Raw genomic sequence first — 72,089 nt, forward strand, 5'->3', positions numbered from 1 at the left:
AAACCCCACATTTGCACCTTAATCACCAAAATTGCTTAATGCATGAAATCTATTACCAACATGGAATCATGAAACTAGACTCAAAAAATATTGTTCTTACACTAGTAGGGTCATGTTTACTAGATTTGAGGACTCCAAAACAAAAATAATGCATAGTTCCTTCAATACTCCCCTGGATTACTAGTAGCCCAAGAAAGTGGATTAAGGCCTACAACTTGAAAACCATGGATCAGACTAATAAAACTAACCATCAAAAAATTGTTATTCCTAATGTACTTCAAGATCTCCAAGTGATAATACCTTATCATCAATGATACTACCCAAACACTTGAAATCGCCAATTAGGCCTAAAGGCTAATTAGGGTGATTTTTTAAAGGAAGTACCAATTAAAAACATGGTAAAAAATTTAGACCACCTAGGTTAGATGGAAAAAATCTCAAATAGCTTAAATCTAGAGTTATAGGTCTTAGGAACAAATTTTGGAGTCACAAAATGCTGCTACAGTAGGCATGTGCATACAAGATATATGCATTTAGGGCATCAACTTTCTCCCTTGTCCCTGCATATGAAAACTTGAAACCAAAATAATTTCAAAGTGCATTAGAAGTACAAGGATTCCACCAAAGGCCATAAATTTCCTATGGTGGAATGTAGAGTTATAACCCGATTTCCTTCAAAACCCTACAAACCCTCAAAATTTGGGTTGTTCGCACAAAAATAGGTATAACTTGAGTTTTACAAAGTCTCAGAACCTCAAACTAGTTGCATTAGAAAGGTGATTCAAGCATGCATCCAACCATACTAGGCACAGATCCCTAGGCATCTATACACATCTATACCATTCAAAAAACTCACTAAAAATGCAAAAAATAGGGTTGTCTTTATTGATTTTAATGCCAAAACATTACATTGTACCTTCCACCTACCCAAAAGGGCTATATGAAGGTCTTCTCCAACTGATCCAACTAAATTTGAAAGGTTTTGACCGTTGGAGGAATGATTACAAACAATTTTGCTTAGTAAAGCAAAAAGTTGCAAAGTTGCATAGTGACTTTTGTATTTTTATTGCATTTTTTACATTTTAGACCCTAAAAGGCATATTAACTACCCAAATGAGTTTTAATTGACCTACTTAGGCTATAATAAACAACCCTTGGATGAAAAGTCCATGGTTGTCAAAGAAAGACACCATTTTGTATGCTTAAGGCACTTTATGCAATTTATAAGCAAAAGTTACTCATTAGGTGAATTCAGGATTTTTAATGTTTTTGGTCAAGAAATCCTAGGATTAGTTTTTTTTAGTTTGTTTTAGGTATGTTGGAACCTTTTCAAGTCCTAGAAGTGGAATCAAGTGAAAAATGTAAAAATTGCACTTTTTGTGCAAAGTTGCATTGTTGAAAGTTGTAAAAGTTGCTCAAATTTGCAACTTAGAGGAAAAAGGGTTATAACTATTAAAATATTGGTTGTAACCATTAAAATAGACATAGGAGATATGTATACCTCATTTTTGAGGTCTAGAGGGCATTAATGTATGGATTGAAAGAAGTTGCAAAGAAAGAAATTTAGTTTTGGAGTCACTTTTACTTTTGTTTGCATGTTGTATGAAATGTATGAACTTTTAGACTAGATGTGATGGATTTTTGAGATAGAGCTTTGAATCAGATTTCTTTTTCTTCTAGTCTCATTGTTGTATGTGTTTTTTAACTCAAGTTATTGCATTTTTAGTGAAACTAGGTTTTTAGGATAGCATTTTGGTGCATACAACAAAAATGGGCCTCTAACTACAATTTCCTTGGTTGAAATTTCATGACCACTTGGTAAATGGTAGTTAGTAGGGTCCTTTTTAAGATTCCAGGGTTTCAATACTAGAGGATGTGTTTTGTAATTTTTCTTAGGTCAAGTACCATGAAGGATTTAACCTCTTGTAGCGTGTTGATTTGTGAATGGCAGGAGTTTTGGAATTGGAGAAGGGCTAAGAATTTGGAAATAAGTTATTTTAGTGTTGTTGAACCTTCTTAAGCATTGAGTTCATTTCCACGACCCTGTTTCCTACTGGTTGCTTTGTAAACTAGTCATCTACTTGACTAGGACATGTTTGGGAACTGACAACCTCCATTTAAACTGAAGTCTCCATTTAAAGGCGGCAATGAAAATTTTGTTGTTTTGTTAAGATCATTAATATATTTTGATGAGAACTTTGAGGGATCATTCCCAACTTGAGTATCTTGGATTCCTAAGTCTTGTAAATGCAAGGCCATTAATGAATAGGCATTTTTAAGTGAAACATCTGTGGTGCTAGAATGAAGTGTGTGACTAGATTATTTGCCTACTAATGAGCCAATTTGAGGCTTCACTTCACATTGCTCCATGGACAATTCTATAGCACTTGTTACTTCTCTATTTGAAAATTTTGTGTCTGTGTACATGTGCACTCTTTCCCAATAGTTGTAGGTTTTGTCTCTTCATCCTAAGTAATTGGCATACCCTGGATGGCATTAAGATAACCATTTTCTTCTTAAATGTCCTTTTCTCTCAAATTAATATCTCTATTAAGCAAGTTTTCTATATCTTCCTTTGTATATTTAATAGATGTAGCTACAATTCCTCTGTATATATTCCTCTATATATTAAGCTTTCCTCCATATGAATGAGAAGGCATGGAGATTGAGGTCAACTATTGGTCAATGTATTAAAAAGGTAGTTCTTGGTCATGCCATTGATGGGAATGATTTCAATCTTATTTTTAGAATCAGTACCTCATTTCAATCTTGCACAAAGTGGCCTAGGCATAAATATCTTGGTCATATCTCTCTCACTATTCATCGTGGGATCAAACTATCTATTTTGTTAGCTCTAGTGGCTAGGTAAACTCTAGCCCCAAGCTTCTCCTATCTTGTTGAGCACTTGAACATTCTAAGGCACACTAAATTGAAACGTCCCTAAGAGTCACTAAATGCCATAGGGTAGTGATATTTGACGAGGCATATCTCAGAGCTCATATAAGGTATGGATGTGATTCTAGGTGCTATAAGACCATGTTGTAGGGACCTACAAAAACCTCTCTCTCTCTTTTTGGAGATCTTACTCTATTTTGATTTTGTGACACCATCTCAGGTGATGCTAAAACCTGTAGTGTTGGCCAATACAAAGTTTCCAACTACCAAATCTCCCTCATCATTCATCATGGGATCAAACTGTCTATTCCATTAGCTCTAGGTGGTCAGGTAAACCCTAGCCCCAAGCTCATCCCATGTTGTTGAGTGCTCAAACGTTCTCAGGCACACCGAACCAAAATGTCCCTAAGAGTCACAAAATTCCTTAGGGCAATGATATTTGATGGGGAATATCTCAGAGCTCCTGCAAGATATGGATGCAATTCTAGGTGCTATAGGACCATGTTGTAGAGACCTACAATAACCTCTCTTTCTTTTTGGAGATCTTACTCCATTTTGATTTTGTGACGCCATCTCAGGTGATGTTGAAACTCATAGTGTTGGCTAGTACAAATTTGCCAACTGCCAAATCTCCCTCACCATTCATCATGGGATAAAAATGCCTATTTTTTAGCTCTAAGTGGCTAGGTCAATCCTAGCCCCAAGCTCATCTTGTCTCGTCTCGTTGAGCACTCAAACATTCTTGGGCACGCTAAACTAAAATGACCCTAAGAGTCACTAAATGCCATAGGGCAGTGATCTTTGATGGGGCATATCTCGGAGCTCGTGTGAGGTATGGATGCAATTCTCGGTGCTATAGGAACATGTTGTAGAGACCTACAATAAAATCTCTCACTTCTTGGAGATCTTACTCTGTAGTGTTGGCCTATACAAAGTTGCCAATTGCCAAATCTCTCTCACCATTCATTGTGAGATCAAACTATCTATTATGTTAGCTCTGAGTGGTTGGGTAAACCTAGCCCCAAGCTTATCCCATCCCATTGAGTGCTCAAACATTCTTGAGCATGCCAAACCAAAATGTCTCTAAGAGTCACTAAATGCCATAGGGTAGAAATCTTTGACGGGGCATATCTTGGAGCTCGTGTGAGGTATGGATGTGATATTGGGTACTATAGGATCATGTTGTAGAGACCTATAACAGCCTCTCTCACTTTTTGGAGATCTTGCTACAATTTGATTTTGCAATGCCATCTCGGGTAATGTTGAAACTCATAGTGTTGGCTAGTACAAAGTTGCCAACTACCAAATCTCTCTCACCATTCATCATGGGATCAAACTATCTATTATGTTAGCTTTGGGTGGCTATGTAAACAATAGCCCCAAGCTTGTCCCATCCTGTTGAGTGCTCGAACATTCTCAGGCATGCCAAACCGAAACATCCCTAAGAGTCACTAAATGCAATAGGAAAGTGATCTTTGACGAGGCATATCTCAGAGCTCGTGTGAAGTATAGATACAATTCTACGTGCTATAGGACCATGTTGTGGAGACCTATAATAACCTCTCTCTCTTTCTAGAGATCTTAGTCCATTTTGATTTTGCAATGCCATCTCGGGTGATGCCGAATTTCATAATGTTGGCCAATACAAATTTGCCAACTGCCAAATCTCCCTCACCATTCATCGTGGGATCAAACTATCTATTTTGTCAGCTTTGAGTGGCTAGTTAAACCCTAGCCCCAAGCTCATCCCATCCCATTGAGAGTTCAAACATTCTTGGGCATGCCGAATCGAAACATCCCTGATAGTCACTAAATGACATAGAGTAGTGAAATTTGACGGGGCATATCTTGGAGCTCGTGCAAGGTATAGATGCAATTTCTAGGTTCTAGGACCATGTTACAAAGACCTACAATAACCTCTCTCACTTTTTGGAGATCTTACTCCATTTTAATTTTGCAACGCCATCTCAGGTGATGTTGAAACTCGTAGTGTTGGCAAGTACAAAGTTGCCAACTGCCAAATCTCCCTCACCCTTCATCGTGGGATTAAATGGTCTATTCTATTAGCTCTATGTGGCCAGCTAAACCCTGGCCCCAAGCTTGTCCCATTTTGTTGAGTGCTCAAACATTCTCAGGCATGCTGAACCGAAATGTCCTTAAGAGTCACTAAATGTCATAAAGCAATGATCTTTGATGGGGAATATCTCAGAGCTCATGCAAGGTATGGATGCATTTCTAGGTGTTATAAGACCATGTTTCAAAGACCTACAATAACCTCTCTCACTTTTTGGAGATTGTACTCTCTTTTGATTTTGCAACGCCATCTTGGGTGATGCTGAAACTTATAGTGTTGGCTAGTACAAAGTTGTCAACTGCCAAATCTCCCTCACCATTCATTGTGGGACCAAATTGTCTATTTTGTTAGCTCCAAGTGGTTAGGTAAACCCTAGCCCCAAGCTCTTCCCATCTCGTTGAGCACTCAAACATTCTCAGGCACGCCAAACTGAATTGTCCTTAAGAGTCACTAAATGCCATAGGGCAACGATCTTTGACGGGACATATCTCGGAGCTTGGACAAGGTATGGATACAATTATGAGTGCTACAGGACCATGTTGTAGAGACTTACAATAACCTCTCTCACTTTTTGGAGATCCTAATCCATTTTGATTTGGCGATGCCATCTCAGGTGATACTGAAACTCGTAGTGTTGGCCAATACAAAGTTGCCAACTACCAAATCTCCCTCACCATTTGTTGTGGGATCAAATTGTCTATTCTGTACCAAGCTCCTCCTATCTTGTTGAGTGCTCGAACATTCTCGGGCACGTCGAATCAAATCATCCCTAAGAGTCACTAAATGCCATAGGGTAGTGATCTTTGATGGGGCATATCTCAAAGCTTGTGTGAGGTATGGATGCAATTATAGGTGCTATAGGACCATGTTGTGGAGACCTACAATAACCTCTCTCACTTTTTAGTGATCTTACTCTAGTTTGATTTTGTGATGTTATCTTAGGTGATGTTGAAACTTGTAGTGTTGACTAGTACAAAGTTGCCAACTACCAAATCTCTCTCTCCTTTCATCGTGGGATCAAACTGTCTATTTTGTTAGCTCTAGGTGGCTAGGTAAACACTAGCCCCAAGCTCCTCCCATCACGTTGAGTGCTCAAACATTCTTAGCATGTCAAACTGAATTGCCCCTAAGAGTCACTAAATGCCATAGGGCAATGATCTTTGACAATGGTAACTGTATATGTCATCTCATCCAATGATGAAGAATCATGATAGAAGGTAAAGGGGTGATCATACACATCATTTTGAACATGTTATTTTTTTAATGGTAATAAGGTAATCCTTGTTTGTAAGGTCAAGGAACTTGAGGTCACCTATAAACCCAAATTGCCTTAGTCCTAACAATTTTCCTCTTTTTTTTGTTGTTTTTGTTAATAAGTTGACTCAATAAGCGTTTTGAGAGTCATTACACCTTATATAGCTACATGTTATCACTAAATGGAGCTAGTGGAAGATGTTAATGATCTTCTTGATTATCTTAATAGTCATTTAATGGGTTTGAAACATAACCACTTCTCTTTGTGAAGAGTTGTTTGAAAATCAGCAAATTACATGTTGTTGCTAAAAAAATACAATCATAGGATGTTGGAAGATTGTTTTCACTCATAGGATGTTGAAGAATCTCTTGGAAGGATAGAATAGATGACAGACTGAAGTTTTTGAGATAGTTATTAGGTGTTCCTTGAAGTGGCTAAGATGTTAGTTTGAAGCAAGAAGTTGATTATGATCCATTTCTCAAATTTACTTATTTTTCCCTTATTGCTTCCCAAGTCTTGAATAGGGAAAGTGATCAAGTAGTTTTGTGATGTTGGGTAGAAGTTTTTTCAATATTGTAACCAAGTTTGAAAGAGTCTTTGAAGACACTTACAAAGGTGGGAAAGGTAGTTTTCCTTAAAAGTGTTCTTGCTGGGAATCCACTAGCTTTTGACATGAGCACTCTGCATCATTTTGGATGCAATTTACATTAAAATGAAATACATGAAATGTGATTAAAATGTAAACAATAAAAACAAGATATATATTATGATAACCAATAATGTCACACATGAACAAACATATAATATACAAGGTTGCATGGGGATGATAGTACTTGGGGTACAAGTACAGGTACAGACCGTACAACTATTTTTTATAATAGGGGACAGGGGTACTTGGGTATGTCAAACTTTATTTTTAATTATACTTTTATATTTATAGAAAACTTGAATTTATGAGTCATGACAATAATTTTTCAAATCAAGAATAGAGATAAAGTTTGCAAATGTAATGCATTGTTTTTAGTTTCAGATTTGTTATATGTTTGTAATAATAATTTATAATAAATGTTTAGATGCATAGCATAGAAGGAGGACTTTAAACATGAACAAGAAGATCATAAATCATATGACAATGACATATTGCAAATGATAAATTTCTAGCTTTAACAGTGATAAAGTTTATTGTTGATTAATATTGTATCAAAGTTTCAAACTAATTAGGTATTGAATTAAGCTTGATAAACAAATGACAATGAAGGAAAACTTTAAACATGAACAAGATCATAAATCATATGATGATGACATATTGGAAATGATAAACTTATGCTTGAACAGTGGTAAAGTTATTGTTAATCAATATTCTATCAAAGTTTTGAATTGATTAGGTATTGAATTAAGCTTGATAAAAAATGAGCTCATACACAAACAAAAAACTGAAAAAAAAAAAAAAAATCAGAAATCTCAATCAAGGTCCTTAGCTATGATGCTCTCCACCAAGTATTTGATACTTGAGATACATGTACTCGATACTTGGGTACGTGGGTACGAGTACTATGGGTGTGGGTACAAGTATCCATGCAACTTGATAATATATTATGATAAACAATAATGTCATACATGAACAAACATATAATATATTATGATAACCAATAATGTCATACATGAACGAAAATATAATATATTATGATAACCAATAATGTCATGCATGAACAAAAAATATAATATATTATGATAACCAATAATGTCACACATTAGTTCAAATACATAATATATTATGATAACAAATAATGTCATACATGAACAAACATATCATATATTAACCAATACTGTCATAAGTCTACTAATAATGTCATGCATCAAATATATGTCATACATCAAATATAAAATGTCATATATACATCAAATGTATATCGAATATGTCCATTGACATAAAATCCAACATATATGTCCACTAATGTCTATACATGTGTGTCTATCAACTATATCTTCTCCTCCCTATGAGGGGAAGGAAACAAATTCCTAGAGGTCATCAGTCATCGTGTGGAGGGAGATGATGGGGATGATGAGGTCTTCCTCACATGCTCACTCGTCCTCTTGTTTAGGCTCTTCTCTAACTCGAGCTGATACAAACAAAATAGATATGAATCAATAATTATTATACATTGAAATCAAATATATGAACACACAAAATTAATTATTTTCTTACTGCCATCAAATAGTCACTTTGTACGTCCACCTTAAAGGCTCATGGATGATCGGGTGTAACAAGGCCCTACAACAATTCAATCAATATAGTCACTTATAAATAACATTAGAAATTTTGATACTAACTATTATAAACAAAAACTAAAACCAAGAAAATTCTTGTATACCTCAGTCAATGGCTCTAAATTAGCATCGCTATAGCAACACCACGATCGATGGACTAGCAAAGACAAGGAGTCTCAGATGTCAAGAGCTACATGTCATATAATACAAGTTACATGTAACATAAAATATGAAACAAATATAATCAAATGAATTAAATTAACATGAAACAAATGTACCGTTACGAAGCTCATATCACACCTATGCTCAGAGTCTCCAGTGAATGTCGATTGTCTTGTAGAGAACTGATGCACATGCATACAAATTTTTGTCAATCCTTCATATGACTACTTAAAAAATATATGTATCAATTTAAATTATTAAATCATTATATACCTCTGGACTTGTTGACGAGACAAAAAATGGGGCTGGGGGATCTCTATTAGGGCTAGCAACACTCTTACCCCCAATTTTGAACAATGTCAATATATGCTAATTAATTAGTCATTCACTATACATACAAAATGTGATCAAATTAGTTTATTATATTTGTAATTTTCCTGTATGTCAATGCCAAATGTTTGACTCAAGAACTGATTAGTGACTAGCCCATCGTCCATACTATCTCCAGCATGGCTGCCAAATGTGCATAAAGATCCACATGAAGTGCAAATGTGCATAAAGATCCACATGATGTACACATGTGACTGCAACATACAGAAGGCTCCTCCTTAACCAATCGACTCATGCAATGAATGAGGGTCTACGTCAAAGCATTAATAGTCCCTAGAGTGTTGGTCTCTACATGTTCCTTCACAACTAAAGGAATAATCGCATGCTCACCCTATGGCTTGACAACAGGTGCCCTAACTACATTAGGGTCACAATGTGCCCCCAGCTTCTCAAATGATGACCTACCACCTCTACACTGAGATTCTAATATATCAAAATAATAAGGGATTTCCCCAAGGACAAATTCACAATACAATTTCTTTAAGAAATACATTGGAACCTCATGATTATTGTAGGGAGTGGCATCAAAGACCATCCACCATTTATCCTAAAATTTATTTCTAATACCATCATGTATGCACCAATGGATGGGGAACCTTTTAGTTGTCTTTCTAACAGTATTTTGTTCACCAGGTTTTTTAGACAATGCACAAATGCTACCTTTTTCTATTTTAATTTTTTTTACATCTTGATATGATAATTTGTTTGCATAATATCTTCTTTTTTCATCCCTCTTAACATGCCAAATATCCCACTAACAGAAGCTACATGGATCATAATGGACTCGAGGGAGGATGCCAATTGTGCTCTCATTGGATTGGTTTGTCCACAAGCTTTCAACCTACCACTAAGTGCTTCTAATTCATTTTTCCCTCTTTCTATTTCATTTATTATGTTGTCTTGTGTGCCAGGAGGAGGTCTTCCAATTGGTGCAGGTTGCATAATTTCTTGCTCTTGTTGTGGAGGGTTTTGATTCTCATCTTATGGAGGGTTTGGTTTTGATCTTGTTGATCCATTTGGGGATTTGGTGGTTCATTATTCACATTTCCTTATAAAAACCAATTGCAATCTAAATAAATAAATAAATTTAAAGAAAATTTTAAAAAAACCTACAAAACAATGCAAAAACAAGAGTAGAAAACATAGGACTTGATCTCAATCTCAAACTTCGACAATGAGGAGGCATTTTGAGGAGGCAGGTGGCAAAAGTCTTAAATTTCTTCAACTCATGTATGCATTGTGAGAAGGAAAATACAAGCACAATAAAATGGGTTGCGGGTTTGTAGCCCATTTATAAAAAATTTTAATTTTTAAAAGTGTGTATGTGCTATAGCGCATACGCACTTTTAAATTATTTTTTTTAAAAATGGGGTGTCATGTTTTTGGTACCACAACTTGGTGCACACACCCATTCAATAACACATTTGACACAAGGATTTTATGGAAAAATCCAATTTGGGAAAAACCATCAGTAACATGCTACTAATTCTCACTCTTCTGAAGTGATGCCCTGTGAAAGGCCAACCTTGTTAAGATTACAATACACATTGTTGACCTAGTTAGAGGATTTCAATCACCCTATTAGGAGTGAGCCTTGTTAGAGGACTTTAGACCATTCCATTAGAATGTCACCCAGTTAAAGGATTTACAAATGACTGTTAGGTCAACTTTAATCCAAAGGATTTACCCCAGATTAATACAATGATTAGAAAGTAACAGTAAGGCTTGATCTGATAACAAATTACAACTCACTTGCAAATTAAAGATCTATGTTTCATTCCTGCATTCTGCTTGGCATTCACACACTTCAACTCTAATAGCTTGTTCACCTTTCAAGCATTCATACTCTCAAGCCTTCTTGCTTTGTATGCTAATTGCAGTCTCTTCTATTCAGCCACCAAATGAAGCAATACCCTAGACTCCTTCTCTACCTTAGGTTCTCGCACATGACAACCTTTGCTTCTAACCAAATATCTCTAGAAATAGAGAATTAAGATCTTTTGTTACTTAACCACAATCATTCATTTTAGGGTTAGGTAGGATACAATGAATCTACCCACTTTTCCATTTGGTTCCTCTAGAAACTTCTTCCACAATCCTTCTTGAATTCACCTCAAAATGGTTTACCTTGAATTTTGAGCCACCAACTCATCATAGTTATCTTTCACACACTTCACACAATTCAATAAAACAAAATATTCAGCTCAGATTCGTTAAATCTTTGATTTAACATATTTACTGGCACTCAACATCAATATGTTGTCACTCAGCTTCTGTACTGTTCTTCCACTTGGTCAACACTAGTTCATTCGACGAACACTAAAGTTTTTTGACGCTGGACATCAACTAAACTTTACTCAGCATTACTGACAATCACTTGGCTTGCATTGTTTTTCATCTTTGCTCAGTACCTCTTATTTTTCACTCAACTTCCACTGATTTTTGCTCAGCTTGCACTGACTACTCGACAAGGCTCAACAGACACTTTTCACACTTGATCTTCTTCCAGTCTTAACTTGAGTAACCTTGCATTTCAGACTTTAAGTAGATAAAAAATACACTATAGTATCAATGTCCTACTTGGTCTTAGGGCTTCTTTTACATACCGAATAACTCAAACTTTCTCTAGGTGCTATTGTTATCTCCTCTTCTCAAATCCTCTTCATCAATAAACTAAATGATAGCTTTCAGACCAAAAATGCAATTGTCTCACCAACACATAGCAGGTTTGACATCATTGTCAAAATAATAGTTGTTGCATTACAGGTTCTTCACTTCAAAACAATCTTATATCAACAATTTCATTGATTAGTAAGAATAAATTTCTTATTAGCCTAAATAATTTAGTTGTTGTTCTTATTATTATTATTAATTATATCTTTATCAAATTTATAAGAATACCACCTAATCCAATTTAATTGATCTCAAAGATGCTTAACTATAAAAATCCTCTTAAAATTATTTGGACACTAGCCATTTATAATAAATCCATTCAAAATAACATAATTATCAAATTATTCTAATAAATTAAAATAAATTTCAATATATTTATATTTATAAAAGGTTCAATTTTATAAATATATTACATTAATTATTTCAATTAATATTCCTTAAATCTTATTTGTACATTCATTAATTGCTTTAAAAAATTTATTGTTATTTATTATTATTTAAATAATGCAAATAAGTTTTATTCCAACGAGACAGAGATATTCCCCTCGACAATTCTTTTTGAGCAAAAGAGTGATAAACTACCGAAAGCGTAAATGCAAGAATTACTTTGACTAAAGCAGACCCACATTTGGGTGGAAAAGGGAATCAAGTTGAGTATGCAAAGCAACTTGAATATTTATTAAATGAAAAGATTCTGAAGTGGGTTGGGGAAAAGAGAGAAAAGAAGTGAAATGTTCAGCTGTGCTACGTTACGTTAAGGGGCCACAAAACGCTAAAGAAAAAGCAAAAGACAGGGAGATAGGAGTCGGCAATTGTTGGCATTACAGCAATACGCAAGATGATACAATTTTTTAGTGTTGCCAAGTTAGAATTTATTTCGAAATACAATGGTTTCCCCCATCAGATAGAATTGGGGATCTGATTTACCTGCAAATGGAGTCGGGCAAGAGCAGCAGCTGGCCATGGAGGAAAAAGTCCACTCCAACGAACACCCACGTTGCAACAGTTTCCCAAAAGAAGGTAAGTTTCTTCATCCAAAATAATGCGCTTGTTGCTTCTCATGCTGACATATTTTCATTGCTGTAACAGGGGACGGAGACAGGAACACCCAGCGGCATTCCAAATTATGGGAGACGCTCCCAAAGTAGTTTATCTGAGACGCTGCTTACCGATAACAACAGTCTCCTTCAACAACAGCATGCCCAGATTGCTGAAGCAGCTGTTTCAGGTTCATTTCTTCATTTCCCTGTACATGAATGTGTGTGCGTAATTAATGGAGTAGGCATCCTGATGATGGCAGAGTTTGATATGTGTGTACTTGTAGGGAGGCAGAAGGCAGAAGAGAGGTGGATGGCAATGGAGGCGAAGATGGGTGAGGCAGAGCAGCAACTGATCGCGGCGGAGGCAGAGAAGAGCGTTGCTCTCGCATCCCTTCAACAGCGGGACGCCTCTCTCGCACTCCTCACGCAGGGGAAAGAGAGAGCTGAAGCTCAACTTCACTCTCTCTACGCCAACATGACCGCTCTCCTCAAAGAGAACTCCCGATTGAAATACGAGCTTCACCTCCTCAACAAGGAGCACCACATTCGGACTGGTGCAACTCCAGCATTTCATCCCAACTCCTCCCCTGCTTCAGGTAAACTCCAATTGGGCGGGGACGTTGATGGAGTGCATTCAAAGGTGTTTGACACACTTGAATCTGAGCTTCAGGTGTTGAGAGAAGTGGAAGCCAATGCAGGGGATGGGGATGGGGACGGGGATGCAGATGCGGATGACCTGTCTTGTGCTCAATCATTGGCATCCGCCATGATTGCGGAGCTGGACCACTTCAGGAGGGACAAGGCCCTGATGCTCTTTGAAGATCAGTTGACTGAGATCGAGAGTGCTGCTTCTTCCTCTCACCCCAACACAAGAACATCTCTCAAACAAGAAATCGAGATTCAGGCAGCAGACAGGAAGACTTGGAGGCCAATGTATGCCACGAGTGACACTGCTTCTAAGTACTGTACGAGTATTGGGGAGATAGTGAAGCTGGTGAAAGCTCTGGCTCATCCATTGCTCTACTCCACCACGATTAGCAGCAACAAAAGTTTTGCTGACAACAAGTTCAATGTTCCCAGTGGTTCCGAATTGAGTGAGTCCGATTTGCAGTTAAACATAGAGAAGCTTGAGGGGATGAAGGAGAAGGCTGGTGCAAGTGTGTCGTCGTGGGCAGCGGTGGAGTTTTTAGAGGTATTGGTCGGAGTTCTCAATCGTCTAGTCAAAATCACATTGTACAGAAATGCTCAGAGAGATGGATGCTCCGATGACTGTGACGATGATCAAGACGACGATCTCACTGGATTTGCTTCGGTTAGCCAAAAGATTAACTCTGCCTCCTTCAATAACTTCCTCTCTCCTCTGCCCAATATTCCTTCAAAAGTGTGAGATGCGATTTCGACTTGGTTCACTTTTTACTTCTTCCCCGTCTCTTTCTTGATTTCATCACATCTATCTCTATCTGTGCAGGGATTTCAATCGGGAGACAATGCGGCATGACAGATTACCCACAAAGGTCTTTTCTTTCTCATATCTCCTCTTTCCCAACAGATGCTTAATTGTATTCTTGCCCATTAAACTAACCGTGTATAAGTTTGTCATGTGTAGATAGAAGGGGGTGAGAATGAGCAAGTGAAGAGTTGGGAGAAGCAGGGAGTGGTGGGAGGGCATGGACATCCATCTCTGAATTCAAAGCAGGGAGTGGTGGGAGGGCATGGACATCCATCTCTGAATTCAAAGCATCTCGTTAGTACTCCAACTAATTCCAATTCTTCTTCTTCCTCTTCCAAGCTCTTTCACTTCAACTCCAACTACATAAAGACTGCGATTCGCTCTACAGTATCCAAAACCAGGACTCAATCAAGTGTAACGGCCCCGTCATATCCCCATATCAAGTCAAAGCCTCCCAATAAACTCCTCAACCGACTTCTTTCCTTTTCATGATCTGCATAACCTAGAAGCATTTTATATAATAATTACATTGGTTGATTGATGATCGGGGAAGAATTTGTAATTGCCAATGGTAAGAACTATGCATAGATATTGTGTACTCCGTATGATTGTATAATTCTGAGTGTAAACATCATTACTCTCTTGGCATGAATGGGAAGATTTTTTTGATTTTTTTCTGATTTTGAATAAAAATTTAAGTGATTGAAAAATAATAGTATAATATTGTTTTTTTACTAATTAATAATTTAATTGTAATGTTGGATAGATTATATTTAATAATTAGTAGTATTGTATATATGTATAATTTATTTAAATAATTTGTCTATATAAATGTGTTAAGATGAGAAATATGAAATATAAAATTATTTATAGAAGAATGAATTTAGATATGATTTATAGCTAGTCTTTGTAGATGAAAATTTAAAAATAATATTGAAAGTTTTTCAAATCAGCTCACTATAACTTTCAAATTGTATGGTTTGATTTGACAAATGTATGGTAATTTACAAATTGATTATATAGATAATTTGCATGGAGAAACTTGATCTTATATTTCAAAGAGTGAAGTAGCATGTCAACCTAAACCTAATATTGATAGATACTAGCACCACCATTAATAAAATTATACAATAGCACAATATATCGCCCTTAGATTGCAAAGGGTTCAAGTGGTGATGAACGCAAAGAATTCTACATTCTATTAACATTAAAAAAAAATACAAGATTGAACACTAAACTAAGGGTCTTGCAATAGTATACATGGGTATTAAATACACTCAATATATAGATACAAGATGTTTGTTTGTATGTATGTATGTGTAGTGTATGTGTGTGTTTGTATGGACATGCGTGTGTATGTGTATCATAAAGGAAGATATATTTATTTATGAGAAGACAATAATTCAGCACCTATGAAGGGTCATGGTGTAAAAATATCTATATTTGTTTTCTACCCTTCTTTATCCATTACATTAAGGCATAAATTATACCATGACATAAATATGTCTCATATCCTTGATAAATTCTTTCTTGTCTTGATTGTTAAAATCATAATGTATGATGGCAAGGAGAGGACCAAACCTTGGACATTTTTTGTAGTGAGTTTTATAAAAGAGCAGTGATTATAGCTTGGAAGGGAATAATTATAATATTTGGTGGCAGTGCATGCTAGCTCTTAGCCCACGAGAGGGTTAGGTATCTAAGGGATGACATATTTAGAAGAGATATGAAAGTGATTCCAAAGATAAGAAAATGTCAAGTGTACTCTATAGTTGATCAACTGATGATGGATAAAATGATTAATATAATTATAAATTGAAAATGTCCATTGAAAAATTAGAATTATAGAGAGAACATTTGTTTTTTTTTTAAATGCTTTATAAAATAAACATGGAGGAGGAAATAAGTTTGAAAAAGATTCAATAGAGATAAGATAGCTACATTAAATGATATAAAATGTTAGGAAGTTTTGTGTTTAGGGCATGCTGAGAGGGATTCTATTAAGAGTATTGATATTTCACTAGTAGATTGCGGATGGACAAAGTTGCTACTTAATTAAATAATAGTACACAGTGAGCTCATAATCACAAGTATTAGAAGTACATGTAATAAAAATGGCAAGATCAAAAAAATAGGAGAAGAGTATGAGTGCTCATTTAGAGAATAAAATTTGTGGTGCTTTTCTAAAAGAAAATGGAAACCATATTTTGAAATAGATTTATAAAACATTAAAGTGTGTGAACTAATGAATGGGTTGATAGTTCAATGAGCCTTGTGCCAAAACTAGAAGCTCTAAACTTTATGGAAGAATACTTAGGGTTTATGGTTATTAGGAAGGGTGTCTATACCTCAATCCTAATTTTCCATATAAGGAATACATTGTTTGGATTATGAATTTTTGGGCTATAAATTTTTATTTATGTTGGTAAATATATTTGTCAATGTGATTGTTTCTCTAAACTGAACCATCTTTTCTCAAAGAGCATTATCAATTATTCCAACAATTGGAGATATATTTATGGAATGAAATCTTCCTCCATGTTTGGGAGGGGTAGCTCCCTCATGTGGTGGGATATTTTTGGAATTTTTGTGTACTTTTTACTTGAAATTGCCAAAAAGGAGAAAAGACAAAATTAAAAAATAGGAATAGCTAAAAAGCCCAATGGTAAAATTATGCAAACTAATTGAAATTCCCTAGTTGATAATGAAGTCAAATTGTGTTTTAGCAAAAAAAAAAAAAAAGTCCAATATGCAATGAAGAATAAATAAGGATTAAAAAATCAAACAATGAGGAGATAGGTTACTTTGCACTACTACATTTGAGGTCCTTTTTCCATAGAAAATCATCACAGTAGCGATAAAAAAAACCATCACACTATTGATAGTAGAAAGCATCAAATCCACTATGTTGCATTGGCAACAAGAACTCAAAGTGTCGCAATACTATCACAATTTCGATAGAGAATGTCATCACAAATCCCTTGCTTGGTAGGCATATGACATGACACAAAATCTGTCACAATGTAATAGTGTGATGACTAGGTGTCACAATTTTGCGATGGTCACAACAAGCATTGGACGACAGTAATCAGTGACACATGTATTGGATATATGCTATATGTGATAACTATGTGTCACACCTTTGTGACACTTGGTTGTTGCAAATAATACTGAGTGATGTTTATATGCAACAACATATCGATAGAGATGCCATATATGCCATGGATATGTGTTGCAAGTTTGTGACAGGTCAGTGTAGGATAGTTAGATGTTTTGATGGTGTTATATCCCAATTTTTGTCATAATTAAAACAATAAATGTGTGGTCTTTGATAGGGTTGTCACCTTCTAAAAGATCACCTTCAGGATGCCAAGCTTTCTTGTGACACAGATAACTCTTTTTTGTTAGTCTTCGATCCTCCTCGTAATGGGTATAATTTGACACTCACAAGAGTCATAATCTCTTTTTTGTAATTTAAAAATGGAAACAACAAATATGAACACGTGTTCATATTTGTTGCTGTAATTTTTAACTTTCAAAATAGAGAGTGGATGACTCTTGTGATTGTTGTATTCTTCCCATTACAGGAGGATTGAAGAGTAATGATAAAGACCTATCAATGTCGTAGACAAGCTTGATGTCTTGATCATGACCTTAAGAAGGTGATGACCCTATCAAAGACCAATTTGCATCGCCAAAATAATGTCATAGAAATGTACCAACACTCAATAAAATGAGAGAGATAGCTAGAAATGAGATATAAATCTTGCAAATGATAAAGGAAATTAATCAGATCTATACGATGTATTGAGCTATACTTGATGATCCATCAGACTATGTGGGTGCTCATGAAAGTGGTTTGGTTTCCTACACATGTAATTCAATCATGTTATGTTAGTTAAAAAATTAGGTGAGTGAATCTCATGATCAGTAATCTACTTCAAGATATAACTAAAATAATGGTGAAATTAAGATTATTGGGTCTATAATAGTTTTACAATGCTTAGAATAAGTCTACATTTCCTCTGAGTAATATTTGATATGTTAAAAGACTTAAGATATGAATAAATAATAAGTTACAAATTCAAAAATTTGAATTGCAACAATTACCTAGATTTGGGAAGGAAACTCTAATTTATTTTATTATGCATTTGTTTTCAACTTCTAACTTTTTGGATTTAGTTTGGGAAGTTGAAACACATTTTTAAATTCCTTTGTATGGATGGATAAGGAGGAATAGTAAAAATATACAGGACTGTACTACTAGAAGTGGAGATTTTGCAATAAAACTAAAAAGGTTTTCTCATGAGTTTGGTTTGTTACTATTTTTTATTCATTGAATCTCACATTTGTATGGTTGATAATTATTAATTCTATCATATTCTAAGTCTCTACTCATTTTTTTGAAATGTTTATACATTAAAATATGATTTATATTGATTGGTGCAAGGAAATCAAGGTTTTAATTAGCCTATTTCGATAGAATTTTGGATTTTGGAGTTCATTGCTTGAATGGATTTATGATTATAAATAAATGGGCTACTAATAAATTTACATTAATGTACTAACACGTTTCATGCAAGGAAACTAAGATTTGCAGGGGTACCCTATGCATTTTGTGGAGTAAAGTGAAGGAAAATTGAGGCTAGCCTTTAGCAGCAAGAGTTTTGGCTAAATGAGTTTATATTTTTATGATTTTAGAATTTTTAGGTCATCAAGGACATTCTTTAAGATCAAAAAATTAATCCTAGAAGTGATTGTGGTAAATTGAATAAAGAAAATCTCATTTTAGGGCCTATTTGAGGAGGGTTTTGGGGTTTTCATAGAAAATAAAGTCATAGACTGAAATTGACTATATAATAATTTAATGGGACCAAAATAAAATACTTTCCAAGTTTTGGTAGATTTGGGTTAAGTATTTCTTGTACTTCCTTTGTAAAAGTGGTGGTTTATAAGAGTTAAAAGGGGCCATATTGGTACAACAAGAACACGGTCCAAAAAAAAAACCTATCCAAGTTTATAATATGTTGTAGAAAATAAAAATTGGTGTCTAAAAATGTAATTTATTTTTCAATTTGTTTGGAAAAGTTGTGAGAAAATGGGAAAAAACAGTTGCAGGCTTTCCCAATTTGAGCAAAACTAGGCCTACAAGGAGCAATTTGGAGTTTAAGGATAAAACCCCTACCTAGAATCCTAAAACCTATTGGAACACATCATGTTAGGAAAAAAAAAAGTGATTTAAGTCATTTGGGGCATTGAGTAAGTGATAATTTGATTTTTGACTTCTTGGAGTCATTTAGGTGTCATTAGGCCTATTGGACAAACCTTGTATTTCCCCTATGAATTCATAGAAATTTTGTTACCCACCACACACCTCTACATAATTCTAAAAATATTATATGAGATATACCTTATTTATATGGTTTTTATCAACCATGGATTAATTTGATAGTTTTTTATGTTTTTGAAAGAAATAAAAATTGACTTGTCCTAGTTTTTTTGAAAAACTGTAGAGTTGTGTTTATAGGACTTTAAATTACATTCAATTATACCTAAAAGGCATCTAACTAGTTATAATAGATTGTTAGCTTTCTTTTGTTTCAATTATCTTGTGATTTCATTCATTTCAAAAAAAAGTATGATGGTATTTGTATATACAAGTCTTAGAACTCATGGAAAAGAGGGATCGACAAAAACATAAGAACTTCTTCCCTTTATGTTAAGATCCTCCTCCAAGATTCCTCTTCCCATATTAAAGTCAATGGTACCCTCTCCTTGTCCATAATTTTTTATCATTCTATCAAGCAAGGGTGCCTTGCAACCCCTTCTCTTTTTGTCATTGCCTTTGATGCTCTCTTGTACCTCCTAAGGGATAATTCCCTCTCCCATAATGTGAAAGGGGTTAGGATTCCTGATGATAATGACCTACTGAATATTCAATTTTTTGATGATACGACTCTACTCCTTGAGCTCACAAATCAAAACTTGGAGATTCTCAGTCAAAAAATTAAGATATTTGGTGAGATCTTTGGGACTCAGATCTCTCAGTCTAAGTCAATTTTCCTAGAGTGGAAATAACACCCTCCTAACTAGCTTAGTCAATGTGGCTACCAATGGGGTGGCCCCAACAAAACTATTAGGTATCTTGATATACTATTCTCCATTTCTCCCTCCCTTAGGACCCATTTGGTTGCTAAAATAAGAATAGGAAATTAGGAATATATTTTGTATTCTCCATTTGGTGCAAAAAATTGGAATTGGGAATAAGAATGCATATTTCTATTTCACCCCTAAAATGAGCACATGTCCATTCCAAAAAATACCTGTTTTGGAATAATTATTCCTATTCTTCTTTAGCTTTTAACTTTTAAATCAAAATTTAAAGTCTACTTAAGACTGCCAAATATGGAAGGATTTTTTTAGGAAGGATCTTATAAATGTTAGTTACAGAGATGAAGTCAATTGAGATCCTAGATATGCAAAGACATCTAGGCATTTTTGGTAGCAAGCACATGTAGTCCACCTATGACCTAATTGGCCTTCAATCTGCACCAACAAATACATTGAGCTTAACAATTTGAGATCCAACTCAACCTTGGTGACAATTTTCATTGGTTACAATATGAAAAATTGACCACTAATGAAATAGAGTTCAATAAAAAAATTAACTTAAAATATATACTGCACAAAATACCAATTAAGTACAAATCTAAAAAAATTAATCTTGGAATACAATGGAAGTGAGTACTAGTTTCTAGAATTTAATATATGATCTTTCAAGTAAGCAATAAAAAACCTTAGACTCTGCTAATTCTATTCTAGGTATGACTTGACTATAAACTAAAACCATAGTGCAAGAAAATAATTGGAGCACGTTAATATTTCAAAGGGTTTGAGGCAGAAAATAGGGCATTGGAATCATTTGGAAAGAACATGTTTCATGCTTCACGTGATTCAAACGGCTATGGATCAAAAACTGCCTCAATTGCTGCAAGATCACTTGTGCAAAATGCAAGCATGTTTGGTTATATTGGAAAAGGTAGTGCTAAGGAGGATCTCCTATCAGCTAGCAATTCAATTACGATTTCATTTTGGTGAACCAAATAGATAGAGAATAAAAAATCACAATTCATATTCTCAAATTCCATCCCCATTCCCATTTTCAATTATAATTTCCAATTCCTATGCCAACAACCAAACAGGCCCTTAAGAATATGTGGTTATGGGTTAGGAAGAAAATTGATAAGAAACTTAACAAGTGGAACAATAGGTTCCTTTCCTTGGCTGGTAGGGTCCAAATTTGTTGGAAAATTCTCTCCTTTTATAATATCTACTATTCCTCTACTTGGATGTTTAGTAACTATAAAATTCTTGAAATTTAGAAGGTTGTTAGATGATTCTTGTGGTCTGGTGGAAAAGGGAATAGTAAAATGCATGTTGTTAATTGGAAGTGGTGTCATATTGAGAAAATTTTTGGGGGCCTTGGGCTAAAAGATCTTAGGACCCAAGGTATTACTCTCACAGGCAAATGGATCTTCCATGCTTTTGAGGGCAAGAAACCTTGGAAGGTCTTGGTTAGAAATAATATTGAGAGGATTGTGCCAAAAGGTGCTAAGTCATGGAATGGATTGCCCTTTAGTGACATTGTTGTTGGTGGTTTCCTTATCTCCATCCAAGGTACTTGTATATTTAAATCTATTTGAAAAGCTTGGGAGTATGTTAGGAAATATATGATCAACACTATTGTCAATAATAACGACCTTGTTTGTGGTGAAAGATCTATTTGGTGGAATCTCTTCAATGCTGCCAAACCTTTGCCTTGCTCAAGGTTGCTCGGCCAAAGCTTGGGTCAACAAAGGGATAACCTATTTAATTAACATTCTAGAATATGCCATTCATATCATCTAGGAAGAACTTAGTACCAAGTATATCCTCCCCCTATTAAAAAAAAAAAACCTATAATACGATTAAGAAGGCTAGTGTTGATCTAGGTCTTCTTAAGGATTGCGATGCTAACTCTCATAGATTTTTCTCATTTAAATGGGTCGATGGTTCTCTTTTGTCTAAGATCAAGGCCCATTAATATCGACATTATTTTGGCTTATGATGACTCCATTATCAATCATGTTAATTTGTATGTTATACTGACTTATCTATCAAGCATTGCCATAATGTTTTTAATAGGCTCTAGAGAAGACTAGTTGCTCCCAAAATTAAATGTTTTAAATGACTCATGATGCTTGGAAGGCTTCCTCTAAGAAAGGATCTATATAATGTTGATTTGTGCTTTATATGTAAATTGCTTGAAATTGGCAGACATATTCTTTTTGAGTGCTCTATTGCTAAGGAGATATGGTTAATGTTTGGTTTCTCTATCCCTAGTCTTGTGAACATTATGGAAATCATTTCCAGTTATATTCAAGGGCTTAAGAAGGATGCTAATATCTTTTGGTTTATTCTTTTTGCTAACATTCTTTGGTATATATGGAGGTTTAGGAATGAGACAGGTTTGAAGGCCCAGCCAGGGCCCTTAGTGAGTCTTTTTGACAACTCACCTTTTTAAACATCATTGTGAAAGTTTCCATTAATATGAACTTGGTTGGGAACAAGCTCTTGAGGTTTCTTAGAGATGGGCATGACACTAAGTTCATCTATGAGATGAAAGATAGCTATAAGTGGATTCAAAACACGAAGAATCTGTCTTCCTTCAAAGAGGCCCTCCAGATGTTGACCATTGAGATCAAAGATAACATGGAGCCTTCCTTTCACTAGGTGGAGATGCTTGCTTGGTTTTAGAATTGTAAGAACATTGTATGGATGGAAGACCCCTATGGGTGGACGACATGGGTTGGAGCCCATGATGATATCCTACACTGATGTATTCTATTTTGGCTCTTTTTTGGTTGTATGACTATTTTTAGACGTTTCTATGGACATTATGTATTGTGCAATTGTACATGATCAGTTACTCTCGCTTTCTTTTTGATGCTGCCCTAAGTCAGTGATAGCTTCTTTATTCTAAGGCCTAGCCTCCTTGTGCTCTTTATTTATTCTTGATTTCTAATATATAAAATATTCATGTATTTATAATTTATTATTTAAAAAAAAAAACAATTATTATGCAAAGTGAAAGAAATTAAATTTATAATCAATAAATTGTAATTATAATTAAAGTATTTGATATTAATTGATAGTTATGTTATTAATTATTAACTAGAAAATATTGAACATTTGAAACAAAATTGATTCTTTGATTTTGGTTAGCTACATAATAGGTTGATTCAAATTTAATGAACATACCTAATACCACTTGTTATATGAAAATGTTCACCCATTTATGGATTTATGGGGGAATGTGAAAAGATAAAAATAATAATTTAAAAAATAAAAGAAACAAGTAAAAAATACCATAAAGTCATCAAGGCTCATTGTTTGAATGTTTTTAATAATTAGTAGCTTTTTTATTGTTAGTTTTTATTTTATGTAATTTAACAAGTGCCATGTAGTGATTGTATTTGACTCTGCAAGTGATTGCAATAGTATTAGCTATGACAAATACACCAACAAGAGGTATATTATAGTATGAGTCCCACCTAATGTCAACATTGTTTTAACAAAATTTATGATCTATGGTCTTTGATAGATCCTTTTAATTGATTTGGCTTTAAGAATCATAAAATGTACCAGTAATTCTTTTTTTGAAAAAGTAAAATGAATCATCTAGACCATTACGATTAACTTCAAAAATAAACTTAAAAATCAATTTAATATTAGTATATGTAGTTTTATGATTTTTTGTTGTAATTAATAAATTGAATGATGGGTTCAAAAATAGATATTTATTTATCTACAAATAAGAAGAATTTGTAAAATTTATAATAGATGAATTTATAATCATATTGGTGGTTATTAAAATTTCAAAATTGTTATTTAAACCAACTTGGCGAGTGAACTTAAAGAATAGACTTGGTGAGCGTACTTGAATAGTCGACTTAGTGAGCCAACTTGGGGAGCTGGCTTGGGGAGCTGACATGGTGAGTGGGCTTAAAGAGGCAACTTGGTGGGGCATTTTGGCAAGCCAACTTAGCAATATTTGATTTACAATTTAATGATACAAATTTTTAATATAAGTTTCATTTGTATCCCACATTGACCCATATTTCACGAGTAGTGATTCAACATGAGGTGAAGTGTCGGGACTTTTGGGGAGGTCACCCATCCCAGTACTACTCTAGCTTAAGCACACTTAATTACGAAATTCCCTCCATGGTTAAACCCACTCTGCTTGCAACCCCATTTGCAAGCAATATCACTATCAGAAATTAATGAGTAAAATTCTTTATCCTTATTTCTTTATGTGATCGAAGAAAATTTATTGAATTTAAGAATGACAAAATAATAAAACTCCTAGCTAAAATATAAAGAATGAATAAAAAATAAAGATACTCTAAAATATATTAACAAACATATATGTACATCTTTTTGAACCAAAAAAATAAAAATAAAAGTGAAGCAAAAATGTAAATTTGTTTATATAGACTACCTGACTAATAAAACTTTTAAGTAACCTATAAATTCTTTATACGAAATGGCTAAGTAGCCGATTGAATGACTGATTGTTATAATTTATTAATTACTTAAAAATTACAAAACAGTTCTATTTTAATTTTAATAATAATAATATATAAATGTCAAATCACAGCGATTTGTTCGGTTGGATAGACGCTTCCCTCTTTATAAACTATTTTATATTCCCTCACCTCTTTATTAAGATTTAAGATTTTAATTTTATATATTAGTACAATTATTTTATTTGGTCAATGGGTCCTTGGTCTACTCGCAAAGTTGAATGGCTCACTAAATCTTACTGGGTGCAAGGTTCAAAGACATTATAAGGATGAGGCCGAGATCGTGCCCCGAGCGAGGATGCTCCTTAGTCTTTGGCTCTTAGCTGAAGAGGTTTCAGGCACGCGTGGACGCTCGGGGATGCTCCTTAGTCTTTGGCTCTTAGCTGAAGAGGTTTCAGGCACACGTGAACCTGTATCAGATACCTAAAACTTGTTTGTAATGACCTCTATAAATTTTTAATTTTTTAAAAAAAAATTGTATATCATATACTATTATACCAAAAATACTATTATTCTCAAACATATTTTTAGCGGTCAAATCAAAAGCGTAGGATAAAGTAAAAAACATAAAACACACAAGTGAAGCCATGGCTGGCAGTACATTTTGTTAAAAAGCCCGCGTTACTTTTCTGGAGTAATTGGCGTGGGCAGTGGCTTGGCGCCTGGAAACGCGTAACTAACGAGAGGCCATTAATTAATGGAAGTAGTAGGCCTTGCATGCTCGTCTTATCCGGAGGGAAAAGGTTTTGAAGCGGAGGGGAGTCTGCTCCAGTAGTCTGTTGAGCGGAGTGGTGTGGTGTGAATATGAGAATAAATTCGTCCTCCATCACTACCTCCTTCTCCTTCTCTGGGGTTGCGCATCCCTCCTCCAACAGAGCAATGCTACACACTAGAAGAAGCTTAAGCTTATGCAATTTCCTACACAAAACCCTCAAGTCAGGGTCAGGGTCAGGGTCAGGGTCAGGGTCAGGGCAGAGAGGGTTTCCTTTGAGCATGTCTGTTGACGTTGGAAAAGAAGAGAATTCACCCGTTGCTAACCCTAATCCTAATCCTAACCCTCGATCGGGGCTTGAAGAAGAATTTGCAGTTCTGGAGACGGGGAGATACGAATGCAGTTCATGTGGATATGTGTATGACAGGGCATTGGGGGACCCGGTGTATCCGATAGCAGCAGGGTTGGACTTCTCCAAGCTGCCCGAGGACTGGAGGTGCCCGACGTGTGGGGCGGCCCAGTCATACTTCACCAGCAAGAGCATCGAGGTCGCAGGCTTCGCTCAGAACCAGCAGTTTGGCCTCGGAGGAAACTCATTGACTGGCGGCCAGAAAAGTGCTTTGATCTTTGGCTCCCTCCTCTTTCTCTTCATCCTCTTTCTTTCTGGTTACTTTCTTCAATAAGGTACTCCCTTCTATTTTGCTGGAATCCATCAATGCCTCTTTCCTGTTTTGGAGATTCTATTCCCATTTATTATCTGCTGTGGCTCAACTTAAATTGTTAAGCACGTTTGGGATTTGTGCCAATGCTACAAATAATTCATGCTATGCTCTATTAAGAAATTCGATCGCGGTATATGTTTATTAGAAAGCGAACCTGTCCAATCCAAAACTCTGTCTTACTGCTGGGCAAGCATTTTAGATACTATTCATACATTCAACAGCTGTAACTCATCCGATGAATCCATTTTAATAGAAAGGTGAACGCCAGTCTGAAATAGGTTTGGTATGCCCTGTTAGTGGCATGCAAAATATCTTGCCCTTCCTTATGCAGCAGAAATGACTGACTATATGGATTATGGTCCTATTTTAGGCAAAAGTGGATATTAATGTGATGTGTTATTGAAGTGACTTCAAGGCTGCCAGTGATCCCAACTGATTGAAGCAATGATCTGCCCTCTTTTTTCTCTCTAGGTGCATGGGGGTGACTCAGGGTGCATGGTTTTTTTAACACGTGCTACTTCACCTTTTGAATCCAAGCAATCCTTTCACATTTACTTCACCTTTTGAATCCAAGCAATCCTTTCACATTTGTTGTCTTTCATGAAACTAAAATCAGATTTATACAGAAGATTTGCTGCAATTTCAAAGTCAAGCTCATATGAAGATAAGCCTTCTTTTCCCAAAAAGAAAATGGTTGTTATTTAGGATGGAAACTCTGCAAAAAGTATGATTCACGTGGATGAAATGGAAAGGGTTCTTATCTGCAGCTTTAGGGGAACTTTTCTAATACTCTAAACTACTCTAACACCTAGATATGTAGATCTTATAATGATGCCGAAGGGATATCTTTCTCACCAGATAAAAACGGATATGGTTTTTCAACAAGGCTCCTGTTCTATTATAATAAAGCCAGGTTTGTTCGCAAATCAGTTACACGAAAACTATAAGGGTCCGTTTGGTTTGTGGAATTTAAAAAATTGGGATTTCTACAAACTTTGTTTAGCCAAATCAAGGTTTTGCAGATCTTCATTTCGATTTTTGGGATTTTACTTGAACTGTTTGTTTGACTCGGAAGATGTGTATGAAGACACATTTTTATGCGTAAGCTTGGAGTTGAAGGCAAATTTCAAAAAGTAGTCCAATCTATTGTTTTTACACTCCTTAAAAAACATAACCAGGTTTTGGTTTTCAATTCCTACTTGCTAGTAGGAAGTTGGAAAACCTTGTTTTGAGGCAAAATTGGAAGTCTGGTATGATAATTCCATTTTGCCAATTTTGAAACAAACACAAAGATTTTCAAATCCAGATTTTGAAAAAGCCAATTCTTGTCATCTTCGAGGAACCAAACAGACCCTAAAAGATTATCCGAGCATGGTTACACAAATCCAACTTCATTCAAGTTATCTTTGTTTTTGAGTGAGTATTGGCAAGAATCTATCCTCAGGGAAATTGGAGGACCAGTAAGAGAGTGTACCTTCGAATTTACCGACTATTGCGCGATTGTATTAGCTATATTTGGGAGGGACTAAATGTTTTAGCTATATACGGATTTTTTGTCAATGTTGATTTCTAATAGCTATTCCGCTACTTTATTATCTCATATATGGGAGGGACTTAATATTTCTAATAGCTATTCCACTACTTTATTATCTCATATATGGGAGGGACTTAATGGAATTCCTGTAAACTAAGAGAGAATATTCTCTTTTAATGTAGGATTTGTTATCAACATAACCATTTGGCTAGGTTTTCTTTGGACACCAACTATAAAAACAAAGAAGCCGCCCTAAGAGTGAAGATGCAACAACTTGTCAAGAGCCCAAACAACAATCATATAGCCTTATCAAAGAGCTAAAAGTGTCCAATCACAAAGGCGACACTATACATCTATAACGAGTCCTAGGTGGCTTACAAATTCAAAGGGAAACTATGGCACACAAAGAGGGAACCGCAGAAAATAAAATTTAAAAAAAAAACTCTTTCTATGTTGTTTGACAAACAATGAACTAGAAGACATTGAAATGAACAACGAAATGAGTCATCAAAACCAATTCAGTCCTATGTTTCAACTAATTATTGCAATCTCCTTGCACCAAACATGGATAAGAAACTTCTCACATCAACATATTAGAACTAAGGTGTCTCTAAGTCAAAACATACTGATTTATTATGACTATGATAGTTACTAGTTCAGTAGAAGAGTTAAAAAGAGTATTTTTTTGGCAATTGATATGCCCCCCTACCGGTGCCCTATAGAAATCTGGGAAGAGCAACTCTATAAAGGTAGGGGCGGACCTAACTCCAACTATAGTGGCGGTAGGGGCGCCCCTATAGATATATGGGAAGAGCTTAGTGGTAGAATAGCCCTACCTATCCTAGTGGACAATTCATGAGGGCTTATGGTGGAATGAAGTTTGACAAGTGGTGGGAGGTAGGGTGTTGTATCTGGAAAGGTGACTGTTGTGGATGCGTTATGCTTTGTTATATTTAAAGTTTCTATATATAATGTGTCTTTAGTTTAACAAGTTGGCACCACATACCTTTTTGATATCAGCTCATAGTTGTGGAAACCATGAACTCTTTCCACTTGTGTTGAGCTCTATAAATATGTAGCTTCTTAGTGTATTCTATGATTATAGGTTTGATACCTTCTAAAAAAAGTTTATATACTAAATATTCTCCAGAATACTCTCCTATTGTATTTACTCTTGATGAGCATTAGCTGTAGGCATTGTATTGTAATTGTTGTTATTGTTGATAGTACAATTGACTTTGACTTTTGGAGTGCTTTTTTTTTACGTAAGAGTTTTCCCACATATATTTGGTGTTTTGAATTTATAGGCTTAAATTTGATTTTACATGTATTTATCTAGTTTGCAATAGTTCAATAGTTTATAAGAAATTTCTACATCATCTCTCCTATTAGATTTAACATTTGGAAATGTTATTATGCACTTTACTTCCTTTCACAAAAAAATATACTTCAAGATCAATAACGATAATTTCTAAAGGAAAACAAAATGCTAAAATCAGTCCATACACTATTAATAAGTTTAAGCGAAACCCTAATTTCCCCCAGAAAACTCCTTAGGTGAATAATATGAGGCTAAAAAATGACAAAGAATATAAGATTGACATAGATTCAAAAGAAACAATCAAATAGGTTGAACATAAGTGGAAGGTTCTACCAAAAAGTTGTGAGACACTAGTTTGAGGTCATTAGTCAAGTACAATGCTGAGTTTATATTTTGTTGCCTTTTTAAAGTTATTTTAAAAAAAAAGTTGAAATCTAGTTTGTAACATATCTTCATACTAGTTGATAATATCAGAAATTAATAATTTAAAATATTTTTTTAATACAACTTTCATGTTTGTAAACATTAAATGTAAATTGTCAACTAAATCATTTTTTCTATTTATTTATATTGTTTGAATTACATCTTTGATAAAACACCTTATTTCATATGCGACCTTGTACTTTAATTGCTATCATTACTACTCACAAATATGACTATATTTCCTATGCTAGAACCATGGTCCCCTAGTCTCCAAGAAGTTATAGCTCCGTGAGAACCTTCATTCTAACATCACACTTAGTTACACCTAATCTTGTAATATCTACAATATTGGGATGCAATTATAGAATAAAAACCAACACTATCATAAGTTACTTAAGAATGTGTACTTTTACTACAATGATTTTATTTTCATTTGAAAACAATTTAAAATGACAATATATTTGGGTATGTGTAGGATCATGGTATACCAAACTAGACTCCTAAATGGCAATGGAAATTTTAAAAAAGTAGGGTTAGACAAGTTAACATGAAAATTTGAACAAGTTATCATATTATATAAAAAAATATCTAGCACAACAATTTCTAGAAAATTGAATGTAGTTTCTAAGCTACTAGCCCTTTTTTGGGAATAAATATTGTATATGGTGAAAATTTTAGGTTTTAATGCAATAGCACAATTTTTTCTGACCATCTTAAAACAACCAAATAATAATGTTTTTCACAAGATTCTAAATATAAGTAGTAAACTAATGTCTAAATGTGGTGATTTTTTTGTAATATTTTTTCGAGCAAATAATTAATTATTGAAGTTTTTGCTACAACTTTTCCAGAATTAAAAAAACTTACGTGTATGACCACCTTAACTTAGTTTAATTTTTATAAAATTGAAACTTTTTTTTAGTAGGTGAAACATAGAATAAGACACATTTTTTTTGATTTCAAAAATGACATACAATTTGAAAGTTATAGTTGTTTTTCAACCAAAATATTAATCAAGACTATATTAATCAAGACTATAGAGGTAATTCAATTAGAAAAAAATACTAATTACTAAATGAACTCGAAATATGACAAATATATCGATGGTCAACTAAGAATCTCCTTAAGAAACCCTCTCCGTTTCATCAAATTCAGGTGAAAAAAAGTCATCAGCTATATGGTCAAAATTTGGAGATCAGAGGATCTAGGGAAAACATATTTTTAGGGTTGACCAAGTAGCATTGGCATCCCAAACCCAAAACCAAAAGAAAATCCCAAAGAAAATCTCTAAGTGTGTTAGAGGTGATGTACATTTGATAGTTATCGGGTATCCGATAGATACATAGAAAAGTAACCCACTCTAATTCACACCCTCTAATTCTTCATAATCATGGCTCGCCAACAAAATAGCCCATTTTTTGCATTTACATGTATCTTGAGGTGCGCCAAAATATTGATCCAAAAAAGTAATAATACAAATATAAGTTGAAATCTCTATTTTGCCCAAATAAGTATCCATAATTGCAAACACATCAATTATAAACTAAATCTAGACATATTTTGGGCTGATACAAGATTGCCCTTAATCGTCTGATCCTCTTGCATCAAACACATAGGGTAATTTGAGAAGTGACCTTGTCACATCTTAACTGGTTGAGGGAAACCCAAAGGGTCAACCTCCTTCTTAGATAACTAGGTTGAGTCCTCTACATGCCGTCATTACCACTTTAGTAAGCACTCCTCATACTGCCTATGTCTAGCACTCCTTCCCACACAACTTTCTAAGATTCCTTCAATCTCCTTGTTTTCATAAGTAGGAGTTGGACATTGCTCCAATATCAATTCGAACTCTGCACCTTCTCGATACTATGTTAAATATACAATATTGAAAAGAAGAAAAATATGGATTCCATCTAGCAACTCCACCTCATATGCTTTCCTCAAATCATGTTTCTTCAAAAATCTCATAGGGACCAAAATTCATCATCATTCTTCATCTTTAGCTTATTATAGGTGCCCAATGGAAACCATTCTTTCCTCAACTACACCATAACCTTATCCCCAACTTGGAACTCCTTATGCCTCCTCTTTTGATCAGTATTAGCCTTAGATTGCATGCTCATTTCGTTGATATGCTCATGCACTTCCTCATATAATTTCTTGACATATTCAACATAGTCCTTTGCCTTAGCTCTAGTAGTCCTGCCTCCTTAATCCATCTTTCTCAATTCCAATCAGTTCTTAGATTGCCCCCATACACAATTTGGAATGACAACTTACCAGTACTCCTATTCATAGAATTATTGTAAGAAAATTTTGCCTGTGGTAGAATCAAATCCCATTCCTTTAAGATTTATCACCTACTAAGCATCATAGCTGGTTACTCGAACTTTTGTTGACCACTTCAGTTTGTGGGTGATATAGAACTAAACTTCAACTCCATCTTCAACTTCTTCTCCAAAAATACCCAATAAACTTTGTATCACAATTTGAAACTATACTCTTTGGAAGACCATGTAACCCTCACTACTTCTTTGAAGAACAAATCTGCAATGTGAACCACATCATGGGTCTTGTGACAAGGAATGAAATGAGCCATTATCAAAAACCTATCAACCACTACAAATATTGAATCATTGCGCTTTTGTGTTCTAGACAAACCAAGAACAAAAATCATACTTCTATCTTCCCAGAGCCTTAATGGAACATGTCCTATATTCTAACTAACTCCTTTAGTTTTCTGACATGTTTGACAACTTTGCACAAACTTCCTCACGTTTTATGATAACCAAGGCCAAAATAATGTTCACTGATAATGACAATGGCCTTATCTTGGCTGAAGCATTCCGCCATTCCTCCACTATGTTTCTCTTTAATCAAATTCTCCCTTATAGAACTCCTCAAATGCATAGCTAGCTCCCATTGAATAACATGCCATCTTGGATCATATAGTCTAGCCACCTTGTCCTATCTAGAGTAATAGGTGCCTTGCAAGCCTTCCATGCTTTTGCAAAATTAGAGTCCTCAAGGTATAGAGTCTTGAGTTCATTAAACCCAACCACCTCAACTTGCATTTATGATGGCAATATTCGCCTCCTACTTACGGCATCTGTAACCCTACTTAATTGTCTACTTTTGTGCTTAAATTTTGTGCTTAAATACAAATGTATAGCTCTGCAAGGACTCTACCCATTTCAAGTGCCTTTGATTCAATTTACCTTTTCCATTTAGGGGTTGTAATGCTTGATGATTAGTGTACAAAAATAAATTCTTATGGCAATAAATAATGCCTCCATTTCTTTAATGCCTCAACTATTGCATAAAACTTTTGATCATAAATACTTATCCATATTATTTAATTTCTTATTGAAATGTGCAATAGACTTACCTTCTTGGCTCATTACAACTCCAATGACACTACCACTTACATCACAATCCACCTAGAACACCTTGTTGAAATCGAGGAGTGCTACACTTGTTGCTTTGTCACCTTCTTCTTCAACAATTCAAAACTCCTTACAAGTCCTCCAAATTGTTTGAACGCTTTTCTATCACCCATCATTGCCTCAGTTAGGGGTACTTTAATATTAATAAAATTTCTAATGAACTTTATGGATTGACCTCATTGTAGTGGTAGGCCTTGGGGTAGGCCATTCTAGGATGACCTTCCCCTTCTCTAGGTTCATTTTGAGACCATTAGGTGAGACAACAAACCCCAAATAAACTAATTCCCTTTTGACAAAGCTACACTTTTTCAAGTTAATCAAAAGTTTCTCTTCTTTAGCTTCTAGAGACTCTATGAATATGCATCAAATGTTCATCTAGTATCTTACTTAAATCAAAACATCTTTTCAATACACAATAACAAAATTTCCCATTATTTTCTTTAGTACTTCATTCATGAGCCACATGAAGGTGCATAGTGCATTGGTTAGCTCAAAGGGCATGACTAACCGCTCATACAAACCTTCCTTGGTCTTTAGTGCTGTCTTCCATTCATCACCCTCTTTGACCCAAATGTGGTGATAGACACTCTTAGGGTCTATCTTTGTGAAGTATTGAGCTCCACTTAAGTAGTCCATAAGATCATCCATACTTGGTAGGGGAAATTTGTATTTGATGGTTATCTTGTTTATAGCCCTAGAGTCTGTACACATCCTCTACCCTCCATCCTTCTTTGGTGTTGGTAATGTAGGTACTGCACATGGAGTCATGCTCTCTCGAATAAGAGCTTTCCTCAACAATTCCTAAACTTGTTTATTCAACTCCCTAGTCTCAGTAGGACTCATCCTATGAGTAGTCTTGTTAGGCAAATTGGCACTAGGGACGAAGTTTATTTGTTGACTAATTTGCCTTACTAGTTGCAACCCCTCAGGGACATTATTAGGTACAATGTCCTGAAACTCATTTAATAGACCTAAAACTTATATTAAAATTTCTTTATCCACCCTGGGAATTAAAACGTAACAAAAGTGTTGATGTTTCATCTCATCCATAATTTTTCGTCCATAAACAAGATATAACCTAGCACTACTACATACCTTTGCTTCTTCCTTCATTAGGAGTTTTGGCTTGTGACAAACTCCATCATTTGTTAGAGAATAGGTGTTTAAATAACCATCATGTACAACATGACTGTCATACTGCCATGACCTTTCCAACAACATATGATATGCATCCATTAGTATGATGTTACATAGTACCTCATCATTGTAGCTTCCAATCTTTAACTTCACCAAACACTCTTCATTAACCATGATCTTGTGGTCATCCTCCAACCAGGGAATCCAATACAAATGTGGGTGTTTCTCTTTCATAAGATTTAACTTCGTGACCATGCTCTTTGACACTAGATTGTTAGTGCTCCCACTGTAGATAATTATATCACAACACTTATCCTTACACCTTGTACCTAGTGTGAAACATGCTCTTCCTCTAATCTAACTCCTCTAGTTATTAGGGCTCTCTTAAGAACGAGGGTTTCTCCCTGATCTGCATCACCCAAATACTCAGATTTGGCTTCTTCATCTGCATTTGCCACTCTCGCTTGGCCTTCAACTCTCCAATTTGTCCTTACTTGGCATCCATGACATTTAGAGACTTGATGTCTTTCTTCACCACAACGAAATCAAATTCCTCTAAAATCACCTCTCCCTGGTCCTTGTCCAAGCCTTCTCATTGGTCTCCATGATTTTGATCATGAAAGTGATTGAAACCCTCATTGCTCCGACTTCTTCTAGTACCCACATCTTTATTTTTCCTTTGGTCCTCATTTCGACTTCCAAAAGACCTACCATTGCCCCTTCTTCCTTGCCCTCACCCTATTTTCTTTCCATCAAAACTATTGCTTAACCTCTAACATGTCAAGGCAAACTAGTATTCTTCAATACTGATCATTCTAACTAGATTTAGCTCCTCCTGCAGACTTGGCCTTATCCCATTTAGGTAATGGACAACCTTCTCTTTATTAGCTTCTGCATACCCTGTCCTTATGAGGAATCGATAAAAACCCTCTATGTATTCTTGGATAGATTTTCCTGCCTACTTTAACCCTCGCATCTTGAAGAAATCAAGCTCACAGTCAACATAAATGAACCACTTCTTTAGTTTGTCGCCACCCAAATCCATCTTGTGATTTTCTCCTTTCCTCTTCAATTTCTTTCCAATTGAACCTCCTGCAACCAAATTTTGGCACAACCCTTCAATTTGGCCTTCATAAACTTGACCCTCTCAAGATTTTCTACATCTTTATACTCAAAATACTCCTCTATATCATTCTATAGCAAAATGTGGAAACTTCAATTTTGGGCCTTTTTTGACTTCAAAAATAACCCTCAGAATCCTATCAGCCTCTAAATCCTTGTCTTCTTCTCTAAGCTCTTTAACTTGTCCCACTTGTACAAATTCTTCCTCACTTTTGTCTTTTGCCCCAAAATTAGTGCCTCTTCACAGTTGTTCTTGCAAGGCTTCTACATGCCTTTGGAGGGCTCTAAAATGCTCAGGTGTCACACCTATAAATCTTCTGCCATGTTCCATTCGAGGAGACATTTTCACACTTATCTGACAACTCACAACCTCAATCCTAGTGTAAATTGTTGTATAGTGGCGATGTGCCTACATAATAGAAAAGGGAAATTGCCATTATCTAAAATATGAACCTACTACATGCATACAGTCTAAAGAAACCAAACTACATGTCTAGTGGGCTATAATACTACTAGTTTCTGGAGTAAAATCCATCTCACGGTACCTTCTCCCAAACTCCAAAAACTCCCTTTCACCTCAAGGATGAGCCTTAAATAGCTTGTCTTAGGTTTAGGCTTAAGAATAGAATTCACGTTTTGACATCTAGCGATCAATGCCAAAACAAAGGTTCTAGAATTCAAATTAGAATTTGGTGAAAAAACAAAAGTTTGTAGAAATAGTAGTCCAACTTTTGAGAAGCATAAACTTTGATTGGGGACTTCGATTGATAGACTGTTTACATTTATAGAAAGCTCTTTGAGTGCTCTATAGTCGTAGCAAGCCATTTAGTGCATCAAATATGACCCCAAAGGACTTTTGGGAGGTCTTTTAGAAACTTAAAATTGCAATAACTTTCAAATGATAAAACATTTTGACTTGATTATTAGATTATCTAATCTACTTGCATGCATGGAACATAAAACAATAAGGTAACAACACCATAACACTTTGACACAATATTTGGTAACCCAAAACCCTCCAAGTATAAGGTAAAATTGGTGTGGCGATGACACCCACAATGCTTCATTATTGAAGTAATAAAGTTGGCCTGTTAGGGCTTACATTTGATCACTTCTAGTGATCTACTTGGTTAAGAGCAAGTCGAACTATTAGGTCCACCTTGTGAAAGGATTTATACAATATAATTAACTCTGTTAAAAGTTTCTACAAAGGACTGTTAGGTCCACCTTGTTAGAGGATTTCACTGATGCACCTGTTAGGATGAATCAGTGGATTGATCTTTGCTGTGCAACTTGATTTGGTGAATAAGATCCTTTGATATAAACTGATCACCTGACTGTGATAGATGAGTCTTTGTCTTTCTTCTATACTGCTTGTAGCCTTCTAATTACTTTGCTCTTTCATATTCGCTTCCATGCAATGTTCTTCAATTCATTGTCATCATTTGGACAAACAAAATAATTTATATTTATATCCGTCTAAAATAATTGCATTAACAAGTCGGCTACATTAATAGTTTCAAACAATAATTTACCAAGTCGGCTCAATGCTAGTACTTAGGTCCAATTATCCACTCGAGTGATATGCTAACACTTGGGCAACATAGTGGAACTCAACAACTATGGCTTATTTGGTTAAAACTGCACACTTGGTTCACATTGATCACTCAGCAAGCGAAGATGACTTGGTTAACACTGGTAGCTTGGTAGACATTGCTTGAAATCAATTACTCAATTGACACTACAACTCGGTAGATATTGTCAACTCGGTTAACACGATAACTTGGTAGATACTATCAACTTGGTTGACATTGCTCACTGGTTGCTCAGTTAACATTGTTGACATGGTTTACTTAGTTCTACTTAGTAACAATATAATCATACAAAATTACTAAGTGTTTTGGCACTAATTGACAATATGTCTTTCCATAAGGTCTACAATACCCCCCTTTGGCATTAGTGACAAAAACACTTACACGAAATTTTGATCTTCAAAACTATAGTTAAAATTCCCCCTTTCATGTGCTTGGATCTGCAGCTTGGTTACAATTACTATTGTTTTTGATTTTTCAAAATTGTTTTGGTAACATTGCTATATACATTTTTCTCCTTCTTTTGTACATGTATTTCTTCATATATATCTTGTACATTTCCTCCTTGTACACTATATATTCCCCCTTGTTTTTGACACAAATGTCAAGAAATGTATATCTACAAAGTAACACCAAAATGTGAGAGAAAATCACAATGTACCTTTAAAACTAAAGACATAGTCTTCTCCCAATTTTCTTGCAATACCTCAAATTGTGCAACTCTATTTGAATCTTTGTTGATAATTCCATCATATGCTCTGCCACAGAAAAATTATTGTCATGAATCAATGTCTTTGCATGAGCAATTTGCTTCTGCATTTACATCCATGTGTGGAATGATTAGACTCTGAATTTCTGACAAGGATGTCCTTATCCTTGCTTCTTCTCTCAGTAGCTCTACTTGTAAAACAATTAAATATATGATTTTCACAAAATGTACTGAGCTTGAACTTGGTTCAAGTGCCAATTGGTTTGCACTTGCCTTCAAATCAATATGAATCTTTGTCAACTTATCCTTAATATCCTTCGTAAAATTGGTAGTATCACTGAATTTTATAAATAGAGATACAACATGGTTTACAATGTTCTCAAATGAAACAATAACAGTGAAATTCCACTTGATTAATTGCAATTTTCTTTGCAACATTTTCTAACACTTTATGCTCAAATTTTCTTTCTGCCTTCTGCAGTAGCTTCTCTTGACCATCTAAGTCTTTATTAAATTTGTGCACAATGTCAATATTTTAGTCCATTATGGAGTTTTTCTCATTTACCTCAATAGACACTACATCCAGAAATATAGACATACTATCTTCAAGTACTCTGTTTCTATCCCTTTCTGCTCTCAGCATCTATTGCTTGGCTCTTTTTTCAAAAGTTCGCCCAATATGTCCATTTTCTCGGCAGGCATATTAGATTGGTCCCAATTTGGAACCACAATCTCTTCATCTAGGTTAATGTCATCAACAATCTTTCCCTTACCTTTTACCTTGGTAGTTGATGAAGTTATGATTTCTTTCCATTTTCCTTCATTGCTCTTTTCTTCAATGCTCAGTTGAAGCTTGATTGCCTTATCTCCTTGCTTGGTTAGGCTTGCCCCTAGAGAAGTTAGAGCTTGTTGCTTGGTTACTAGTGGGGTAGAAGAAATATTTGCTTTCTCCTCAACTCTTTTTACTGCAGCTCGGGTGTTACCTTATTTAGTTCAGAGCTTGATGGAGTGAGTGCTTGGCTCAGAGAGGTTGGAAGAGATGCCATTACCTCTGCTATAATTTGCTTAGGGTCAAACTCTTTAATAGTCGGAACCTCTGGTAGGTTTCCCTCTTCTTATAGGTCAAAAATATTTTTCCACAAATTGGACGTGGATTGCACTACATCTTCAATTTTATTTCCCAAAATTTGAAAAGCTTTGAATCTAGGAGTTAGTTTGTTCTCATATTTTGACATTGCCTCCTTTAATTCCTTTTTAGAGAGATTTGACATTGGTTTCCTTAGAGTCTGTTCTCTAATGTCCTCTGTCTTGACTACATTTGTGCAATGGTGAGAAACAACTTTCAGTAAGGTTCTAGGAGCATGCCCTTTGAGTTCAGTAGGGTCATACTTCCATCTAGCCATTTTCTCTACTAATGCCTCTTCAATCTGTTTTTGCTCCTCTTTATTTCTGGAGTCATATTTGAAGAATTTGAATCATGCCATTCCACTCCCTTCCCTTATTGATTTCATTTGTTACTCAAAAGTAGGTGGGGGCTTCTTTAGTGAGATGATTTGAGTGTTATTTCATCATCATCCTCATCCTCAAGCCTCAATTGCTTTCTTGGCTTCCTAGGCCTTGTGGCAGTTATCATAGGGGTAGAAGACCTTGTTGATTTCCTTGATAGAGTCTTTGCCTTCTTCTTCCTCTTCTTCTTCTTGACCATCTTCCTCTTCTATATCATCACCTTTACCCTTGGTAAGCATGAGAGGGAAATCTTTTGCAAATTTCTTCTAACCTTTTCTTTCCTCTCTTCAAGATTTGAGGAATTTGAATCTGAAGTGAGATTCTTATTTTTGCTTCTTCATAAGTTCCAAAATAGGCAGCCTTACAATCTATAGGCTTATCGATAAGAGCCTCAATGATGTCTCTGGTTTCATCAATGTTCACCTCATATGCTAGAGGTTTCATGCATGCAATCCTAGATCTGACTGCCTAAATATGCACTTTATCACAGTCAACCAAGAAACATATATCTTGCTTATAATCATCAACCAATTGCTTAGGGATCCTAAACCATTTTGCATCTTTTCCTTGAAGTTCTCAAAATATGCATCCATGATGCCATCAAAATTTTCACATGTTTCATCAATGAAACCATTGATTTGATATGGAATAGGTGTGTCATTCCATATAACATTTTCTTTTGATGGAAATAATTTTTGCACATAAAAGAATAAATAGACCAAGAGTGAACCAAACTTATATGGATTTGTCTTTGATGCTCGGATGCTTTCCATATTCTTGCTCAATTGGATGAGCTACAACTCGATGAGATCAAATGACATATTGTTCTTGACCACTTTGAATGCCAAGTTCATTGCCTCACATGGTACATTGTCTGGTTGGCTTGAACTTTAAATTTTGTGTGCAATGAAATGAATATCAAACTTGATCTCCATCTCTGTGATGTTGTTTAACTTCATTCCTCTTCCATCCCACTTAGCTAGGATTTTCTTTGCCAACTCACCTTGGGCTAGGGTTTTGGTAGTCTTAGGTCTGTCAAGCATGGGATACCCTATAACTTCATGTACCATTTTCTTCGTTATCTTCACCGGTTACCATTTTCTTCTTTATCTTTGCTCTATAAATGGAAATTTATGGTGAATAATAAACTTTTGATTTCACATTTTATGATTTTTTTGCCTTTAAGTCACCATAAATGCATCTACAAAAGTAGCTATCATACTGTAATAGCCTCCCTTGATTTGAACTTTGACTTGCAGAAATTTAACTTAAGGAATATTGTCAAACACTTTGTATGCAAACTCATAAAGTTGATTTCCTCAATAAATTGCTTTCCAATGAGTAGATTTACGAACAACTATGAAGTGACATTAAAATGCATAATACACATCATAACATTTTCACAAACACTTGGCACACATTCAATAGTATATGAAAAATCTGGAAACTCTTTCAATCTGCTAATAAAGGGTGATTTTTAAATGTAGATGTGCACTTACAGCTGCCTTAAAGGCCACAACAACTATTCAGACTTGTATTCAACAATTATTATGCAAAATATCAAAATTTGACAGAAGAAACCTGGAATTAGTTGCCGTAGTATTTTGCAGATGTAGTCGGGCAGCCCTCCAAACTTCTAATCAGCCGGAAAAACAAGTAAACTTGATACCAACACTGTTCACGCTGTACTGTAGCAAAATACTGTTCATGCCGACTGTAGCAAAATACTGTTCATGCGGCACTATAGCAATAACTAACTTTAGCTCTGCACCTCAAACCCTTGTAAATTTCTTTATGCAAACGCCCCAAATGAAACCCAGTGTGTTTCCTGAAGTGAAAACACCCTTGATCCTCCTGACTGTGTCTTCCAACAGCGAAGAGAATGCTAGCAAAGAGGGATTCCGTCCTCCAAGCCCGATAATCAGATATCCAGCAACATAACATTAATCTTCATCCAAACATACAAAACAAAAAGCTCTTCCATTTCTTTTATAGTGTTCTCACAAGAGCTCAATCCTTCGTTTTCTCAATGTGGGATAAAACATAACTCCCTTTATGTACCTTATGTCTCCAATGTGTTATAAAAATAAAGGGAACTCTTTTAATTTAAATATTTCCCACAAACTATAGTTTATGCATTAGTAAAGTTAAATATTTAAATTTAACTTTATAAAATGGCTTTATCAATGCATAACAAATCTTATCAATGATAAATAAGTCTTCCTGTCGATTTTAAACAATTACCATCGACATACCACTGTGACTGAATGTCCGGCCATGTCCAAGATGACTTACTATAAATAGTAAGTATGCCCAAAGTTGCCTCAAAACCCCTCAGAAAGACCTGCAACTGAAACTGTCTAGGCCAAATGGCCTCTAAGCCCCTTTAATGTCCTAGTTAGCCTACGGGACTGTGGGGAAATAGGCTAACGACAACATCATGCTATGAATGCTAGAAAGGGGACATTACAGTCCACCCTTCCCAAAATTGCTTGTCCTCAAGCAATTTCAGCTCTGGATGCTGCAATATCTGCTCATTTTCCCAAGTAGCATCCTCGACAGGTAGGTTCCTCCACTTCACTAGATACTCTCTGATAGTCCTCCTGCGAAGCACCCTCTCCTTGGAGTCAAGTATGGCCTCGGGAACCAAGATAAGCTTCCCCTCATCATCAAGAGGTGGCAATACTACTTAAGGCACCACATTGTGACCCAATGCCTTCTTAAGGCGTGACACATGGAACACATTATGCACTTTACTGTCTGCAGGCAACTCCAACTCATAAGCTACTTCGTCCACTCTCCTGATTACTTTGAACGGTCCATAGTAGCGTGGTTTCAATTTCTCTGCTCCACTCTTCTTGAGAGAGGACTGTCTATACGGCTGTAACATGAGGTACACCATATCTCCCACCTCAAAAGACCTCTCAACCCTGTGCTGATCAACATATTGCTTCTGCTGATTTTGTGCCTTTTGCAAATTTTCCTTCAAGGATCGCATAATGTCCTGACACTCCTGCAAAGTATCCTTGGCCTTAGGCACCCTGCTGTCCCCAAATAACAAATCCAAAAAATTAGGAGCATCATACCCGTACAGTGCCATAAAAGGGGACATTTGAATAGACATATGGAAAGAGGTATTATAGCAGTACTCTCCTAGATGCAGCCACTTCACCCAAGCCTTTTGCTCTCCTGCAATGTAGTTTCGAAGGTACCCCTCAACCCATTTGTTCACTATCTCTGTCTGCCCATCAGTTTGGGGGTGGTAGCTGGTACTCGGAGTGAGCTCTGTTCCACATAACCTGAACAACTCCTGCCAAAAGTGGCTCATAAATTTGTTGTCTCTGTCACTGACTATGCTCCGTGGTATCCCATGTAGTCTGAATACCTCTCGAAAAAATAGTTCTGCTGTTTGTGCTGCTGAATATGTAGACGAAATTGCAAAGAAATGTGCAAATTTCGTCAATCTGTCTACCACAACCAAGATACAATCCTGACCCTGTGCCTTGGGGAGGCTTGTGATAAAATCCATGGAAATGCTATCCCACTTCTTCTCTGGTATGGGTAGGGGCTGTAGTAAACCACCTGGAAAAGAATGTTCCTGTTTGTTCTGCTGACACATAGGGCATTCCCTAACAAACTGAAGCACCTCTGATTTGAGTCCTTTCCAAGTGAAGCGCTCTCTCACCTGCCGATATGTCTTAAAGAATCCGGGATGTCCTGCCATTGGTGACTCATGAAATGCCCTCAAAATCTTCTGCTTCATAGTAGACCCGGGTACTAAATAAATCCTTTCCTTGTAGATGATCAGATCATTTACGACAGTATATCGACTATCTTGAATAGCTCCCTCAATAATGTTAGATGCCCAACTATCCTTAGCATATTCTGTCAAGATCATCTCTCTCCAATCATCCATGACTATCCCAACAGCAAGCAAATGAGGCCTTCTAGATAAAGCATCTGCAACAATATTTTTCTTCCCTTTGACATAGGCTATGTCGAAATCATAGGCCTGTAATTTACTCACCCATTTCTGTTGCCTGTCATTAAGGTCCTTCTGTCCAAGGAAATGTTTCAAGCTATTATGATATGTTTTTACTGTGAATCGGCTTCCCACTAAGTACTGCCTGAACTTAGCTAGCGCATGCATGATCGCTAGCATCTCTTTGTCGTAGATGCTGTAGGTTCTCTCCACACCTCGTAATTTTCTACTCTGATATGTGATGGGATGTTTGTCTTGCATGAGAACAGCTCCTATGCCCTCTCCCGAGGCATCACACTGCAGCTCAAAAGGCCTGGTGAAATCTGGAATGGCTTAAACAAGACATGTACTCATCAGCTCCTTAAACCTGTCAAAACAATCTTGAGCCCTCTTTGACCACTTGAAACTATCTTTCCGTGTCAAATCTGTAAGTGGTGCTGCTATCTGTGAAAATCCCTTCACAAATCTGCGGTAGAACCCACAAAGCCCGAGAAATCCCTTGAGTTGTGAAGTGTTCCTCGGTGGTGGCCAATCCAAAATGGCCCTGATCTTGTCTGGGTCAACTCGAACACTTCCTGCACTAATAATATGCCCTAGATAGAGCAACTCTGTCATCCCAAACTCACATTTACTCATCTTGGCATATAATGACTCCCTCTCTAGAATACTGAGCACTGTATCAATATGCTTCAAATGTTCCTCCCAAGTACGGCTGTATATCAGTATATCATCAAAAAATATCAACACAAACTTCCTCAATTGATTTCTGAACACTCTATTCATACAGGACTGGAAAGTGGCAGGGGCATTTGTCAACCAAAAGGGCATGACTAAGTACTCAAAATGTCCATAGTGGCATCTAAAAGCTGTCTTCTCCACATCCACCTCTCTAACCCGTATCTGATGGTAGCCAGATCTCAAATCAATCTTGGAGAAGTAGCATGCACCATGCAATTCATCAATAAGCTCATCGATGCGCGGGATAGGGTATCGGTTCTTGATTGTCTTCTTGTTTAGCTCCCTATAATCAATGCACATCCTCATTGTACCATCCTTCTTCTTCACCAATACTACTGACGAAGCGGAAGGACTTTTGCTTGGTCGTATGTGCCCCATGTCAATCAACTCCTTAATTGCCTTTTCTATTTCATCCTTATATCTCTTCGGATGGCGGTAAGGTGTGATGATAACTGGCTTAGCCCCTTCCTCTAATTCAATAACATGCTCGATTCCCCTATCCGGGGGTCTCCCTGGAGGTATCTCACCAAACACCTTAGTATGTTTGGTTATTATTTTTTGTACATCAGGTGGATACTCTAGTTTATGCTGCTCTGTCATCTCAGGCATTACTCTAAACTCTGCTGCCCACTGCACCTGATCATGTCTAAAGAAACTCTGCATCCGCTTGAGTGACACCACTCGAAGTCTCCCATCTGACAAACCTCTGAGCACTATCTTCTTACCATTTGCCTCAAACCTCATTTCCATTTTCTCAAGGTTAAATGTATACTCTACTAGAGACTTCATCCAGTTCATCCCAAGCACCATATCCTGATCACCAATGTTGACCACAAAGAAATCTCCTGTCATGTCATAATCTCCCAAACGAAGCTGCAAGTTGGAGATTTTCTTGGTACATTCAATTTTGAAGCCATCGGCAACCATCACCTTAAATCCCCTATGCTCCTCTGTATGTAGCCCTCTGCATGTCACAAACTTCTCATCAATGAAGTTATGTGTCGCCCCTGTATCAATGAGTGCCACAACTCTCTGTCCATCCAAGGTTCCCCTAACTCTGAAAGTGACGGCCTCCTGTATACTTGACAACTGAGCTATCGTGCTATCACCGCGTGCTTCCTCCTGTGAAGAACTATCATCATCTCCATCTGATTTGAATGACTGCTCTGAATCTCCATCTACTGACTCTTCGGCTGAAAAGTACTCCATCTGCTTAGCTTTTGCTTTCAATGGACACTTATGTGACAAATCCCAAGGCTCCTTGCAATGAAAACAAAGCTTCTTCTTCCTAAGATCATTAAGTGTCTCATTGTCCAACCTCTTACTTTCCTCCTTAGTTGGCTGAACCTCTTTCTGAAAAGGTTTCCTGTCCTTATCTTTCCTTGAAGGGAAACTCTTTGCTTGGAATTTATTTTTTGAAGATGAAGAGGAATCCATGTCACGAGCTTTCTTAATGGCTTCCTGCAAAGTGGGGGGGTTGAGAGCTTTAATCCACCCTCTCAACGGATCAGCTAACCCATCCATAAATAGAACTAGTATCCCCCGTTCAGATACATCTGTTACTAACACTGCAAGTTTTTGAAACTCTGAAATGTATGTTTCCAATGATCCCCACTGTTTAAGCTGAGCTAACTCCTTGAAATGGAGTTCTGGATCCTTCCTATCAAAACGTTCAATCAGCCTCTCTGTAAACTCCACATATGAGGTAATGTGTGCATGTCCCATAGTGACCATACCATGATGCCACCACTTGTGTGCTAACCCATCCAGATGAATTGCTGCATACTTAATAGCTTCTTCCTCGGGCATAGGGTTCAATTGAAAGTATGTGTCAAGCTTTTGAACCCAAGCTCTTGCTGTAGACTTTTCTGAGCCATCATAATATGGTAACTCAAGTCTCCCTACTTTCTTCCGTAGCTCATAGCTCTGGTTCCTGTCATGTCCACGTGGCATATGTTTCATCCACACATCCATATACTCCCTAAAGGTAATTGTAGCAGTAAAATCTGGCCCTTCGGCTTCCCAATCTCTGCTCAACTGGTCCTGTATATCAGTAATCTGGGGCTCTGGTATGAGCTGCTCTGGAGCTCTAGGAGGAAATGTAGGAATCATGGGCCTTGAACTCACTGTCCTAGCTCGCTGGGGTGCATGACCGAAATTGTTCCCAACTTGTTCATCTCCATTATGTGTCCCATCTTGATCATTTCCATTCTGATTGTTACCATTCTAATTATTTCCTCCACCCATGTTAGCATTCAACCCTATTTGACGAGCCATCATCTAGATCATAAGATCCAATCTCTGATTCTGTTCCTATGTCCTTTGTTTTGCTACTCGCTGACCTTGTACCAAGGTCTCTAATAACTGTAAGAATCTTTCCTCTCCAGGCTCTGGACCGGCATTCCCGCCTCCACCTAATCTTGTATTCCTATCATCTCGGTCACCCATATTGCTGTCTTGATCAAAGAATACCTCCGCTGTGTCTGTATGATTGGATTCTATACCCCCCTGTACAGATAACTAGACTGTTTGCTTTGCAGGTCTGAACTCCTACTTTTTCTTGCTCTGGTAGTGCGGAAATTATAAGGCCCCTGTCGCATGCTCAAACATAAATGCTCTGATTTTAGTGTTTTGACATTTCATCAAACACTTTCCCCTCTATCCGCCAGTTCCAAATTTCCTATAAGACCTCCACAGGATGGCAGGACTTATAGCTCTGATACCACTGTAATATCCTCCCCTGATTTGAACTTTGACTTGCAGAAATTTAACTTAAGGAATATTGTCAAACACTTTGTATGCAAACTCATAAAGCTGATTTCCTCAATAAATTGCTTTCCAATGAGTAGATTTACGAACAACTATGAAGTGACATTAAAATGCATAATACACATCATAACATTTTCACAAATACTTGGCACACATTCAATAGTATATGAAAAATTTGGAAACTCTTTCAATCTGCTAATAAAGGGTGATTTTTAAATGTAGATGTGCACTTACAGCTGCCTTAAAGGCTGCAACAACTATTCAGACTTGTATTCAACAATTATTATGCAAAATATCAAAATTTGACAGAAGAAACCTGGAATTAGTTGTTGTAGTATTTTGCAGATGTAGTCGGCCAGCCCTCCAAACTTCTAATCAGCCGGAAAAACAAGTAAACTTGATACCAACACTGCTCACGCCGTACTGTAGGAAAATACTGTTCATGCCGACTGTAGCAAAATACTGTTCATGCGGCACTATAGCAATAACTAACTTCAGATCTGCACCTCAAACCCTTGTAAATTTCTTTATGCAAACGCCCCAAATGAAACCCAGTGTGTTTTCTGAAGTGAAAACACCCTTGATCCTCCTGACTGTGTCTTCCAACAGTGAAGAGAATGCTAGCAAAGAGGGATTCCGTCCTCCAAGCCCGATAATCAGATATCCAGCAACATAACATTAATCTTCATCCAAACATACAAAACAAAAAGCTCTTCCATTTCTTTTATAGTGTTCTCACAAGAGCTCAATTTTTCGTTTTCTCAATGTGGGATAAAACATAACTCCCTTTATGTACCTTATGTCTCCAATGTGTTATAAAAATAAAGGGAACTCTTTTAATTTAAATATTTCCCACAAACTATAGTCTATGCATAAATAAAGTTAAATATTTAAATTTAACTTTATAAAATGGCTTTATCAATGCATAACAAATCTTATCAATGATAAATAAGTCTTCCTGTCGATTTTAAACAATTACCATCGACATACCTTTGTGACTGAATGTCCGGCCATGTCCAAGATGACTTACTATAAATAGTAAGTATGCCCAAAGTTGCCTCAAAACCCCTCAGAAAGACCTGCAACTGAAACTGTCTAGGCCAAATGGCCTCTAAGCCCCTTTAATGTCCTAGTTAGCCTATGGGACTGTGGGGAAATAGGCTAACGACAACATCATGCTATGAATGCTAGAAAGGGGACATTACACATACCACGGTTAGTTCTTCAAACTTGCACGGTATGAATTAATCAAAGAGAAGCTCGAATAAAACTAACTTTGCTTCGTTAAGATCATTCAACCCGACTTAACTCGGTTAAGCCTAAGTAACTCAGTTATAATTGAGATCCAACTCGGTTAAACCGTGACTTGTCCCAGAGCATCTAATATGCAAATTTGGACTTTCTTACATATATGGAATTGATGTATGATAACTTGTATGCCTAGTTCCAGTTGTCTCCTTGCATGCTTTATTCAGAGATGGTTATTCTGCCCAATTTGCCATTCTGGGTGCCAAATTCTTCATTACCATGACTTGAACTTTCAGAAGTCTTCCTTACACATTGTTCATTCACCTGAGTTTTTATTTTAGAAACTTTTGCCTTTCCTTTCTCAAACTAGTATCTACTATAGCATTGTTCATACAATTCTTGCTTAAATGACCAAGTTTCTTACACACATAGCATCTCTAGGTAGGGTTTCATTTCCTGAAGTGAGTCCTTATACAATTTCTTCCAATGTGTCCATATTCACCACATAGATAACATCTGTACCTTGTGTTGTAATCCTAACCAAAGATTGCTTTAGCAAGTTTTTTAGTAGGATTATTCACTTAAAACTTCTTTCACTTAGTCCCACTTAAGTAGATTATCTAATCTACTATCATGCATGGAACATAAAGCAATAAAGTAACAACACCATAACACTTTGACACAATATTTTGTAACCCATAAACCCTCAAAGTAGAAGGTAAAACTGGGGTGGGGATGACACCCACAATGCTTCACTACTGTAGTAATAAAGTTGGCTTTTTAGGGCTTACAATTGATCACTTCTGGTGATTTACTTGATTAAGAGTAAGTCAGACTGTTAGGTCCACCTTGTGAAAGGATTTATACAATATAATTAAGTATGTTCTTTGTTAGGAGTTTCTACAAAGGATTGTTAGGTCCACCTTGTTAGAGGATTTGACTGATGCACCTATTAGGATGAATATTAATCTTTGCTATGTAACTTGATTTGGTGAATAAGATCCTTTGATGTAAACTGATCACCTAACTGTGATAGATGAGTCTCTGTCTTTCTTGTTTACTGCTTGTAGCCTTCTAATTACTCTACTCTTTCATATTCGCTTCTATGCAATGTTCTTCAATTCATTGTCATCATTTGAACAAACAAAATATTTTATATTTATATCCATCCAAAAGAATTGCATTAACAAGTCGGCTACATAATAGTTTCAAACAATAATTTATGAAGTCGACTTAATGTTGATACTAAGGTCCAATTATCCACTCAGGTGATATGCTAACACTTGGGCAACATAGTGGAACTCGACAACTGTGGCATTCGGTTAACACTATGCACTTGGTTCACATTGATCACTTAGCAAGCAAAGATGATTCGATTAACATTGGTAGCTTGGTAGACACTGCTTGAAGTCAATCAGTTGGTTGACACTACAACTTGGTAGATAATGTCAGCTTGGTTGACACAATTACTCAGTAGATACTGTATACTCGGTTGACACTGCATGCTGCTTGCTCAGTTAACATTGTTGACATGGTTTACTTGGTTATGCTTGTTAACAATATAACCATACAAAATGACTAAGTATTTTGGCACTAATTGACAATATGTCTTGTCATAAGGTCTACAACAACTTGTAAGTTTGGTTTATATCTACAACTTCATATTCTAGGAAAATCTTGGCATTCACTTTCTATAGATTTTATATGTGGCCTTCCTACTAGGGGAAATGACCTAGTTGCTACCCAAGCTAACTTTGTGCACTTGTTCCTCATCCGTATGTCAATGATTTTTTCGGTGAACTTCTACAGATGAATGAAGAACTTAAAGCTAATTCATTTTTTTTGCATTACAGAGCTTTCTATAGAACTGATAGAGGACAAGGTGGTCTAAAAGTGTTATTTTAAAACATTTGCTCATAACCTGTTATGTAAACCCCCCAATAGACACTGTAAAAAAAATAGTACTTTTTAAAAAATTGAACCAATCAGCAACCAATAAAGCTAAAAAATGATCAAATATTAGTACATGCATGATCGACTATTTGTACATGTACTATAATATTTTGGGGCTTCTTATGAGCGCCAATTGGGATTTTTGATGCGAAGATAATGCAAACATGGGCGAAAATTGGGTCGTTTCCCCCAAACAGGGGCATGATTGTATATTTGTTGTGGTGGACAGATTTTCTAAAATAACAATCTTTGTGGCCTGTAGAAAGACAATATCTGCAAAATACAATACAAATCTCTTTTTTGAGCATGTTTGGGTTCATTTTGGGTTGTCAAGAAGCATTATTTATGATAAGGATAGTTGGTTTCTCAACAAATTTTGGTCTTCATTATGCGCAATGATAAACACAAAACTAACATAGTCGACTACATTCCACTCTTAGACAAATGGTCAAACTAAGGTCTTCAATCAAATGATCATTCATATTTTGTGCATGCATCACTCAAAACATCCCGTATATGGGATGAAATCCTTCCATATCTACAACATAGCTACAACATGAGAATTCACAACTCAACTAGCCATAGCCTTGTTAGAGTGGGGTTGTCGTTGCACCAAAAGAATGACCTGTCAATGCTCGATGCAACCACTCAACTTATAGTACACAGAAGGCAGTTAAACCATTGTCATGACTCTTGAGGGGAGCACTAAACATAATTCCAACAATCTCCCCCTTAACATTACCCGAGGACCTGTGGATTCAAATGTAGGACCAATTTTTGATTCCACTTGTTAGAGTGGGGTTACCATTGCACCAAAAGATCGATATGTCAATGCCTGATACAACCACTCAAGTTATAATACACGGGGGGCAATTAAGCCCTTGTCATGAAACTTGAGGGGTGCATCGAATAAATTTCCAGCAATAATCTTGTTAGGGTGGGGTTGTTGCACCAAAAGACCAATTTGTCAATGCTTGATACAACCACTCAAGTTATAGTACACAAGAGGCAGTTAAGCCCTTGTCACGAATCTCGAGGGGAGTGCTAAACAAATTTTCAACAATCTCCTCAACATTACCCAAAATAATGAGGATTCAAACCTGTGACCAAGCTTTGATATCACTTGTTAGAGTGGGGTTGGCGTTGTACCAAAATATTGATCTGTCAATGCCCGATACAACCACACAACTTATAGTACATAAGAGGCGGTTAAACCCTTGTCATGAATCTTGAGAGGGGTGCTGAAAATTTTCCAACAAACCCTTTTGAAGTTTGTCTTGGATGTCATCCTCTAGCACTAATAAATGTTTATATACTAGTTATGCAACTTGACTTGGTACTATACTTTGATAAGGAGAAGGTCAAAGCAATGCAATTCATTGACAAAATTCATTGTTTGCAACATGCCCATGAAATTTTGGAGCAAACGACTAAATGACAAGCATCAAACTCCTCATAGTTTTCAAGTTGGGGATAAGGTATAGTTGCATTTTTAGGAGTGATTGGAAGGGCCCCACAGGAAGCTCCATCCTCTTTGTTATGGTCTATATAAAATCATAAAGCAAGTTGGTGAAAATGCATTTGCTGAATTGGAAAGTAAATTCTACCTACTTGAGGAAAGTGTTTTATTTTGCAACTTTACGAAGACTTTTCTAACAACCAAAAACTCTTATGTGCACTGAAAACACTAGATTTGTAGATTTTTAAATGATGCCGAAGGGATACTTATGCATATCTTTCTCACCAAATAAAAAAGGATATGGTTTTCTAGAAGGCTTCTGTTCTATTATAATAAAGCTAGGTTTTTTCAAAGATTAGTCCCCTCTTATCTTCAATATTGTCAAAGATGATTTGAGCATAGATCCACGAATCCAATATCGTTCAAGTTATCTTTGTTTCCGAGTGAATATTTTCAAGAATAATTTCTTAGAGAAATTGGAGGACAACCATGAGAGTACCTTCGAATTTACTAATTTGCTAGTGTTTAGAACTATATATATATCTTTGTTAATATTAATTTATAATAACTATTGCTCGACTATATTATCTCAGATATGGGTTGGATTGAATGGAAGCCTTGTAAATTATGATAATATTCTCTTTCAATGTAGGATTTGTTATCAAGATTACTATTTGCCTAGGTTTTCTTTGCACATGAACTGAAAGAACAAAGAAGTCACCTTGAGAGTGAAGATGCAACGACCTTGTTAGTTCGTGTATTTTTTGAAGAGTCGCCTTTATTTTGGTTTTCATTTCCTTTGGAACCTTTGGTTTCATCTCCCCTTTAGCCCAAAGCTTGCCCAAATACATAGCATGCAAGTTGTCCTAAAGCTAAATCTTTCTTTTTGTTTGATGTTAGTTGGAATCTATTTGTTTAACCAAAGTTTTGAACTTTTGAACTTTTTGAACTATCGATTTGGAACTTTTGAACCTATTTGGACCACTTTGAACTTGGTTCAAAATGGTTTGACACTTCAAGAGCATTCCCTCGAAGGACAAGTAAGCAAGACCTAGTACAAACAAGTGCCAAAATCGAGGGTGAGTGAATATCATGAATGTGAAATTGAACCCCGCGTATCTCCAGATGATGTAAGCAAAGGAGAGACGACACATGGTTTATCGATAAAAATGTTGATTATGAAGTGTGAGTTATTTGAAATCATTAAATGGAAAGCTCTCGCAAAACAAGGCTCAAGAAAAGGAGGATAACATGTGGTAGGGTACTCATGATGAGGTAAAAAGTTGTAAGGATGAAAGGATGTTCATTTATGACAATTACTACGAAGGGTCTTGTCGTTTTGAATTGCCATATGAGTAAATCTTACTGAAATCTCATCATCTGCATTGACTAATTATTCACATCCTTTAAACATACACATCTTTAAAGGTGGGTTCATTTTCATTTTGAATATTAACTGTGGAGATACACATGATAGGGGATTCACAAGGTTAAGAAAAGTTACTTCTACAAGTTCAGAGGTAATTTTCTGACATTTCCTCACTTCAGGTTTCCAGTTCTCAGCAAATTTCTCTTTGGGTTTAGTTGAGTATTGTGATTTTCTTCAAGAATTGGGAAATCTTCCTTGCATTCTTTGGTAATCATGCTAGTATGGATTGCAAGAGTTCCTTTCTAACTGATACAGATCTAAGAGGGGTCAACATAGATGAAGTTTGTGATAAAATTCAGTCAAATGTGGAAACTAAATTTATGGGGGAAATCATGGATAGTGGGCTATTACAATTTGTGACTTTTCCTCAAGTCGTTATAAGCTCTGAACTAGTTCAAGAATACATGAACCACAATGACATTAGGTCTTGATGCATTAGGAGAAATGATGGAATCATTTTTCTTTTTCTAGATCGAGAAACCATCACCTCTATGTTCAAAATACCACATGAAAATTTTCCTGATTTTACCCCATCCAATCCTATGCCAAGTTCAATGAGAATTCTGAAAAGAATCATTCTGTCATAGCTCGTCAATGGACTAAACATTTCTATAAGGGAGGTTCATGGCTGCAAAGGCTTTAAATAAAGATCATATGAAGCCTCACATTCATGATTTAGTGGTAATGTTGCATAGAATCAAAGGTTCACTTGAAGTATATATTTTTGAAGATTGGATGTATCACATTATTGATATTATTTTGGATCGAAAACAATATCTAGATTGGGCTGAAATTATAGTAGGTTCTATGAGGGATCAACTGAAGCTAACACAAACCATAAAGAAAGATTTCTTCCTATCTTCATGCCTCACCTATTGTTTGGCCTGTACTCAAGATCTCACCCATTTTCCACATGAACCTTGGAATGATGAAGTCTTCATATATAACTATTGCCATTACCTACAAAAGAGCCAAGCGATGACAAATTACAGAAAGGTTCATGATGTTTTCTTAGGTAAACTATGTTTTGAATTGGTGGGTAGATGGGAAGAAAGGGTATCTTTAGAGGCTTTGCAATTCATACAAGTGTATGGCAATTTGTTCATTCAGTTCCCTAGGTTCACATACCTTAGGTTGAGAGGATTTGATGAAGAACCCTTAAGGTTACCTAGATTTTCTCTGGATTGTTTCATTCTAGCTAAAGTCTATTCTCAGTTAGCAGTATTAATAGTGAAATTTTTACCTGAAGTTAAGAAGGACAAGTTGTTTCTAGTAAGAATTGGCAATCTTTCATCCAAAAACTTGGAGGATGCTATAAATAATAGAACTGATTTGAGTGCTTTTGATTTTAAATTATATCAAGCTAGACAAGGATTCAACAACAAAAGATTTGCTAGGAGAGTTCTAGAGGTCGGGGATCATTTCTCACCTATACACACTTAGAAGATTATTGGGAAAATTGGCTTAATGAAAGAGAAGTTCAAAGGAGGAGTCATTCCAGGATGGTGTTGTCATAGGTTCTGGCCTTCAAGTTAAAACTAAATTTGAAGAGAGAACAAGAGGATGGTTTAGGAGTTGTTGAACCTGAATATCTAAAACAACAAAATCACCCCATACCTCCTATTGATTGGTGTAAACCCAAAATGGATGATATTATGCTGAGAACTAACAATGTTATTGAATACAACAAAACATGGATTCAACATAAGAGGAAAGAAGGAACATCTCAATCTCAAACTCAAGATATAACCCAAGAATCCCTTCCTTCCTCTAGTGCTAATATAATCTTTTCCACTAATTCTGCAAGTAATAAAAAGGGTTTGAAGGTAGTTGTTGCTGAGATGGTTCAAAACCAACCTGTGGTACAAAGGACTAGGTGCAAGCCAAGGTTCAGGAAACAAGGTAATATGGTTGCACAAGAACAAACTAAAATAGATCTTGATGTAGATCAAGAGCAAAGTGAAGGATCAATGGATAACGAATAATAGGTTTAGACCACCTTTCATAGTCTTTTGCATGTTCTGGATTCATTGAGTACACCCATAAACAACCCAATCGGGGCCAGACCTTCTTCAATGATACCAAAGTGGTTGACTAATTTTGTTAACAAGAAAAGAAATTTGGTTTTGATCTCCATACCTACAAGGGATATAGCAAAGAAGAATGCCGCTAAGGCCCCAAAACCTAAAAGAATGAAAAACTCTGGCTGCTTGATAACATATACCAAAATAGGGAAGTAACATCATAATTTGCCATGTATAAGCCCAAAGGTACTTCTACAGATTTGAATGTCAAGGATTTTGAGATCACAAGGGTAGGTCTAGGAGTGTTAAACAAAGAAACCAAAGAGCATTGGTTAAGTGAGTCCACTCAACATATGTTGATTCAATCCCAGAAAGAAGTAAGGGAGAAGAAAGAATTGAAGCAAGTAATTAATGTGATGGCTACGTATATTGATTCCCTAGACAGTCTTGGCATTTTGCCCCTGACACAGGTGGCCCAAAGCTTTGACCCAATGTCATCAGATAGTAAAAAGATGTAGAACCAGGTTCAACAAAGTAAGGTCGTGGTGGCTATTGTAGATGAATGGATAGATGGTGTAATCCAAAAAGGTAAAGTATTTCACCTGCAATGTGCAATTGTCTTTAAGGAGGCCGATGCTTTACTGAATGAGGTACGAGCACAAATACCCTCTTGGGAAATGGAGGAAGGTAAATGGTCAACTATAGTGATACAAATCTCCGATGTAGAACAATGGTTTGGAAAAGTTTTTAGACAAGCACCCTTTCAAGATAGTAGACTTTGGTATACTATATGTGATAAAGGGAAACATGTACTGGAGATCCTCAATCTATTTCTCTACTATCACAATGCTCAGAGTATTGAACCTGAAATCAAACACATGTATACTAGATTTACTAAAGATATGCAAATAATAAGCCCTAGCAACGTGATCCAATTTGATGTTGGGAATTTTGATATTGAACCTTTGTTTAAACCTTTTGAGGACTATTTAAAAATGACCAAGGAAGTAGTCAACCTCACTCTTGCCAATTTTACAAAGGTAGCACAAATTGAGTCCATGTTGGCTCTTTTTATGGACCACTAACTAGAATATACACGACAAGTCAACTTATGAAATGGGATTGCAACATGTGGAAGATGCAACTGTTGAGCCTAAGGACTGCCAATTCAAGTGTGCTTCATGAGTTCGTGTGTGTCTATTATAGATAGAAACTAGCACAAGATGTAGGTGGCAACAAAGAACAAGTTGGATATGAAGCCCAAGGTTCACCGACTTAATGGGTCTTTTTATAATATGTTTTAAATACTTCTAAACTTAGGGAACATGTTTCCCATTTTGAACTTTTTTGTTTTTCTAACCACTTTTGGTAATTGTTGAGGGGGTTGGGGTTTCAGGGACACCCCCTCTGACATAAACTATTTAAGATAGATTTGAATGTTTGTTTAGGGGTTAGAATATAAAGAAAGGAAAACACAATGGTTTTTTGCTCTTTGTTATTATATAGCCAAATGTTATCTTTTTGATGGTGATAATAGAAATGATTTAGTATCTGATATGTGATGGATCTCTTGCCATTGAACTGATAATCATTGCAAAATTAATGAATCATAGACTTAATCTGAAACTATGTGTTTGGAATTCAATTGAGGAAAGTTCCTTTGAAAACTTTCTTCTGAATTCTTTGGTTAAGTTTGGTCTTTGTTAATCAATAATTACATGATTTGAAAATCATTGTTATCTTCTAAGAAATCTATGAATGTTGGAACCCACGAAGAACTTTTTGTTTTCTTAATTAGTTATCATTTCTTGTAATCATTTGTCAATGATTACTCATCTAAGAATGAGTTATGTTGCCTTTAATTGTTTTTGGGTTAGAAACAAGATTGTGTGTTTAGTTTAAGGATTCATTGAATATCAAACAGGGAGTTGTACCTCATAAGAATTCAGAGGGGAGGTAGCGACTAAAGTTGCCTAACTATTGTGAACTTTGTTGTCTTCAATATAGAGAGGGAGATAGGGTCGATAAATAATCATTAATACAAAGACAATTTTGTTCACTAACAAATCTAGCAAGAGGCCAAACAAATATCATATAGCCTTATCAAACAACTAGAAGTGTCCAAGCACAAAGGCATCACCACATATCTATAACAAATCTAGCTGGCTTACAGATTCAAAAAGAAACTATGGAATATGAAGAGGAAACCACACACAATAAAATTAAAAAAAAACTCTTTTCATGTTGTTTGAAAGACAATAAGTAGAAGGCATTGAAATTGGACAACTAAACGAGTCATCAAAACCAATTCAGACCTATGCTTCAGCTAATTATTGTAATCTCCTTGCATCGAACATGGATAAGAAACTTCTCACATCAAAATATTGGAATTAAGGTGTGTCAAGTCCAAACAGTTTGATTTTATTCTGACTATGATAGTTACTAGTTCAGTAGAAGTCACAAAGAGTTATTTTTTGGCAAGTGATATTTATAGGTGAATTAAGTTTGACAAGTGGTGGGAGGCAGGATGTTGTTAATGGAAAGCTGAGCATTATGGATGAGTTATGCTTTGTTATATTGAAATTCACTATGTACAATGTGTCTTTTGTTTAACAAGTTGACGCCAAATACCTCTTTGGCATTAGTTCATGGTTTTGGAAACCATGAACTCTTTCCACTTGTGTTGAGCTCTATAAATATGTAGCTTCTTAGTGTATTTTATGATTATAGGTTTGATACCTTCTAAAAAAATGTTTATATACTGAATATTCTCTAGAATACTCTCCTATTGTATTTACTCTTGATGAGCATTAGCTCCAAGCATTGTATTGTAATCGTTGTTATTGTTGATAGTTCAATTGAGTCTGACTTTTGGAGTGCATTTTTTTCACGAAAGAGTTTTCCCAAGTATATCTGATGTTTTGAATTTATATGCTTAAATTTGATTTTATATGTATTTATCTAGTTCACAATAGTTCAATAGTTTATAAGAAATTTCTATGTCATCTTTCTTATTATATTTAGTATATGGAAATGTTATTCTGCACTTGACTTCCTTTCACAAAAAATTATATTTCAAGCTCAATAACAATAATTTCTAAAGGAAAACAAAATGTTAGAATCAACCCATAAATTATTAATAAATTAAAGCTAAACAATATTTTTTACCCCAAAAATACTCCTAAGGTGAACAATATAAAGTTGAAAAATGACAAAGAATATAAGGCTGACTTAGATTCAAAAGAAACAATCAAATCGGTTGAACATAAGTGGATGACTCTAACAAAAAGTTGTGACACACAAGTTTGAGGTCATTAGTCAAGTGCAACTAAGGTGGTTGACTTTATATTTTGTTGCCTTTTAAAATTTAATTTGTTTTGCAAATTGAATGTTGAAATCTAGTTTGTAGCATGTCTTGGTAATTGTTTGGTAATATCAAAATTTAATAATAGAAAATATTTTTTATAATTCAATTTTTATATTTATAAACAATAAATATAAATAGTCAATAGGGTCATTTTTTTTTCATATTGTCTGAATTACATCTTTTTTGATAAAACACCTTATATTGTATGTGACCTTGTAATTCAATCACTATCATTACTATTCACAACTATGACTATATTTTCTATGCTAGAACCATGGTCCCCTAGTCTCTAAGAAGGTATAGCTCAATGAGAACCTTCACTGTAATGTCACACTTAGTTACTCCTAGTCTTCTAATGCCTACAATACTGGGCTGTAATCATAGAATAAATTTAGGCACTATCATATTTTATTTAAGAATGCATACTTTTACTACAATAATTTCATTTTAATTTGAAAACAATGTAAAGACTTCATATTTGGGTATGTGCAGGATCATGGTGTACCATACTAGGCCCTTAAATGACAATGGAAATTCCAATAATCAGGGTTAGGCAAGCTGACATGGAAATTTGAACAAGTTATTAGATCTTACATAAAAAATATGTAAGAAGACATTTTGTAGAAAATTGAATCTAGTTTCTAAGCTACTAGTCCTTTTTTGGCAAAAATATTGTATATGGTGAAATTTAATGCAATAGTACAATTTTTAAAGGAAAAATATAAGAATTATATGTATGTTTGACCATCTTAAAACAATCAAATAATAATATTTTTGACAAGATTCTAAATATAAGTAGTAAACTAATATTTGGATGTGATGCAAATTTTAGTAATATTTTTAAACGTAAATAATTAATTATTGATTTTTCTATTACAACTTTTCTAAAATAAAAAAATTCTTGTGTCTGACCACCTTAACTTAGTTTAAATTCATAAAATTGAAAACCTCCTTTTTGTAGCATGTGATACATAGATTATGATACATGTTTCGGATTTCAAAAATGACATACCATTTGAAAGTTATAGTTGTTTTTAATCCATTCTATTAATCAGGACTTTAGAGGTAACTCAATTAGAAAGTAAATAATAGTTACTTAGTGAACTTGGAATATGACAACAACTATATCAATGGACAACTAAGAGTCCTTAAGAAATCCTCTTCATTTCATCAAATTCACATGAAAAGAGTCATTAGCTACATGGTTGAAGTTTGGAGATTAGAGGAACTAGGGAAAACATATTTATAGGATTGACCATGTAGGATTGACATCCAAAACCCCAAACCCAAAGAAAATCTTTAGTTGTGTTAGAGGTGATGTGTATTTGATAGTTATTGGGTATCCTATAGAGATCATATATTTGATGGCTATTTGATACTTGATAACTACTAGATATAGGTTATTTAGAAGAAGCATATGTAGTAAATTTTAAATTTTATACTTAAATTGTATATGATACTATATAAATAATATATGTTATCATATATCATATAATATTACATGATATAATATTTAAACCAAATTTTGTATTTTAAAAACATAATCTCATAATTTCATCCTTCATTATTTTGTTATTGTCATAATTATCAATACTAGGTTTTCCATTCTTCCATTTTTCCATACAAACTTGTTATCTTAGATGGACCATATCTTTTGAGAATTGCATACAAAAAAATTGCAAGTAGCCATGAAGTGTAGTTTAAATCCATGCACACGAGAATTTATTCCTCCATGCTTATCCTCTTCTACTACCCTTCTACCTAGGAATGCACCCACACCAATATATCATATAATATCATCTCTTAATTCCATCCACAAGTGTATATTTCACCAATTGATTATCTAAGATTACTTGTGATGGATTGTCTCATTCCTTCTCTCTCTCTCTCACACACACACACAAACACACACACACCCACACACACACACACACACACACACACAGACGCACACACACATGCGCACACACACACACACGCGCGCACACACACACACACACGTGCACATGCACACACACAACACAACGCGCACGCGCACACACACACACACACATGCATACACACACATGCACACACACACATATGCACACACACACACACATGCACACACACACATACGCACGTGCGTGTGCCCACACACAGTCATTATTTTGTTATTCCATTTTTCCATACAAACTTGTTATCTTAGATAGACCATATCTTTTGAGGATTGCATATAAAACAATTGCAAGTAGCCATGAAATGTAGTTTAAATCTAGGGACACGAGAATTTATTCCTCCTCCACATTCATCCTCTTCTACTATCCTTCTACCTAGGAATGCACCCACTCCAGTATATCATATAATATCGTCTCTTAATTCTATCCAGAAGTGTATATTTCACCAATTGATTATCTGAGATTACCTATGATGGATTGTCCCATTCCTTCTCTCTCTCTCTCACACACACACACACACACACACACACACACACACACACACACACACACACACAAACACACACACACACACACACACACACACACACACGTGCAAACACATAGACCCATAGACACACAAAGAGACATAGATGCAGACACATGCACGCACGAACATGCACACAGACACAGACACAGACACAGACATAAACACAGACACAGACACAATTTCTATACTTTAAAAGACATTCTTGTTGGCGAGAAATAAAAATATGGTGTGGTTGCATATATTCAAGCTTGTAATCATGTACCATTTCAAAGCTTGTGAAGTTCAAGATTGGTTTATATTTACAACTTTCTATTTCAGAAAAAAAACCTTGGTATTGAATTTTTATAGATTTTGCATGTGGTCTTCCTACCACTAGAGAGGAGCATGCTTGTGTATATATAGTGGTGGATAGATTTTCAAAACAAAAATCTTTGTTGCCTATATAAAGACAATCTCTGTAGAAGACACTACAAAGCTCTTCTTTGAGCATGTTTGGGTTCATTTTGGGTTGTCAAGAAGCATTATCTATGATAGGGATAGTCAAATTCTCAACACATTTTGGCGTGCGTGCCCACATACACAATTGCTATAATTTAAAGACATTCTTGTTGGTGAGAAATAAAAAAAATGGTGTGATTGCATACATTCAAGCTTGTAATCATGTACTATTGCAAAGCTTGTGAATTTCAATATTGGTTTATATTTACAACTTTCTATTTCAAAAAAAAACCTTGGCATTCAATTTCTATAGATTTTGCATCTGGTCTTCCTACCACTAGAGAGGAGCATGATTGTGTATATATAGTCGTGTATAGATTTTCAAAACAAAAATCTTTATGGCCTATATAAAGACAATCTCTGTAGAAGACACTACAAAGCTCTTCTTTGAGCATGTTTGGGTTCATTTTGGGTTGTCAAGAAGCATTATCTATGATAGGGATAGTCAAATTCTCAACAAATTTTGGCACACATAGACACGCGCACACACACATGCACACACGCGCGCGCGCGCACACACACACACACACAATTGCTATACTTTAAAGTTGGCCAAAAATTAAAAAAAATTGTGTGATTGCATATATTCAACCTTGTAATCATGTACCATTGCAAAGCTTGTGAATTTCAAGATTGGTTTATATTTACAACTTTCTATTCTAGAAAAAAAAACCTTGGTATTCAATTTCTATAGATTTTGCATCTGGTCTTCCTACCACTAGAGAGGAGCATGATTGTGTATATATAGTGGTGGATAGATCTTCAAAACAAAAATCTTTGTGGCCTATATAAAGACAATCTCTGTAGAAGACACTACAAAGCTCTTCTTTGAGCATTTTTGAGTTCATTTTGGGTTGTCAAGAAGCATTATCTATGATAGGGATAGTCAAATTCTCAACAAATTTTGGTCTTCATTATGGGCAATGATGAATAGAAAACTAACAAAGTCCACTGCATTCCACCCTTATAGAGATGGTCAAACTAAGGAAGTCAATCAAATGACCATTCAAATTTTTTGCATGCATCAGTCAAAACATTCCCTTACATGGGATGAAAGCTGTCCATGTGTACAATATAGCTACAACATGGCAATTCACAATTCAACTAGCTATATCCCATTTCAACTAGCATTGATAAATATTTCTATACCAGCTATGAAACTTGACTTGGTACTATGCTTCGATAAGGAGAAGAACAACACAATGAAATTCATCATTTGTAGCAATATATTAATGAAAGTTTGGTGTAGACCACAAAAAAGTATAAATAGAAGCACAATGCGCATCAACCTTCTTATAATTTTTAGGTTGGGAATAAGGTTTGGTTGCATTATTAGAAAGAGCAATTGCAAGGCCCTCACAGGAAGGTTCATCCTCTTTGTTATAGTCCATATAATATCATCAAGCAAGTTGGTGAAAATGCATTTGAACTCAATGTGTCTCTTACTTTGTCTATTCATTTAGTCTTCAATATAGAACTATTGGAGCCTTATTTCCCTCCTTTAGTAGGCATTGCAGATGTTGCTAAGGAAATAAATCATACTTAAATCCAAAAATTGTTGATCCCTTCCGAACTAATCAAGTTATGGAGGTTTTTGTGAACAACTGAAAGAATCAACCTATTTATTTCGACCATATAGTGCAAGCTAGTTAGTTTTCTCATTAGAGAAGTGGCTACATGCGAACAATTTTAGCTTTGTTTCCCACAACTTCTACAAAGTGTTGATGCAATAAGGCTCATTGCTTCTCAAGGGGGAGGAATGATCATACCATAGTTTAGGATGGTCCAAAGGAGGTTGGTGCAAGTAAAAATGGGATTTTTAATGTTTTAGTAAGTTAATTTTCAAAAGTCTTCTGGGCATTTTAAGGCTTTGACCCTTCAATTTTTACCTTTAAAGATTGAATCTAGAACTCTTGGAGACCTTTCCAACAAAGCTAATGGTTCAAAATTTTGAGCTTGAAGCATAAAGTTATGACTTTTCCAAGTAGACATAATTTTGTATACAATATCTTGATAGTTTTGGTAGATTTTCTATTTATTTCATAATAAATATTATATGAAATTTTTATTTTTATTTCCAAGGGCTGTTTGTAACCCTTGGGATTTGTTAAACCTTGTATAAACCCCCATTCTTAGATGGAATGGATCAATTTCTGGCTTGCAAAATTTAATGTTCAATTTTTCTGTTTGCATGCAAAAAATAATACCACAATTGCTACACTGATATTGTAGTATACTGATTTAGATAAGATGATATTGCCTCTTCTTCCTAAACCTTATCCACATCCTGTACTTCTTCCACTTTGGTCTCCAAAGTTTCGATCATGGGAGTGGTTGAAAGCCTCTATTCCTATGGTTACTTGGTGCCCACATCTTCATTTTTCTTCTAGTCCTCATTTTGGCCTCCACAAGGCCTACCACCACCCCTTCCTCCTTGATCACACCCTCTTTTCTTTCCATCAAACTTTTTGTTTAGCTTCTCCTTAACTTGTAAGGAAAATTGGTATGCCTCTTTAATGTTGGTCATTCTAACCAGACTTAGCTCCTCATGAATGCTATGTCTTAACCCATTAAGGTAACTATAAACCTTGTCCTTGTTTTCTTCTTCATGTCCTATTTCAATAAGGACTCGGTAATAATCCTCTGTATATTTTTGGATAGATTTGTTTGCTTGCTTTTCCCTCGTATCTTCTTGAACTAATCAAGCTCGTAGTCAATAGGAATGAATTGCTTCTTTAGTTTGTCCACCATGCGATCCTATCTTGTGATTTTCTCTTTCCCTCTTCTATTCCTTTCTAACTAAATCTCTTGCCACTATATTTTGGCATGGCCCTTCATAATAGCCTTCACAAACTTAACTATATTAGGGTCCTCAATATCCTCATACTAAAAAAATTCCTCTATCTCATTGATTCAGTCGGTCAATTCATCCAGGTTTAGATTTATTGAAAATATGTTGCCCTCAAGTTTAGGTCTCTTTCCCACATTGGCAATGGCTCTAAAGAGCTTCTCCTTTGCCTAGTTTGGGGCTTCTCCTTCTTCCCCTTCCTACACAACATTTCCTTCCTCTTTATTTTTCCCCTCACTTTCATCCCTTATGGTAAGATTCATCCGTCTACTGATCTCCTCTTGTAATGCCTAAACTTGTTTGTAGAGGGCTCTAACCACAAGGGGAACACCTCCGACCCTTCCACCACACTCTCTTCATGGAGGTGTCTTCTCATTATCTCAAAATCTACAATCATGCATTCCTAGTGTAAATTGCCTCATAGTTGGCGCTCTATCTACACACTCGGGAACTCTTGCTCTAATACTAGTTGATTAAGGTACAACCCAAGACAAAATGAACACAATAGGAAAAGGAGAGTTTTATTATCAGAAATGATATGCTATTACATTTAGTACATCGAAAATAGACTGAACTACATGCCCTATGGGCTTACAATATTATCGAATTTTGGAGAAAAATTGTTATCATGATACCTTCTCCCAAACTCCAAAAAAATTGTCTTTACCATGCAAGAAATGACCTTAAGTAACCTAAATTAGGTTTATGGTTAAGAATATATTTTAGAATATGACATTTGGCATCCACTTTCAAAGCAGAAGGCTCTAGGAGACATGTCAAAAGTTAGTGCAAAATTAGAAGAATCAAAAAATGGTAGTCCAACTTTTGGGAGGCATAACTTTTGATCCAAGACTCTGATTGACAAACCATTTACATTTTCAGAAAGCTCTCCAAGTGCTCTATAGCCCAATGGACGAGCTAAGATTTTCCCCAATTTTCTGGCCCATACGAGGTCGTTTAGTGCCTCAAATCTGACTTTGAAGCATTCTTAACGGGTCTATAAACAACTTAAACCTACAATAAATTTCTAATCATAAAGCCTTTTGACTTGACTCTTTTTCTGGAATTCTTTAAATTACAAGTAAAATCATCCCTTCAACTTACACCCTCTAACTCATTATAATTGTGGCTTAATTAAAAAATAACCTATTTTATACATTAGCACATATCTTAAGGTGCTAAAAAACAATAACCCAAAAAACCAGTACTAGAACTATCAGAGTTAGAATCTCTATTTGGCCCAAATAGGTATCCATAAATACTTACAGATTAAATAGAAACTAACACTAATCATATTTTTTGGGTGATATAGAATTTTTCTCATACACCACTGGATGCTCTTGCATCAAGTATGCCCCTAATGAATAGGTGATGTTGATTCTAATTCCTCACTTATGCAAAAAGTCAAAAAGGGTATCCATATCCGTAACCTATTCTTTAATCTGAGATCCAAGACTTACAAAATAAAGGAATTAGATTTTTATTGTTTGGGGAAGTGCGGGGTTCTTAATCAAATGACCTAGTGCAATGTAGGAGAATCTCCAAAGGAGATGTCCTAGTCCCCAACAAATAATCACATAGTGGAAACACAATAATAATGCAAGATCTGATACCAAATTACAATAATTTTTCATAAAATAACTGTTACGTGCAATGTGTCAAGCTATAAGGCCTTCCCGATTATGGCCAAATACAAAGCAATTACAATACCAGTTCTGCAAGACCCCTCAAGATCCAACCCAAACACTAGCTGGTCTAGATCCACACTTAGGTAGAAACCTCTAAGGAAGATCCAACTGGTACTCGCAAGCCTACCAAATAATGTTCTTGTTTCCCAAGCCACAACTACTAGCTCTTCTCAAAATTTGCTCCTCTACCACTTCCTCTTCTCTAAGATGGATGAATAATGACTAAAAGACTTCACCACAACCCCTATTTATACCAATCTAAGCCACAAGTCGGCCCATAATGCCAAAAACTAACATTAAATACTTGAAAAGCCACAAGTTAGCCTCCAACATAAATTAAATGTCCAAAAATTGATACCCGAGAAAACTCATGATATCTCCTAGCTTCGATTGAATTAGAATGTCGTTCTTTCAACAAAAGGTAGTACTTTAGGTCCTCTACAACCCCTTAAGCTCATTAAGGTTGATTCACTAAGGATATCTTCAGTTTCATCTCAGAAGTCATGCACATAAACCTATCACACAAACTGCCATAAATTGATGCTGTAGGAGAATTGCCATATCTCCCAATTTATAATGAATTAGGACTAGAAACCTTAACTAGAGATAGTACTCTAGGCCCTCTTTAATCCATGAACTTTGTAGTCTCTAACTCATTTCCAAAAATTAGTTACACGGCTTGCAATAGGCACCCAAAAACCAAAAAGCATGGTTTTTGCAACAAGGTAAAACGACTCAAACTTCAACTCAATCCATCCAAGCTTTATGCAATCATGACGAAAGGTTCTCCAATGTGTGTCCAACACATCCCTAACCATGAAAAGCATAACTCCACCAAAATCTAAGCTTGATGCTCCTACATTAGACTCCTAGGTAAATAGAAAAGTATGTCCCATCATTTGATGCCCAAATAAAGATTTGCAACCAACTTCATCTAAAAATTAACTTCTTTGCTTCATCCACTAAAACATCATAATAAAATACATATCAACAACCCAATTAGCATGCTCACACCTAAGAACAAACTAAGCATAAGGCTTCATCAACAAACCCTCATCCACATCAAAACTAGTGAATCCACCCTAGCAGCAACAAACTCCACATCAACGACACTATGAAGATCTCCATCAACACATGCTAAAATCACAACACTAGCAATCTCATTGCTCATAAGAAGATGCTCTGCAACATACAAGTCACCACCAATAGCAACTAGATTGTCCACGACCAAGTGCTCTGCAATTTCCATGTTAGACCCAACCAACTGATCATGAAAACCAATGTCCATCCCAACATTAACAAGGTTAGGAATATGAGGATTCATGCTCGTGCTCATGCTCCTACTTGTTTGTTGAGTGCAGGGGTCGTAGGTTGCTAGTTCAGGGAGTGGTGCCCTAGTCATCTACTGTGATGGTGCCCTAGCCATTTGCTGACAGAGACTTCACCTTTTCTCATTATGGATCTCGATTTGTGGAATGTCTAGATGTTGGGAATAATAACTATGAAAAGTAATAGTGACGATGACAGACGAATATGCCTTCTGTTGCCATTTCTGCTGGGTCTGGGTTGGCTTCTCCTATGACTTTAGGAGGTAGGGCTCCATCTTATGCCAACGTGGTTGCCTTTGAAGCGGGTCTTCATGGTGTGGCTGTTGCTGTCCCTCATGCCGACCTTTTTTTTGGGCCTTCTCATCCCCATGAAGCTTCCCCTGTAAGTGTATCAAACCCTATAAGGGTTTTTTTAGACCCAAATATAGATGATGATATTTTCAATATGGCAGAAGAGCTCTCTTCTCTTGCTGCTATTTTTCGCTTTCAGAGTTTTTGGCCTTCTCTTGCTAATCTTCATGCTTGGATCTCCAAGCATTGGGTACCAATTTTAGACCATGATGTCAACATCTTTTTGATTGCTAAAGGATTTTTTATAGTAAAGTTTAAAAGTGCTAAAGATAGGAAGACTATTTTGTGTGATAACAATTTTTCATGGTAGCACAGATATCCACTTATGGCCAAACCATGGCATATGGATTTCGATCCACTTACAAAATCCTTGGGTTTTATCTAGGTCCGACTTCCAAATCTCCTAATGCATCTCTAGCTAGATTCTGTTTATGAAGCTATTGGGGATGCTATCGATGATTTTTTATATGTGGACTCAGACACTTCGAATATTCTACATTTGACATGTGCATGAATTCTTGTAGAGATGGATATCTCAAAGGGCTTGCCAGAGAAGGTTTTTTTGGAATCCTTGAGGGGTTCTTGGACCCAAATGTTGGATTGCGAAGGTATCCCTTTTTGTTGTAGAAAATGTCATATGACAAGTCACATTGTTGCTCATTGTACTGCTGTGAAGACCAAATCAAGGTGACCACCTTCTTGGTGGTCAGGGGCCTCTTCTGAGCACTATACAGTGGTTAAGTCCAAGGATGCACCTCTGGAACCTCTAGATGATTCTCCCCTTGCAGATGATCCCCTTGCTGATGATCATTTGGAGCTAGTGGTAGCTTAGGAAGTTCGAACTTCTGGTTAGGACCTTGTCCCCTCTCCTGCCCTTGCCCCTGTATCAGATGCTCCTCCTGGTCCTATTGGGGGCCAGCTATTTATGGGCTCTCCTAGGGAGAATGTTGTTACTTTTGATTCCCTTGGGTTCCACTATTCAATTTCTTTTGGGGATTGGATTTTTGAGGCAACAAAAGTGGAGGATGGTTGGATTGTGGTAAAAAGAAAGAAATTTAAGCCCTCTACTCCTCCTTTAGAAATGAACCTCTGGTCTTGCAAGGGAGGCTCTAAATCCAAGGGCAAATCGTGAGCTCCTTTGTAGTGACTGGTTTTTTGGAGGCTGATCTCTCAGTTCAATTTTTAGCCTCTTAGCTAGGTGTTTGGTTTTGGCTGGTGATAGGTTTTTTAATCACCATGGTTACCCTTTGTTTGGGGGGTGATCGGTTCCTCTTTTGTCTATTGTACTTTTGCATTTGTGCTTATTGAAAATCTTCAGACTTGTATAGGGTTTTAGGCACCTTTCAAAACCTATTTTTCTTAATAAAAAACAAGGTTAGGAATATCTTCAGCAATAACCTCTAGTTGCTCGACAGGTTCTATATCAAACTCCACAAACTGATGAACAAAATCAAACTCTTCCACCTCGACCTTGTGATGCCATCTTCTCTCACGAACAAGTCTCTTAACTAGCCAAACAAATCTCTTCCAGATCGGTAGATTCCAACTCCACAAACATCTACGGAATGCCTTCCTCATCCTGTGCTTATCTCGATCAGCTGAACTAGTTTCAAACTAAGTGACCAACTCCTTAGCTTGATCAACCAAACTAGCTTCAACCCGAGCAGACACCTCAAAAAAATTCCTTTCTAGCACATCATAGAGATTTGCAATCATCTCAAGTTCCAATTCTCTCAGAGCCATCTCCCAAGATCATTGTAAACCCTTTGCAACAAATCCTTTCTACGCTCGTTGTGACAAAACCAAATTGTTTGCAAGTCAGATGACAACTTGTCACCTTGCATGAACAATCATGAACCACATCACAAGTCTAGGACCACAAATCTACAATCCATAGAGTCTCTATGATCATGCTTCAACAAGATTAGTCTTACATCTTTGCATCCATTGATTTATTTGCAAGCTCTTTGCAATTGCAAGCCAGAACCACTATCCGCCACCTTGCAACCAAGAGATCTAGGACTCCAAAAAGAAAATATACCACTCGATCAAGATCAACTCAAATCTACTTCTGCAACTTAAGTCTTGGTGCAAACTACCACAACTTAGCAATCTATCTGCATGCTCAAGAACAATCTCTGTTCTGATAAACTTCACCCAGCCAAGAACCTGGTACAAACTACCTCACACTTTAGCAATCTACTTGTACACTCAGGAACAACTGAGCTCTGATACCACCTGACACAATGAAAGGCAGGAGAATCCCCAAAGGAGATGTCCTAGCCCCCAACAAATAATCACACAGTGGAAACACAATAATAATGCAAGATCTAATACCAAACTACAATAATTTATTTATAAAACAATTGTTACATGCAATGTGCTAGGTGTAATACCCCAAAATTGGCATATTGCCATGTTAACCAATTCTAGTCTATTTGATCAATCCTAAAGTCCTATTTCACTGGGCAATTCTAATTCTGATTCTCACTACTTGACTTAATTGTTAGATGCAAAAAAAGTCTAATTTGCATTAATCACACTATTTATTTAATTCCTAAAGTATTGACTCAAACTAGCTACATTAAACCTACTGATTAGATTTAATTTAATTTAAAGTGTTTATACTTTAATTAAATTAAATTATCTCTTTAAGATAATGTGCAAGGGAATTAAACATATTCAATTTAATAAGACAATGTCTTTATTTTGATTATTGGGTTTAATTACTCAATTAATTAAAAAATGCATTTATGAGGTCATATCTCCCTTTTATTAAATTAAATAACCTTCCAAATTCTTCTCTTCAGTTCAAGAATGGGAATTCTTAGTGATCTATCTCTCGAATTGGAATTCACTTAATTCACTTGTTCTCACACTCAGGTGAATTTTAGTTAACTCTCCATCACACTTAGGATCTAAGTTAGTTAACCTCATGTACTCTAAGAATCTTCCATTCTGACTGAATATTAGCTTCAATCCTGACCATTCATTTGAGTTGATTTCAACCATTGATTGATTTCAGGAATTTTATTTAAGAGACTTCTAATTCCTCATTACAAAAGTTGGAATTGAATTGCATTGAATTACTGTCAAATTAGATACTCAATTGCTTAATATTTTCATAGCTTTCATTGCTTAGCTTTAATATCATATAGATTGAAATGCAATCATATAGTTTAATTTGCTTTATCTGTTATTAGATTAATTACATCTCCAATCAAGATTAATTGTATTATCATTTAGCTGCATAAATCCTTCATACTAAAAGGTTTGGTTGCCCACCTCTCGGTCTGAGAACAAAGAAAAAATTCTTCTAGTTAGAAGGCAACAAGTCGCTCTGTTGGATTTATCAGATGGAAAATTCAATGTTTATTCTGGGATGATCTCTCAAGTAAAGACTGTGTTGAAGTGTGTGTGAGAATTTGAGGCCCACAATTCACATACATTTTTGGCACACATCGTGGGGCTGAGAAATCAATTTTTCTAGCCTCATCTACTTTGTTTTATGTTCTTTTCATGATTCTATCGCATTCGTTCGTACAAATCTCTAGAGTTTTGCATGAAGATTTGAAGATTTTGCCCCTTTCACTGCACTTCATTGTGCAAAAAAGTGCACAATTGTGTGGTTTCTCGCACAATGCACACCATTTTCTCATGCAGGCCTATGTAGGATTGCATGAAATTTTGCAACAACATGCAAAATACAATTTTCCAGAATTCAATTTATCATTATGTTTGACTAATGAGTTTCCTTTGAAGCATTTTCTTTCGGATTTCTGGTTTTCTGTAGCATAATAGTGTTTTGCAGGACACTTGTCGAAGACACCTTTATGAAAACAACTTGAAAACAACTTGAAACATGTACTAACTATGTGATTGTAGGATGATGTCCAAAGAAACACATGTCAAAGACCAATTTCAAACCCACTTTAAATGTCATGTCTTCCTTTTTCTTTTCACACATAGTATAATTAGGGCTTGTGAACTTTGTAGGGTGCAAGATAGAGGAATAGGGGAGTATGCTCTTTACCACTTGGAGGTAATGACCAAGGGTAAATAAAAAACCTAGAAGCCTCTGAAAGATGACATCCAAGGGAGGCAAGCAAGTTCATGGTTCTCTAGTATGAGTCCTCTTCTATGTATGGATGATGATTTCCTATTAGGAGATCAAACCTTGAGAAAGGATAAGTCTAGATTGATTAATCTAACTTGGTGATTAACATGTCTTGTGTGTTTGGGTGAGGTGCTAAGGTCGAGGAGTATGCTCTTTTCCCTTGAGGGAAATTAGAAAATCAAACCCTTAGATCTGAACCACCAGTCTATGTCAACCCTTAGAGGGCCTACCAGAGTGATCCAACCTCCATGAATGACCCAAGTGGGCACACTCCTTTCGCCAGAGATTCCAATTCACTATAATAAAGAAGCTTTATAGAGCGAAAGATTCCAAAGCCATGTTAATTTCTTCCTCTTGATTCCTGATATCACATATCAAGAAGAGGCTTTGTTTGTTGCACTGGCCGCTGCTGGCCCCAATGTTGCTAGTCAAGTGTATGTACTTTCAAATGCTGGTGTGGGCTGCTGGTCTTAACTTCGCTTGTGAAACCATTGTGGATTAATATGAATGAAAGCTAAGTAAAAACCTCTTAGTTAGTTGCTACCTAGTTCACCTCCAAAAGGGGGCATAATCATTGTGCAAGGAGGGGGAAGAATCTCTCCTGTAAAACTCACCATAGGCATGTACCTGGGCATTGGAAGGTGGTATACATGCTTGATCCCTACCACAAGGGTGTTCATTTAGTGTATATGTTATTGAGCCCTTGGAGTACACCAAAAACACAAGTGCCCTCTAGTGGGGTTACACGGCTATGTGAGGTGAACA

General features: G+C 35.9%; 2 protein-coding genes across 3 annotated transcripts; both read left to right on the plus strand.

Annotated features, from left to right (window-relative positions):
- The first annotated feature begins 12,364 nt into the window (after positions 1 to 12,364).
- On the plus strand, positions 12,365 to 14,880 carry LOC149552394 (uncharacterized). The gene is made up of 5 exons (XM_089787939.1): positions 12,365 to 12,737; positions 12,807 to 12,945; positions 13,042 to 14,140; positions 14,226 to 14,271; positions 14,364 to 14,880. The coding sequence occupies exons 1-5, from the start codon at positions 12,651 to 12,653 to the stop codon at positions 14,697 to 14,699; spliced, it is 1,707 nt and encodes a 568-aa protein (XP_089644065.1). The 5' UTR covers positions 12,365 to 12,650; the 3' UTR covers positions 14,700 to 14,880.
- A 10,556-nt stretch (positions 14,881 to 25,436) lies between these two features.
- On the plus strand, positions 25,437 to 58,823 carry LOC149552395 (Rubredoxin-like superfamily protein). 2 transcript variants are annotated; one of them, XM_089787940.1, is made up of 2 exons: positions 25,437 to 26,231; positions 58,521 to 58,823. In XM_089787940.1, the coding sequence occupies exon 1, from the start codon at positions 25,640 to 25,642 to the stop codon at positions 26,228 to 26,230; it is 591 nt and encodes a 196-aa protein (XP_089644066.1). In that variant the 5' UTR covers positions 25,437 to 25,639; the 3' UTR covers position 26,231; positions 58,521 to 58,823. The 2 variants fall into 2 exon arrangements, with proteins under 2 accessions (XP_089644066.1, XP_089644067.1); XM_089787941.1 differs by lacking the exon at positions 58,521 to 58,823 and adding an exon at positions 49,065 to 49,488.
- The last annotated feature ends 13,266 nt before the right edge of the window (positions 58,824 to 72,089 follow it).

The sequence above is a fragment of the Cupressus sempervirens genome, chromosome 6 (genome assembly GCF_028749045.1).
Source record: "Cupressus sempervirens isolate cs-2001-9-10 chromosome 6, ASM2874904v1, whole genome shotgun sequence".
NCBI classification, from domain to species: domain Eukaryota; kingdom Viridiplantae; phylum Streptophyta; class Pinopsida; order Cupressales; family Cupressaceae; genus Cupressus; species Cupressus sempervirens.

Coding starts and splice junctions, on each gene's coding strand:
- LOC149552394 (XM_089787939.1), top strand. CDS start 12,651: ATGGAGTCGGGCAAGAGCAGCAGCTGGCCATGGAGGAAAAAGTCCACT. Junction 12,946..13,041: donor TGCTGAAGCAGCTGTTTCAG/GTTCATTTCTTC, acceptor GTGTACTTGTAG/GGAGGCAGAAGGCAGAAGAG. Junction 14,141..14,225: donor CCCAATATTCCTTCAAAAGT/GTGAGATGCGAT, acceptor CTATCTGTGCAG/GGATTTCAATCGGGAGACAA.
- LOC149552395 (XM_089787940.1), top strand. CDS start 25,640: ATGAGAATAAATTCGTCCTCCATCACTACCTCCTTCTCCTTCTCTGGG.